The sequence below is a fragment of the Panthera uncia genome, chromosome D1 (assembly GCF_023721935.1).
Source record: "Panthera uncia isolate 11264 chromosome D1, Puncia_PCG_1.0, whole genome shotgun sequence".
Classification (NCBI taxonomy): Eukaryota; Metazoa; Chordata; class Mammalia; order Carnivora; family Felidae; genus Panthera; species Panthera uncia.
In genome coordinates, this window is record NC_064808.1 from 27,393,438 (window position 1) to 27,465,526 (window position 72,089).

At 43.2% G+C, this 72,089-nt stretch overlaps 1 long non-coding RNA gene across 2 annotated transcripts; it reads left to right on the forward strand.

Moving 5' to 3' along the window:
- Nucleotides 1-48,717: 48,717 nt before the first annotated feature.
- Nucleotides 48,718-56,561, forward strand: LOC125935028 (uncharacterized). Of its 2 annotated transcripts, none has more exons than XR_007461605.1 (4): nucleotides 48,718-48,951; nucleotides 50,033-50,168; nucleotides 52,413-52,506; nucleotides 55,996-56,561. It is a non-coding gene; the product is annotated as an uncharacterized LOC125935028 (long non-coding RNA). The 2 variants fall into 2 exon arrangements; XR_007461606.1 differs by lacking the exon at nucleotides 55,996-56,561 and adding an exon at nucleotides 53,202-53,705.
- Nucleotides 56,562-72,089: the final 15,528 nt, after the last annotated feature.

Below are 72,089 nucleotides of genomic sequence, written 5' to 3' on the forward strand. Positions count from 1 at the left end.
CTGGGCATGAAGCCTAACTTTTAAAAGATGTGTATAGGGGGTTGGTTAAGCATCCAACTCTTGGTTTCGGCTCAGGTCATGGTCTCGTGTTTGGTGGGTTCAAGCCCCACGTTGGGCTCTGTGCTGATGGTGGAGAGCATGCTTGGGATTCTCTCTCTCTCCCTCTCTCTCCCTCTCCCTCTCTCTCTCTCTCTGCCTCTCCTCCACTTGCTCTCTGTCTCTCTTGAATGAATAAATAAACTTAAAAATAAATTTTAAAAAAATGTGTATACACACACATACATATATATGAATATATATCAAGAATCTCACCATCTCTTGCGATCTCTACCACCACCATCTTGGTCCAAGCTTCCATTAACTTGCACTTGGATTATTCCAGCAGCTGCCAGTTTGGCCTTCCTTGTTTCATCTTGCCCAGTGGTCTCTTTACAATGTTATACAGAGAAAGCTTATAAAACACGTGATCTCATGCCATACTATGCCACTTTTCTGCTCAAAATCCTCCAATGGCTCCTCAGTTCTCCCCAGATAAAGCCTAGGAACCAAGGCATTGCATAGTCAGCAGCAAGGTACCTCTGACTCAGCCACCACTTTCCCACTCACAAACGTCCTCTGCTATCCCTTTCTATGTGATCACACTAAATATACTGTTCAGCAGTTTGCTTGAACTTAACACCATACCTTGACAACCTTTTCACATTGGCACCATTAACACCATCCTTTTTAACAGCCTTTATTAGCAAAGGAATATGTTTATGATATAGTACTTAAGGGACAGAAACCCTTAAGGAACTACAACCTTAAGTATGTGCAAAATTGAAAAAAATCTAGAAATAAAGATACCAAAATGTTAACAATGTTTGTGACCAATTGATAAATTTGCATTTTTCCATCTGCTTTTTACTGCTTTTCTTTCCTTTACAAATTCTCTACAAAATAATTACATAAACTCACAAAATGATTAAATACAAATGTGTATGTGGGGGGGGGGGAAGACTAGAAAATACCCATTGACAAGAAGATGGACAAATGCATTTTGATATATGCCCACAATGGAAACAACTCAGCAATAATGAGGAAGGACCTACTGATATACATGCCATGGATGTCTCTCAAAAACATCAGGTAATGAAAGAAGGGATACATGAAACAATTCCTCTTGGATGATTCAATTTATGTAACGTTCTAGAACAGGCCAAATTACTCTATAGCGACAAAAAGCAAATCAGGGGTCACCTGAGGCTGGGGTGTTAGGGTTGACTGCAAAAGGGCATTAGGGATTTGGGGAGGATAATGCTGATTTTCGTTATCTTGATTGTGATGCTTACATGGGTATATACACTTGTCAAAACTCACCAAACTGCACACTTAAATTGGAAGCATTCGTTGTACATAAATTTTATCTCAATAACTTGGTTTAAAAAGAAAGCAGCAAGCTAGAAAGGAGTGTACAAAAATGGCAATCTTTATTAGAATAGTGATGGAATATGGGGGTGTGTGCTCTATAATGTCATATGAAGGTATGAGAGTATACAGGAGAAAAAAAGTTTTTTCAAAGGTGAGTTGAGGAATTCTCCAGGAAAATAACTTGCTTTTAAAACTCAAGTTCCAGGGTGCCTGGGTGGCTCAGTCAGTTAAGCGGCCGACTCTTGGTACGGCTCAGGTCATGAGCTCAAGGTTTGTGGGTTGCAGCCCCACATTGGGCTCCACACTAACAGCGTGGTGCTTGGGATTCTGTCTCTCCCTCTCCCTCTCCCTCTCCCTCTCCCTCTCCCTCTCCCTCTCCCTCTGCCTCTCCCTCTCCCTCTCCCTCGGTCCCTCCTGGGCTAGTGCTTTCTCTCTCTCAAAATAAAAAAATATACTTAAAAAAAACCTCTCAAGTTCCTTGAAGAGCTGTTTTGTGAAAAGATCTCTCAGTGTTCCTTCCCTTTGGTGCAGGAGTGAAACAAACACAACCAAACTGCCCTGCAGAGTAAAGGATTTGGAGGAAGCAGGTGAAGAGCCCAGGAACAACAAAACAACAACGACAACAACAACAGCTTGGAAAGAAGTGCAAGGAGGAGGCAGAAAGACGGATTCTGCCAAGATGAGAAAGGGTAGGACCTGGAGGAGGAGAGAGCCTGGGAGACGTCCCTGGCATGGGCGCTGCTAAGAGACTGAAACAAAGGAATGTCTAGTGTTCAACTTTAAGGGGTTTGCCATTCGTGACTGCTGAATCACTCGTAAAACTTTCCCACACATAACTCCTTGCCGGGGTTATCAGAGGAAAGGATCGACCATCTCTCGTGTGGAATGCAGGGGTAAGGGAACAGGTGAAACATGCCAAGTGAGACGAGCAAGAATTTGGTGGAGGAATCAGAGCAAAGGCATCCAATAGAGATGTATCCATACACACACATCCCCAGACGTCAGAGGGAGGATGCCGGGTTTCCCCTTGCACCCAGGATGAGTATTCAAGTTATTTTCACTCAAGTACAACTTCTCATCCTCAGGTAGATTGGAGTCAAGGGGACAACCTGACGCCAAAGACTCCTTGATCTTTGTTCATTTAGTTAGATTAAGACTTAAATCCTTTTTTTGGAAACAGGGCTAAATGGGCTTCTTTTGAAGTTTTCAGAGTTTGTTAAGAATTAAAGTAATTCACATTGGAAAAAAAATCATTTGCAGCAGAGCTCCTCTTCGGGAGAGTTCCATATAGAGTCAGAAGGGATAAGCTGGTCTGCCCTTTGCAATAATAAGAACTAACCTTAGCTGAGTACTTACGATATGGCAGGTCCTGTTCTGAGTCTTTTGCAAGTATTACATCATTTCATTTTCACTAGAACCTCTATGAGGTAGATGCCATAATAATGGCATCACCCCTACTTTATAGATGAGAAGACTGAGGCACATGGAGGTTGAATCATTTGCTCAAAGTCACAGAATTAGTGTGTGTTGGAGTTGGGGTTTTATCCCCGAGTGTTGAAAAATCCCCTGCAGGTAGAGGGCAGTGTATGCTACTGGCATCCAGTGGGTAGATGCCACAAACACTGATAAACATTCTACTATGCACATGACATCCCCCACAACAGAGTTATCCAGACCCAAATGTCAACTGCTTGTAAACCCCACACTATGCCTCAGATCAGTTAAGAGGGGTGTGTGTGTGTGTGTGTGTGTGTGTGTGTGTGTTTCGATCCTCCCCCCTACAAGAGGCATGATGCACCAATACTGTTGGCTACTTCCTTAAAAGAAGGTGGGCCTGGTTAAGTGCAGAGGGTTTGTTTTACTGAGAGGGCTATGCAAATTAGGAGCCAGAGCTGAATTGTTTAGGACAATAGAGGAGCAAAGGAGCATTTTGTGCTAGAAGGGTGGCAGTGGAAAAAGGCCACAGGTGATGGTGAGAGAGAAGGCCACTGAGGAAGGACACATCCATGCAGTGGAGATTTGGGACCGTTTTGCTGTAAGGGGTGCATGTAAGCCTTGTCTTGCTGCTCTCCAGCAACACTTTATTAATCTGAATTGCTTGATAATGTTTTGCACAATGGATTTTCTTTGGAAGGAATGAAAAGAAATGCAGAGGTACATGCCCCTCACATACACATCACAGAGTATAACAGGCTGCTTGCTCGTGGGGGTCATGGAAGTTACACACCCCAGTCACTTCTATAGCATGCCTGAGAGGGTGACGACCACAGGTCATCCATATCCCTAGCACTATCTATACAATTCTGGACCAGCTCTTTCACTCTCACAGCTACTTCCTGATGACCCCAGATTTCTGTCTCCAGCCCAGACCTCGCTTCTGAGCTGCAGACCTTTTATCCAGCTTCTCCTGGATATCTCCACTGAGTTCTCAAAAATCAGCGTTTTCAAACCTCAACTCATGACTTATCCCTCTCTTCTTCCCCCTGATTCCCGCCTTCCTGGTTGTTGGAATTACCCTGCAATTGTTTTTGAGCCAACAACCATCAGATTCCCAACTCTGCCTCCCAACATCTTCCCCATCCAATCACCTAATCTCTCTCCAAAGTATCCCTTGACTGTGGCCCCCTTTCCCACCCACAAATCCCATAAATGCATGTCTGTTGTGATTAATATTCAACAGCAAAGTGGAGGGGCTGAAACACAGTTCCTCCAAATCAATATCTGGGGCTCTTTCTGCCTCCAGCTTTATAAATGACCCAGAAAAAAAAAGAACAAATGTAAATTCATGGTGAGTGCTGATGATACAGAATTATGTGGCAAGCTGGGGCGGAGGGCAAAGAGCAGGAAAGATTCATCATGACTTAGATCAGCTCAGCAATTGAGCTGACACATGGCCAATTAAGTGTGTTCATGGGAGGCACCAGAGAAGTCTGCAGTGAGGCCCACAGAAAGAAGGCAGGCATGGACACGCTGTTTCAGAACCAAATCTCATCGCCTCGCCTAGAGAGGGAACCTCAACTCCTGACACACGAAGGAACAGAGTTGAAGAGAGAAGCTTGGGCCCACCAGTCCCAGGCAGGGATGCCTCCCCCACCCCCACCCCTGCCCCCATCCTTTCTAATGTCGGTGCAAGTGTAAGTTTTCTTAAGGATTTTTTTCCCATTATTGGGCAAATGTGCCATTTGGATTGCAGATTTTATTGAGCTAGAAAGGTCCTCAGAGGTCACCGGTGCTGAGGTTCCCAACAGTGGATTATGAACCTCTGGGGAACCCTGGAGCCGTTGCAAGAGATGCTCAAACCCACATTTACATTATGCCTGACTGTGGGCTGAATCAACCAGTGAGGCTTAATCTTGGCACCATGGATCTATCTGTAGGCGTTCATGGTGGACTTGAGGCCTTTATGAACCTTCTGAAATTGACTGAAAATATTTTTATATGTATGTGCATTTGACAGTATTTCTAGGAAAAAGGACTGTTGCATTTTATTAACATCCTACTCAAGTAAACTTTCTACCCAAGTGAATACCATGTATAAATCTTTTAAAAATATATTAGATTTTGTTATTAATACACTACAAATTCATTTAAAGCATTGAGTTAAAAAAAAGAGCAGTTTTTTGTTATTGTGTATTTTTCTTAAAGAATTATTAGCACTATACATGATGATCATGAGAGTCCTTTTGTTATTTTTATAAAAAGAACTCCTCACAAAATGCATAACTGATAAAGGGCTTGAATTCATCATATATAAAGAGCTCTCTCACCTCAATAATGAGAAAGGATTCCATTTGCATAGCATTCTGGGAAAGCAAAGACTTTAAAAGACAGGAAGCAGGTCAGTGGATGCCAATTCAGGGTGGGGGCATGGGGAGGGATTCATTGCAAAAAGACATGAGCAAACTTTTTGGGGGGATGGAAATGTTCTGTATCTCATGTGGTAGCAGCTAAATGACTTTACACATTTGTCAAAACTTATCAAATTTGATACCTAGAGTGAATGTTCTTATGTAAATTAGGCGTTAATAAACTGGACTTAAAGAAAGTCCTTGTATTTGAAAACCTATCAATTTAGTCCGATCATTTTGTGTGTGAGGAGACTGAGATCCAGAGAGGTCAGTGATGTACCCGTTTTCCACACCATTTTCCACATCTATTCGATTTAGCAGGGCTCTCACTCAGTGTTCCCATCCCTGGATACAGAGCTGTAGGAGCAGGCCTGGCAGAGAGTCTTCCATAATTATTTCCATGACGTGCTGAGGATCCATGCATCACAAGCTGGCCCGGAGCCACTCCTCAGTCCCCAGAGGGTTGGGACCTCAGTTTTAACATCCCACCTCAGAGCTGTCTACAAAAGTCTACAAGACTCTGGGGGCAGTAACAGCCTCTTACAGAGTGTGACCCACAGGGAAAGGTAGCCCTTCAAGACTGACCACTTGGGAATGTTGACGTAAGACTTCTGACATTTGTGTATCAGGTAGGAGGGTGGTAGCCTTCACAGGACACCATGATACCTTGTAACAGACATCAGAAGCAGGTGCAGTGTCCCCAGATACCCTAAAGACCACTAACTAACTTATGTTGTACATATGTAGGACACCTTTCAGGCATTTTCAGGCATATTTGGTAGTGGGAGCTGGGGAGGCAGGTGGCATACAGAGGACTGAGGTCTTGCCTGAGCAGGCAGGGACAATTTGAACCATTGCTAGAAACATGACCCTGTCAATATCTTCAGAGACTGGGGAAACTGATTTCACACAAGCCACATTAGCTGGCCAGTGGTATACAAAGGGCTAGAATGTAGCTCTCATGGTTCCTTGTCTGAGCCCTCTAGTTGATTCAATTGCTGATGAAGTCCCTCACTCCACTTTCAAAAAGATGTGGGGTGCGAGGCGGAGTGGGACAGACCTTGAGACCCTATACAGAGACTAAGAGCCTATTTCTTTTTATTTGTAAAAAAAAATTTAATGGTTATTTATTTTTGAGACAGAGAGAGAGAGAGAGAGAGACAGTGTGTGAACTGGGGAGGGTCAGAGAGAGAGAGGGAGACACAGAATCCAAAACAGGCACCAGGCTCCAAGCTGTTAGCACAGAGCCCATCACGGGGCTTGAACTCATGAACTGCGAGATCATGACCTGAGCCAAAGTTGGATGGTTAACCAACTGAGCCACCCAGGCACCCTGAGCCTGTTTCTTTTTCAAAGTGAATAATCATCTAGTTGTTGAAGTTTTTTTAATTAAAGCTTTTTTAAAAGCTTCTTAACCTTTCCAAAATATCCCCACAATCCACCTGTTCCCAGAGTGAAGCCCCCAGGGGTTAGCTTAAGCTGTGTGTGGAGCAGCTGCAGACCCAGACATGACCAGGCACACTGCAGACCCAGAAGGGGCCCTCCTGGGGGCTACTTGTAGGAGCAACCAAGACATCTCATGGGAAAGACCTCATTCTGAGCTTTGGATGGGGAAATTTTGTCCTCCAGAGTTCCTCTAAGGGAAACCACAGAATTTATTAGAAGGAATGACTTGATGAGCCCTCTTGGGGTAGACGGTAAGACCCCGGGAGTATGTGTTGGCTGGATTCAAGACTTTAGGGATGGGGAAGCAGTGTGATAGAGGAGGGGAATTTGAATCCTCCAGAGGTCATTCCAAGAAGGGGGAGGTGAGGAGTAGAGGCAGGAGGAGGGAAGAGAGAATACAGTAAGGCTGTATGTTCCATGACCGTTTCCCCTGCTCCCGTGACCACTGTATTTGACGCAGGACTTCTCATCTCAATTGATGAACAGACTGAGGTTTAGGTCTGCACAGCAGTGGGAATGGGGAGGGCGGTGGGCTACACAGGCAGAGGAGAAACAGCACGTGTGCATTCAGGAGCTGGACCACTGAACAGAAGCTCTTGGAATTAGCAGACATTGTGCCAAGAACTTTAGACCCTCACAGGCTGTAGAGATGGCTGGGGTCCAATTCCTTTATCTCTGAGGATATCTGGGTTACATATGGAAAGAGAGAAGCAAGCTTGGCTGAGAACAATGGGGAAAGTGGTGCCACTCATGTTTCTATTTCCACCCACTCCCCGCACCCAGCCAGGAAAGAAGAAGCCCAATAGGACAATGATCCTGATGGAGGCTGTCAGCCACCCCTGGGAGGTCTTTGTCAATGTTGAGCTCTGGAGGAGGAGATGGTGGACGACACCTGACGGCATATGGGAGTAAGTGTAAGCAGCCCTCTGGACTCTGGGCTGGCTTGGAGGAGTTTGAGAGGGGCTAGAAGTCCTCTAATTTTGTAGGTGGAAGAGGAACAGAGAAATATTGTTTTGTTACTCTCGTTTTGTATGCCTGATTGAATACAACTAGGATGGGTCGCACCATTTTGAATGTATTGACACCTTGGCCATGGAGCAACCATCTGTTGGGAAAGTGTACACCCAGGCAAAGTGCTCTGGTGATTTAGATGAGTCAGTGAGTGGCTGACAATGACCAGAAGTCAGGAAATGGGGAGAAGAGACAACGTGTGACAGATTATGCTGGGTCAGCATTCAAACACCTGAGTGCATGTTCCTGTCCTATTGATGGGCAAATTGCTTATTGTCTGTGATACTCAAGTGACATCAGTAAAACAGTATAATATACCAATGGCACAGCAGCAGACCCCTTCTGCTGTGTGCAACCCCACAGCTTGTAACCTGCTGCCACAATCCTTAAGGGTGTTGGACTCTTTCTGCCTCTGGCTTTACAAACGATTCCCCCTAAAGAACAAATATAAATTCATGGTGAGTTTTGTGAGCCTCAATTTTATCATCTGTAAAATAGAATCAGTCACCCCTACCTCATACGCTTACTACTAGGTTATGAGATAATGGATGTAAATGTACTTCGCAAACTGTAAAGTGCTACCCGTGTGTAAATTAGCCCCATTAGGCTAAACCATATGAAATTACTGATATTCAATCAATTTAGAACTACAAAAATGGAAATTTCACCCGGTTCAACCTGACACTATCATTTTTTTGTTAATTATCAACATAAGGACAACAAATCATGTTTGTGAAGATTTCGGGAACAGGTAAGAGTCTGGAAATGAATTTGTATCAAACAGTGTATTGTCAAAAAGCCTTGCAACATGAGAGAGGTACCCCGGGGCAGATGTCATGGGCAGAGACAAGTCCTGCCTGTCAACCTCAGGGCAGAGACAAGTCCTCCTGAAGGTGTGCAGGCATTTGAGAGAGATAACTTTAACTTGGCCTCTCAGAGCTCTGCACCGGATTCTAATCCACAAAATGAATTTTGGTTTAGACTTTGCAAGTCTTACTGAGGACATGTGGCTCTTATCCAACTTTTATGGTTGACTTAAGGCATCAACCACAACAATAATATTAATGGCTGATTTTCCATGCGCATTCTGTAGGCACAATGTTAAGCTCTTAAATGAAAAATCTAGATGTTGGGGAGAAGACTCTACTGAGGTCTTAAGGCCAATGACACCTGTTCCAAACTGCCTCATATCAGAGAAGGAGTACGGCAAAATTGGAGATGGCTGGGTCCCATCCTCTGTAGCAAATTGATCCCAGTCATTTCCTTAACTTTTACAATAACACATCCCCACGGTTTATGTGACTAGACTGCATAACCCTATTTTAAGCATTACATTGGGATTTTACTGTATTTTTATTTCCATTTAATTATTTTTGTTTTTTGTTTTTCTTCTTACACAGAGGTCCCTTAGCTGCTAAGAGGAGTGGTAACCGACAAGGCAAGACTTGGACATTCCTGGTCCTCTGGTTCTAATCCCATCAGGTTTAAAAATGGACTTTTTTGTGCATGAAGGCCTCTGATCGCCTCTTTTGCAAGGGCTTAATTTAATGGGTGGTCTTGGTTCAGCCTAAGGTAATCAATAACCAGCCATACTTCTGCAGTATAAAAGGCTTGAAAAGAGTGGCATATTTGCAATTCATGATAATAGCATTTAATTTGAGGCCTAGGCATTTCATCTTGAAAACAAATGTTGCCGACACCAGAAGATACTGGTGGAAATTTGTACGATTTGAGAATGGCCATGTTGGGAATCTATTTTGCAAACTTTGCATCCTAAATCTCTTCCCTCATAACTGCCACCATTCTGATTTCTGGACCATTCCATTCTATAGGAATTAACTGACATCTGAAAGGTGACTCACATTTTAATGTTGGGTATTTTCAGAAACATTTGACAAGTAAGGGATAGTCCTAGAAACAAGTTCTTTCATTTTCATTGAAATAAATATTATCTCCACTATACAGAAAGGAAACTGAAGGTTCCAGGACATGTAAATTTCCTGAGGGCTTACAGGTCTACCACTTTCTAGACGTATGTCTGTTGAGTGTTTTTACCATCTTATCCTTAACGTCTAACGAAGAGGCAACACAAAGTAAACACTCAATATTTGCTGGATAAATTAATATAATCACTGAGAGGGCTGGCAGACTGGGAGGAAGAGAAAAATCCTGAGAGACCCCAGTCTAGCCTCTACTCTCCTCTGGAGAGTGAAACTTATTAATATCTAACTATCTGTCTCTGTTCAGGGACTGGCACCTTGAAGGGTAAGGGAAATGGGCGTTCTTTCTAGACCAGCAATGAAGCTTGGAGGTTAACCCTTTGCCCACAAATTCTTTCCTTGACAAAAAGGTATTTTTTGTCTTTTTCTCTTTTCCCTTCTATCTGTGGGGTTAGTCAGAAGGGGTCAGACGGTATTTCCATGAATCTCTAGTAATGGCCTTATTTGTCCCTGAACTCCTCCAGTGTTTATCTTCTGTGGCAGGGCAGTAATGAGGTAACATTTCCACTCAGAAAATTCCCCCTTGTGCCCTCGACAGCAGAAGGGCTCACTCCACTTCTTAGGAAAGTGGCCACCTGGGTGTCGACAATCTTCTGCTATTCACCAGTGAGCTTAGACATAATCTTTCATTACACAAACAAATAAAAACTTGTGTTATTTGCCCAGAAACATGCCAGTGCATGTGTTGCTTCCATGGTAGCCATGCTGCTGAGGACACTCAGTAACGTGACTCCCCCTACCCCGGGAGTCACGGCTCATTATACTGTCTCCAGGGACCTCTTACCCTGAGCAAAGCATAATGGAATGACAGCTCTATAGCCTCTTAGCATGAGGGAGATTCCATTTGATTCATAGTTTTCCTGGAGGGCTGAGGGGCCAAGAGGGCACAGGGTTAATTCACTTGCCCAGCTTAGGTTCAAATCCCTCTACACACAGAAATGGACTGGATGGGTGGCAGTCGATTTAGCATTTTAACAGACAGCTGCCTACCCCACCAAAGCCTCATGGCTTCACAGGGTGCATGTCTGGAGCTGAAGAGAGCAAGGCGGTACTGGAAGGTTAAAGCAATGGAAATACCCCATAGCTGAACTGTGCTCCTGGATTAATAGACTTTTGAAAAATCATTCTTTCAAGGAGCTCTTTGCTCCTGAAGAGAAAGGAAACATATCATTCCACAAAGCAAAGGAACTTCAGAAATCCAGCAACTCAATCGCATTGGAAGGCCCAGTCCATCCAAGTACAAACTGACCTGGCTCAAGACCCAGCTCTTTATGATACAAATTCTGTTATAGAATTAAAAGGGAGATGCCCTCTACTTCTCTGAACCTGGTTGTGTCGGGCTTTGAATACAGTTGAGGGGTGTGTGTGTGTGTGTGTGTGTGTAATGAAAAAGATTCTATACCAGAAAAAAATAATCAGGCCATGTGGGTATCACCATACTGAAGGCAGAGGAGCCTAGTGGTTACAAACTGAGTGTTAGAACCAGACTGCCTGGTGTAATTCCTGCCTCTGCCACTTACTGAGTGAATTTGAGCACATCTATAAGGATTTCTGTCCTTTGGGCCCCTCGGTTGTAGAAGAAAGGTTAATAGCCTTTCCTAATCAATGGGTTATTGTGAGGATTAAATTAGTTAATATGTGTAAAGTGTTTAGCATATGGCGGGCATGTAATGGGGACACAAAATGTTAGCTACTATTGATGGCAGTTTGGTACAATCATATGTGTGTATATGTATAAAGAAGACAGAAATTAGGAGAAAGTAAGGACCCATGTGTGCCTTGGGTTTACTTTCCTTCAGTCTCATTTCTTGACTCTTTTGGCCCCTTTTTGTTCCTGTCATCCTACCCCACCCCACTCCCCCACACACCTCCACCATTACCACCAACTGTATGTCAAGAACAAAATCTGCCTAGAAGAAAGCATATTTCTAACTGAATTTTTAAAAGATTTGGTGTTTGGTTTGGCTTAATTTTCCTCAGGAAGCTTTGAGCACTGTTCAAGATTGGTTCTGAGATTCCCATTTTTATATAGCTCAGAGCTCTAATGCAAACAGTCCTGGAATAAGTCATCCAGTGGATACAAGAAATAACTCAAGAATGATTTGAAAGCTCTTAAAGAATGATGAAAGTATTTCTTAGGCTCTGGAGAAGATCACATTTTGCTGTTCCCTCTGGAATTTCCAGTTGGCAGGAAGACTGCCCCACCCCTTCCCACCACCACCCCTTAATATCATGAATGGAAACCTAAAACAGAATCTTCTGCTGGAAAAGTCCTGAAAGATCTCATTCTTCCCATGTTTTCAGACCTGAATTATCTTAAACAAACAGGGAGTGGTCAGCCAATCATCTCTTTGTTTTATAGCAGGGAAAACTAGAGCTCAGAGAAGCTGGGGAACTTGTCTGAAGTCATTCAGTCCACTTAGGCAGGCCCAGGACCCCAGACTGAAATCCAGCCCTCTGCTTACACTCTGCAACTCTCGATCTCTGCTGACCACTTCACTGTAGACCAAGCTTCCTCCAGAGGGTCTTATCAAAACCAGTCCTCTGACTAGTTAGCACATTTACTCTCATTTTGTTCTGAAAGGAAAGACCATGGAGTTTCCACTCTCAGAGTCATCAGTGAGGTGTACTCACCCATTAGTCATGGTCATTGCTCTCCACAGGACACTTCAGTTCACCTGTGATGGATATTGCTCTAAAAGCACTATGGCTGGAAGGTATGGGAGTATGATACAAGACCCATGCTGTGTCCCAAGACTCAGAGATCCCAAGAATGCTGGGACCATGGAGGGAAGTGTAAACTCCCATGTAGGGCTGAACAAAGCCCAGGAAATCCTGAGACTGTACATGGGCAAGACCAAAAAGGATCCATAGCCTTTATGGACCCATTTTAGGATCCACTTTAAGAAGGATGGTGTGGTTGGGGCGCCTGGGTGGCTTAGTCGGTTGAGGGTCTGACTTCAGCTCAGGTCATGATCTCAGGGTCTGTGAGTTCGAGCCCCGCATTGGGCTCTATGCTGACAGCTTGCTCAGAGCCTGGAGCCTGCTTCCGATTCTGTGTCTCCCTCTCTCTCTGCCTCTCCCCCACTCATGCTCTGCCTCTCTCTCTCTCTCCCTCTTGTCAAAAATAAATAAACAGTAAAAAAAAAATTAAAAAAAAAAAGGATGGTGTGGCTTAGTGGAAGGGGAGAAGAAGTCCCAGCTCTGTCACCAGTTAACAATATAACCTGAGTTCCCCTCTCCATGTCTCTGAGTCTGAGTTTCCCCTCTGCAAAGTGAAAGACTGGATGACTTCTGAGTCCTCTTCCAGCTGTAAGGGGCTCCTTTATGAACCTAAAGGTATATTTCTGAATGACTAAGGACCTAGATCTTGACATCAGACTTGGGTTCAAATCCTACCGCCACCACTGTGTGGCCTAAACATCCATTTTTTTGCATCTATAATACAGATGATGTATTCATGTAACTTTGAAGTTATCATGGAGATTCAGTGGCATAATACCTGAACAGTATTCAGCATGGAGATTAATAAATGTCAGCAGCTGCTCCATTTACCAGCCCCTCCTTCATCATCCAGAACAAAGGCCTGAAGTCCAGTTAGATTACTCTTGTTGTAAGCTAAGTGTCCACAGCCTTCCTATAAATCTTGTAGGAGTGGCAAGAGAGTGATGTGATTTTGTCACCACTGGAAAAAAGCACCACACTCTACTTTTCATTCTAGGTTGGATTTGTTGAAGGTGGAAAAAGTTGGATAGCTCATTGATTCGCTTTGGTTTGAACCCCTTACTTCGTCCCTTGCTCAGTGAGTTCCAATTTAGATGGATCCTCTGGTTTGTGGACTTAGCCTGAAAATCCCAGAGTTCTGTCCAATTAATGCTGAATGGCATTTCCTTACAAGACTCCTGGTACCTGGAAATGTCATTAAAGAAGCACAGAGCTAGGTAAGGACCAGATAAAGAGAAGCATCTCCTTGCCTGTACATCAACACCATTCAACGCGTTGTTACAACAACGACGGAAGCTGTCTGATGATATCATCGGTGGCAACTGGTCAGTGAAAATGTTTTTTAATTGTGACTTGAATGTGTTTATCAACCTTGCTTTGTGACATCGAAAAGACAGCGACAGAAACACAGGGAGCCACAGTCCTCCGGGGAAAACATTAGTCATCTGTGAGTGCACAGGCCTTGGCAGATGGTCAGCTCTTTTCCTGAAGTCAGACTTCCCAAGCCACCGCACAGCGTCACCGCCAGAAACGAAGAGTGTTATCTTGACGTTAAACATCTTTATAATAAAATTACTAATTGGTGACTAATACCACAGGCTTTGAGCTGAAGAAACAAATCTCATAGAAGCTGTGAAGTGGCTGACTGCATATTCCATAATTAAAAACCACTCTGAAAAGTCCACCCGTCCCACACCATGGTCTTTTTAGATTCTCCAGGTGATCTTGAGAGAGCTGAATAGCCTGAAGAGCTATTTTTAAATATTCAGATACATCATAATATCACAGTAGTTGCATTCCTATTTTTTAACATCTTTAATTATACTATGTTGCATTACAGTTTCCAGGATCCCCGCACCCCCCTCATATTTGGCAACTCCACAGCATCTGTCAAAACAAATTAGCACTTTGGGTGGTAGAAATATATTTTTTATGAAAGCAGCGAATGTGTCAGTGTTGGACAGAAGCTTAAACCTGATTTATTGGTTTGTTTTCTTGGGTTTCAGACCCAACAGGCAGAAGCTTTTGAGAGAATTTTCCATTCGCATCACTGGTGCACTTGCAAAATACGTAAAATGCATTCAAATTCCACCAGAAAGAGCCACTAATTATGATATGTATTTGCATATGTTTAATCACATACATCTTATTTCATTTTGCTATTTCTGCAGGGCCCCTCGCTTCAGGGAGGGGGTCCTTGGTGCTGGTACTACGTGGGCTCAGCAAAGTTCTCTCTAGCGAGCATTCCACTGCCGCACTGTTAGTTTTTTGTGTTATCTTTTCCAATGAAATTTGAAATTTACAATTTTTAAATGATGTGTGTGAAATTATATGACTCTATTATGTCATAATATTATACATCCCAAAATATTGGTAAAGGGTTCTCCCCCTTCATCACCTCCCCCCCCAACTAGAGATCAGAGCATTACTGGGAAAATAATGATTAACCTTTAAAATCAGATTGGCATTTCTTTTTTCTCCAAATCTAGAATTAATACGCATTTTTTAATCATTAGTGTAATGTTCAGGATGATACTTTTGTTCTTTTGCCTGTTGAACTGTTACGGCTGCTAGTAACCCTTCAAATTGTTTGCTTCATTCAAGCATTCTTTCCTGAATAATTCATTAGGCATTATTATCCAAGCGTGGAACCCCTCATTTAGCACTGCTGATCTTTTCCTTATGTGTAGCTGACAGGCAATCAAAGTTTTTATCAGTGCAGAAAATTTGCAATTCAGAAATGTAGTTGCAGCAATTAGTAGCTATCAGGTAGCATTGGAAGGACAGCTTCATAAAAAGACAGAGTTGAATGAGCTCCACTGATGTTAGCACAAAAGTAATGGGTAAAACTAACCAGCTGTTTCTAAATTTACCAAATGGAACATTCCCTTCTTCTCAGAGTGGAGGCTTTAATTAACTTGGAGTTCTGTGTGGCTTCCCAGAGGGGGAAGGGAGTGGGTTAGGGTCCTTCCTTTACTTGGGGAAAGGGGAGCTCTCCGCCCACTGGGTACCAACGAGAGGGAGCTCTGAGCTTCCCTCTCCTACAGTCCTGGAGGCAAAGGGGACAAGTGAGTGGCACTTTGGCCAGAAAGATTCCAGAGGGGAAACGCCTGAGATGCCAGCTGAGCTCCCCCTTTCGGCATCTCAGATGGGATAGTTCTGGATGCTGCAATTTTGCCCTGCTCTTTAACTCCTGCCCTTCACCCATGTGCTGGCCCCAGGTCCCAAACTGACACTGAGGTAAAAGGGCTGGTCTGGGACTCAATCCTTCCTTTGCTGGCTGACATATTCATTCTTTTGTTCAGTCTTTCATTTCTTAGTTCATTTTGATCCATTCATTTGTGCATTCAATTGTTAGATCATTTATCCATCAACTTGTGCATTCTAACATTTATTGAAACCTCAGCGGAATGCAAACTTGAACCCACCCATGGGGCTCCCGGTTCTGTGTGCGGGACTCCTAGGACCCTAGCCCCAATCTGTCCATCAGAACCTGCTCTCGGGTCTGAGAAGCCCATTCATGCAAGGGGTCAAGTGCAACCCCTCTGGGAGAGGCATTTGCTTGGTAACACATTTGCAGCATCGGCCTGTGGGGGAGACTTTGCGGGGTCTCTGAAACCCCAGCCCGGGAGTAGCCTCTGCTCCATATCCACTTGAGGCTACTGCAGCCAGGAGCCCATCCCAGGAATGGTGGGGGATGCTGAGGAAGGAGCCGGGTCTTGTCTATTCTCTACCTACCAATCCAGGATGGCCAAGGTGCCAGCCGGGTACTCAGTGGCCACCCCAGAGCCAGTGATGGAGAACTCAGACTGTGGAATACAATCCACTGAGGGCCCTGATGGGATGACCAGACAGCCCGTGGCTGCCCAGACCCAGACCTCCATGTCTTGTCTCAACTTTGTTTCCAACTTTGGCTGTATTACAGAATAGAATAGCACAGTACTTCATAGCTCTGACTTTGGAGTTCAGCAGACCTGGCTTCACGTTCCATCTTTGCCACTTGTAAGCTGTTATGTGCCCCTTGAGCCTTAATTTTCTCATCTTGTAGAATGGAATATTGCTGCCTCCCTCATGGGCTCATTGTGAGAATTAAATGCAAGAAAGAGCGTAAAGTGCCTGGCATCGTTAAGTATGTGGTAGGTGTCCAGTCAAGATGTCGTTATTATCACTACGTTGTGACTTTTGAGGTGGTGAGAGCACAGATGTAAGCCAGAGAGTTGGGTTCTATGTCTTGTTTTCTCAGTAAACTTGGGCAAAGGACTTAACTTCCATGTCTCAGTTTCCTCTTCTGTAAAATGGGAATACTAGTAGCACTACCTCATAGAACTGTCCTAAAGATTAACTAGATTAATATGTATAAAAGTCTTAGAACAGAGCCTAGCACGATAAGTGCTACGTAAGTGTTCGTCACAGTGTTTTGTTTTGTTTTTTTTTTAATTTTTGTATCTTCAGGGGTCACAGTGCGTAGTTAGTATCAAGCTTTTAATAAATATTTGTTGAACAAATGAATGAAAGTCCCCAGGCATCATACTTTCCATCCCCGTCATTTGGTAGATAAAAACCATAAGGCCCAAAGTGACTTGAGTAAGGTTAGTGACAAGAGAATGACCAGATTCCAAATCTCTGGACTCCTAGGCCATTGCCCTCCCCACACTCACGTTGGAGAGTGTCTCATTCTTGACCTTGGATGACTTTGCCAAGAAAGCCTCCAGTCCCCTGTGCCCACCGCCCCTGCTCTGGCCAGAATCTGTCCTCTCTGTTTTTTTTTTTTTTTAATTTTTTTTTTTAACGTTTATTTATTTTTGAGACAGAGAGAGACAGAGCATGAGTGGGGGAGGGGCAGAGAGAGAGGGAGACACAGAATCGGAAGCAGGCTCCAGGCTCTGAGCCATCAGCCCAGAGCCGGACGTGGGGCTCGAACCTGCGGACTGCAAGATCGTGACCTGAGCTGAAGTCGGACACTTAACCGACTGAGCCACCCAGGCGCCCCTGTCCTCTCTGTTTTACAGGAAGCCAGGCTGTATGGAGGGACTGGGAGAACACTAAACCGGGTCTGGTTTCTGAACCTGCCTCCCAAGAACAAGACTGCAGGACAGATAAGCCTTGCTTTCCTTCTAGCACAGCACACAGTAAGCTCATGGGTCTGGCTTCCCTATAGTGTCCAGACAGATCTATTGTTGGGGATGAGCAGAAGGAGCTGTTCCAGAGGATGCCACAAGCCATGCCCAGACAGCCATGTGACCTTGACCACCTTGTATTGCCCGCATCTTACCCAAGACGATTTCAGTCTCATGAAAATAATGCTTCTGTATATTTCAATAGAGTTTTGCACTTTCACATGCGTTGCCATATTTTATTTCTCAACACAGACAAAGGAAGTTAGTCGTTCGAGGATGTACAATGAGCTGTCAAGAACCAATCTTGCAGCTCCAGATCTAGTGCACTTTCTAGCACACCCTACACCTCTTCCAAAGGGGATACGCCCTTTGAAATTTGGGGAACCAAGGCCAAGAAGTATTTTTTTTAATAAAGAGACTTCCAGAATGTCATGCCACCATTAGAATAGATCTGTATGTATTGCCATAGAGAGATGCCCATTGTTCAGTGAAAGAAGCAGGTTACAGAATATGTGTAATATAATTGCATTTAAAACAAATGTGTGTTCCAGGGCATCTGGGTGGCTCAGTCAGTTACGCATCCGACTCTTGATCTCAGCTCAGATCTTGATCTCAGGGTCGTGAGTTCAAGCCTCGAGTTGGGTCCCGTTCTGGGTGTGAAGCCTACTTAAAACACACACACACACACACACACACACACGCACACTAAAATTATGCGAAAACATACGTGTGTTTAAAGAGTCTAAGAGAATATTTAACAAATGACTAATGATGATTATTTCTGGGAAGATGAGATAGTGGGAAAAGTTTTGCTTTGACCTTGGTTCATACTTCTGTATTGCTTGCCTTTTTAAAATTTTTTTATTTTTTTGACAGGGAACATGAATTGCTTTATAATCAACAGAAATGATGAAGATGTATTTCTGGAGAGGATACTAGATGTCCACACCCTAACTGCCCAAGAAGGCCTGAAAAAATAAGGTTGCCTTTCGTAGTGGCTTGGTAAGCTTTGGTTGAGTTCTAGGGACATCAGGCGAAGGCTGGAGAGAAAGGAGAGGTACTAGAGATGGATGGGGGTGGGCAGGCTTCTTGCTTCAGGAGTAGATGTGAATGGGGAGGGGGCAGAGCTGGGCACCACACAGAGGAGCCCCTCCCTGACAGAGTGAGAAGTGCCCAGCGAATGCTCATGTCCACAGAAGGTCCCCAGGCCTGGCTTGGCACATCTTCTCTTCCAACTCCTCTCTGGGCAGAAAGAGGGAAGGGGCACGGCTGGCATTCAGGGAAGAGACGATGGAGACAGTCCAAGAACAGGAGTTAAGTGATGGGACGCAAGAAGTGCTGGAGCCTGGAGGTCTACGAGCAACCCTCCTGGAGGACAGTTTGGCACTTTTTCACTGTATGCAAATCCGTCATACCCCAGGTTGTGTGAACTATTTTTATCTCCAGCTTATGACAATGTATTAAAAAGAGAAAAAAAGGTTTATGGAAAGAAAAAAAAATCATAACCTTTGACCCAGCATTATGGTTTCTAACAGCTTGTCCTACATAAATACTCAGAAAAGTGTACAAACACGTGTACATTCCAGGATGTTGACTGAAACAGAATAACAGGTTACACACACATCACGTCTTACATGGTAGGAACTTTACATATATTGATTCATTTAATCCTTGCAATAATCCTAGGAAGTAGGCGCTATTATTATTATTCCCATTTTTGAGATGAGGAAACTGAGGCACAGAGAAGTTAAGTTACTTGTCCAACATCACAGAGCTATTAAGGGCTAGAGCTGGAGTTTGAGCCTAAGGAGCCAGGCTTCAGGGTCTGCACTCATGATCACAGTGCTGTACAGCCTCTCACTGATGGCACTTTTTTTAATTAAAAAAAAAAAAAGCTCTGGAAATCAACTAAGTGTCCACCAATAGTGAATTGTTTAAATTACAGTTCATTCATACAATGGAATATCATGTGACTATGAAAAAGGAATGCGGTCAATTTATAGGTGGTGACATGAAAAGAGTTCCAAGATACACAACTAAGTGAAATAAAGTATGCAGTGTATGTATATATAATCTTATTTGTCTAATAAACAAGATGACATGAATATATTTGCACAGAATTTTCTGGCTGTACCCAGAAAGAGGTGTGACTGCAGTTACCTGTGAGAAGTAGGAGGAAGGAAGAGGCAACTAGGGGAGTCTTATGCTTCAATGTTTGCCTTTCTGCACCATTTGAGTATTTTTACTCTGAAGAGATGTACTTTTGTGATAAAAATAAAATGAAGACCACTTCACACGCACAAGAATGGCTGCTATAACAAATAATAGCAAGTGTTGGAGAGGATATGGAGAAATTAGAACACTGGTGTGCTGATAGTGGGAATATAAAATGGTGCAGCCACCACTGAAAACAGCATGGCAGTTCCTCAAAAAATTAAAAATAGAATTACCAGATGATCTGGCAATTCCATATGTGCCCAAAAGAACTAAAAGCAAGATGTCAAAGAAATGCTTGTACGCCTACATTCATAGCAGCATCAGTCACATAATCAAAAGGTGGAAGCAATCCAAGCATCCATAGACAGATGAATGGATGCAATCAAGGTGATATATACACACAATGGAATATGATTTGATCTTAAAAAATGAGGGATTCTTTACACGTGCTTCAACACGGATGAACCTTGAGGACATTATCGAAGCAAAATAAGCCAGTCATAAAAAAGACAAATACGATATGATTCCACTTATATTCGGTACCCAGAGCAGTATAATTCAAAGCGTCCGACTCTTGGTTTAGGCTCAGGTTATATTCTCACAGTTTCTGGGTTGGAGCCCCATGTCAGGCTCCGTGCTGACGATGCAGAGCCTGCTTGAGATTCTTTCTCTCCTTCTCTCTCTCTGCCCCTCTCCCATTTGTACTTTCTTTCTCTCTTGAAATAAATAAATAAACTTAAAAAAAATAAGGATTTGTTTTTGTTTGGAAGAGAAACAAAACTGCTATTTCCTAAGTGCTTAATTGCATCCGCTGGGGCCCTCTCGCCTTCTCTCACCCACTCTTCAGAAAACACTACAGAAGGATTCAGAAACAGGGAGTCTGAGTTTCAGTTATAGAAGCAACCATTTCTCTTTGTAGAGCACTTTCTAGTTTATGGAACTTTCCTCATTTGCTGTCCTGTGAGGAGGGCAAGGTGGGCAAGGTGGGCTTTCTGTCCTTCCAGTTCTGTGGATGGGGAAACTGAGGAGAGACTTGTTCCATGTCCCATGTCTCTGGCTCTGAATTCACAAGGGCTGGCCTCCATAAACTGTGGGAAGCATAGACAACTGAGCAGGGAAGGACTGGAGGCCTTGAAGGGCGTGTGGCCCCAGACACTGCTGATGGAAGCAGGGCTCCTAGATGGCAGTAATCGTTCCAATCCCTTGAATGGCACAGACCAGAGAAACCCCCTCCTTCTCAAGAAATTCTTGGACCTTGGCTTACTGAGGTATCAGAGTTTAGGTTGATGGGGGGAGGGGAAGAGGGGAAAGTGGGTGATGGGCATCAAGGAGGGCACCTGTTGGGATGAGCACAGGGGGTCGTATGGAAACCAATTTGACAATAAATTATATTTAATTAAAAAAAACAAAGTTTATATTTGCCAAATAATGTTAGAAATGAAAAAAACCATTTTAATACCAAAAGAGTAGTCATTTAAATGGAATAAATTCAGTTTTCTTGAAAAGAATTACTGTATTTTCCTATCTTTTCACATTTCATGCAGCCTGGAGAAAAGAGTAGCATCTGCCAGCATTTGAGAACTTCTGATCAATGCTAGTTGTGACGTTATTCACAGTATTTATTATTATTTTTTTATTTTTATTTAAAAAAAATTTTTTTTAACGTTTATTTATTTTTGAGACAGAGAGAGACAGAGCATGAACGGGGGAGGGTCAGAGAGAGAGGGAGACACAGAATCTGAAACAGGCTCCAGGCTCTGAGCTGTCAGCACAGAGCCCGACGCGGGGCTTGAACTCACGGACCGCGAGATCGTGACCTGAGCCGAAGTCGGACGCTTAACCGACTGAGCCACCCAGGCGCCCCCACAGTATTTATTATTGATAAAGATTAGAGCAACAACAGGTGTGAATGAATGTTAAACAATTTTGAGCAGATTCAAGGTTATCACATGTGCTGGGCAAAATAATACCACCACCACCACCACCCCCCCCACCACCACCACCAAGATGTCCACCTTGGAATTCCCAGAACCTAGGAACATGTTCCATTCCATGCCAAGGGGGAACTAAGGTTGCAAATGGAATTAAGGTTGCTAATCACCTGATCTTAAAACAGAGAAGCTCCCCTGCAATATTGGAGTGAGTCCAGCATCTTAACAAGGAGTCTTAAACGAGGAAGAAGTAGGCAGAAGAGCTAGAATCCAAGAGATTGTATGGTGGGAAAGACTCAACCGACCGTTGTGGGCTTTGAGGATGGAAGGTGGCCAAGCCAAGGAACCGGGCAGCCTTTAAAAGACAGGGAATGTTTCTCCCATAGAGCATCTAGAAAGAACACGGACCTGCCAAGATCCTGTTTTTTATGCACTGACACCCATTTTGGACTTCGGCTCACGAGACCTGTAAGATAATAAATTTGTGTCGTTTTAAGCCACTTAGTCGGTGATAGTTTGTTACAGCAGCCATAGAAAATGAAAACAGATTTCATGCGGTCTGTGGAAAAGCGTGGCACCCACCTGCATTAGGGGACTTCTGATCCATATCTGTTACAAGTTTGTTCTCAATTTGTTACTCAGAATGGCTAAAACAATAGGTGTGAATGGGTTTTAAGCAATTTTGAGCCATTTCAAGGTTACCCCTATGAAAACGTTCTTTTTTTTTTTAACTGACCCAATAATCTTTATTTTGTTTATTAAGTTTTTTATTTTAATTCCATTATAGTTAAAATACAGTGTTATATTTGTTTCAGGTGTATGGTGATTCGACCTAGAGAGTAGAAATGTTACTTTCTTTTTTTTAATGTTTATTTATTTATTTTGAGAGAGACAGTGGGGGAGGGGCAGAGAGAGAGAGGGAGAGAGAGAATCCTAAGCAGGCTCCACACTGTCAGCAAAGAGCCCAGTGTGGGGTTCGATTCCATGAACCATGAGATCATGACCTGAGCCGAAACCAGGAGTCAGACACTCAATGGACTGAGCCACCCAGTCGCCCCGAAATGTTATTTTCTAAATTGCTTCCCTGAGTGGGAGGGAGAGAGGGTGGGGTTACAGTTAAGGCTGAAATCATGCATTAGTCACAGCCGCCTTGCTTTGCTTTTTAATTGAGTACTTACTTTGTGCTGAGCACTGTCCTCAGTGTTTTATGTACACAGTCACATTTACCCACCCACCCCTACAAAGCTTCAAGGTAAATATTATTAATATTGCTGGTTTGCAAACTCAGGAAGTTAAATCACTTGCTCGAGGTCATGCAGCTGGTGAGAGATGGAACCAGGCTCTGGACGTGTCATTTATGTGACACTGGTTGTACTCATGGCTGTGTGTCGGGCATCCTCATGCCATTGGTCAGGTGCGTTGTCATACCAGGAGAAGGTGGAGGACTTTGGGTAGCACTACTGTACTCACTGGGCCACCCTACCCTGCCAGTCTTCTCCCAATTTACAAATCCAAGATAAACATATTGATCATTTCAATGGAAAGACACTTCTCAATTTACCTGTTCCTCTGATACATTTTTCTTAAACTTTTGTTACATGGCTACTATTGATGGAGCGTCTACAATACACCAAGCACTAGCTGAAATAAAACATACCACTTTTTATCGTTCAGTCCTGACACCAGTATTACGAGTCTCTTCTACACACGAGGAAACTGAGGCACAGAGACGTGAAGTAATTAGTTCAAAGCCCAATAGCTAACAAATGGCAGAATATAGTCGGGGCTATCTATGACTCCGCAGCCAGATGTAGTCCCAAATTGTATATTTAATCCTCTAAATTTAAAACGTTGATGGTTCATGGTTTTCTGCAAAAATCCTCATGACTCGAGCTCAGATGCTTGGGCACCAGTTGGAAGATTTGGGATTTGCTCTCTTGGTCACCTGCTGTCCCCCACAAGCAGACTGCTTAACAGCCTGAGGTCGCCACTCTCTTCCCAGGCCCCTGGCGGCTATTATCTTGATGCTTCAGAGGTTTAAAACGAATCAGGGATTAGTTAACAAAACATTCTAAAGCAGGTGAGTCACGGCTAAGTCTTGCCCACAGGAGGAAGCCAAGTGCAAAGTCTAAGGAGATTCGAAGGCATTTCCCTGTCTCTTCTGCCTTCCTCAGCCTGAAAACTGGCTGCGTTCCCCAAATGCACGTGTAGTGGCAAAGTCACGGCTATTCCAACACACTAATGGAATGGATTCTGGGAACGATAAAGGCCAGAGGATGGAGGCACTAAGAGAAGCTTTTGTGTCTCCAAGACTCCGACGTCTTTGATGAGACAGATGTTTGAGCCGGGCCCTCCTTTAGAGGGAAAATTAAACCTCATTAAACAGCAGGACGACTTCCTCAGTGGCAATGGCCGGCCCACATGCTGGTCTTCCCTGGCAGCAGACGGGCTGGGAAAGAGGTGGTCTCCTGTCATCAAGCCCCGCGCCCCCCGGGGACTCCAGAGCTGGTGTCTGTGACACGTGGTCACCTTGGAGGCTTTGATTTATGGTTGACTTTCGGAAAGGCCAGCCTCTGACCTTGGCAGCCTGTCGCCTCGCCATCTTTTCTCTAGGTTAGGAGGACCTTCTGTCAGGATCAATGAGCGTCCCACTTCTGACCCCAAAATGGAGCTTCTGAGAGACACTTCTGGTTCAAACGAAGCAGGAAAGCTGAAAACAGAGGCTTTTCCTGATTCATCGGCATCCTAAGACTACTCTGCAAACATGGGGGGAAACCCAGGACTAAAATTCGCCCGTGAGTTGAACCTCAGTGCAGCATCTGAAGACAGCATCTCCCCCAAGCCCATCTGGCTTCTCTGGGTTTATTCTAAAGCATCAACTGCACAGCTGCCTGGCCAGGTTGCTTTACAAAACCAAAGACGTGGGAGTTCCCCAAGGATGACTTTCTCAAAATCTGCCAGGGAGTCTATACACAGAGTTTAGGGTGTGGGTTTGGGTGGGGCCAATTATTTCAATAAAATTACGGATTTAACCATCCTCCTTCTTGAACTGGAAACATCTACGTGGAATATATCCATGAACAAGAAGTTAGAAATGCGTCTAATGGGTGGGTATGAGAAGGAAGAGATATGTATGAACTTTGGTTAATTGAGTAATATCAGCTGATACATATTAAATGCTTATCATGGGACTGGAATGGTGCTAAGCATTTCACATGTATTGACTCTTCAATTCTTTCAAAGGAAACAGAGGTACAGAGAGGTTAACTAACTTGCCCAAGACTGCACAGCTATTCGGTGACAAAACTGAGGTTCGAACCCAGGCGGTCTGGCTCCAGAGTTCATATCCTGATCATATAGGATCTTGCCTTTAAAAACTGCCTAAGAGTAAGTGAGGGAGAGAGTTGCCCCTCATAAGACAAAATCCTACTCAGGGTTCAAATTGGCTGCATATATATACATGCCATATAAATACACACATACCTGTACATCATGAGCTGAGACTCATATAGCTCTGAAAAGCGCCCTGTTCCTATCTCCTGGGAACCGAGTGACAGGACTTACCTCCCCAACTTTTGGGCAGGCCCTGAAGCTGGGGAGATGTCGCCTCAGCCAGAGGCCTCAACCGGCCAGGCAGCTGCCGGGAGGTGGCGCTGTGTCACTTTCCTACTCCGGAGCTTTTGTTTCCTGCGGGCTGCAAGCTGGAGGTGGGGAGGCTGCTTTGAGCAGAGCCTGTCGCCAATTTCCCTGATTTGAATCTCACTCTCTTCTGTCACTTCCTTCAAATGAGCTTGGAGATGTTCGTCAGATGACAGTCTTGAAAACGAGCCAAAGCTGTTCTCTTAATCCCATCTCAGGTTGGATTTGAAAAGGGTGTTTCCAAAGGAGCAGATTTCATCTGTCAGAGTTACACTCAAACTGACCTCTTGGCACTGAAAAGGAGAGAGGAAAAACACCAACACTCAACCGCCTTGGAAGTAGCTTTGAGAGGGTTGTGAAGAAGGCCCTGGTGCCCGCTGGGCCATGGGCTCAGGCCCTGTTCACAAAGACGTACACAGACTGTCCGTCCGCATAGCAATCTCAGGTCTGGCTGAATGCACCCCAGGGAGTCACATCTCCCCAGGCCTCCGTGGATGCGCCTGACACTGGTCCAGGGTGGCCCATCTCCTGCCATTCTCTTTGCAGGGAGCTGAGTAGTAGAGAGCCCGGGGCCCTGCTGATGTGTGCAGATCAAATGAGCCACGCCTCAAAGCAACAATCACCCAGCATGGCGATGCTCAGGGCAGGGAGGGGCCCTCTACTAACTAGTTATTTATCTCCCTGTGTTCCGGATGAGGAAACTGAAGCCCAGAAAGAGGAAGTGAACCACAAACTTGAAACGTGGAAAACTGCAGCTAGTTCTCAGAATGCCCCAGCCAGCATGATCACCACTGCCTAAGATAGGGTGTTAATCCTGAGGCATAGTAGGGGGATTAGAATTTAGGACTCAGACCTGAGTTTGGATCCCAGCTCTTTGAGGTACTGTGAGGTACTATCTGTGCCACTAAACATTCCCGAGCCTCCGTTTGATTTGAAAAATGGGGGCAATAATAGCATCTACATCATGGGTTTGCAGTGAAGAGTAAATGAGATAACATACACATAGAAAGATATAGGTGTCTTCATTCCTTTTTTGTTTTTGTTTTTTTAATTTTTTAATGTTTTTTTATTTTTGAGAGAGAGAGAGAGACAGACAGACAAAGAGTGAGAGCAGGGGAGGGGCAGAGAGAGAGGGAGACACAGAATCTGAAGCAGGCTCCAGGCTCTGAGCTGTCAGCATAGAGCCCGATGCCAGGCTTGAACTAACTGTGAGATTGTGACCTGAGCCAAAGTCAGATGCTCAGCCGACTGAACCACCCAGGTGCCCCAAGTTTATTTATTTATTTATTTTGAAAGAAACAGAGAGAGAGCATGAGCAAGGGAGGGTCAGAGAGAGAGAGGGAGAGAGGGAGAATCCCAAGCAGGCTCTACCCAAAGTGCAGAGAGCCCCTTATGGGGCTCCAGCTCACAAAATTGTGAGATCATGACCTGAGCCAAAATCAAGAGTCGGACGCTTAACTGACTAAGCCACCCAGGCGCCCCTCCTTTTTTTTTTTTTTTTTTTTCAACCTCAACCAGAGAGGCTGGTTTTGGATTGAGTGAGCACACAGGTATCAAACTGTGTTCCATAGTCTGCCCTCAAACTGCAAAGTTACTTTAATCTTAATTTATTAAAAAAGACAATTGTCTTTTATGTCCTTGTAGATCTGGAAACCAAGCCAGCCTTAGGCATAAGCAGGTATCCACATAATATGATGGGACATCTAGGAAGCCTCTCTATTCCTAAATCTTTTTCTTATCTTTCTAAAACTCACCCTTTAGCAGCCACATGTCCTAAATCCTCTTAGCAAATGCTCTAATTTGGGTGCATATCCTTCTTTTGTGTAAAATCAAATACTCCTATGAGTGTGATGGTGACATCAGTCACTAACACATTAGTATGAATGTTTTCAATCAGATTGCCTTCTTGCTAATAGTATTAAGGAACTAGACATTTTTATGGGGATTGGGGAAAGGCTGGAAAATAAGGGGTGTAATTTTAGAGATGGCTCAAAAAGAAGCTTGAGCAGCAAAAGATAGCATGAGAACCATAGGGACGGAGAACAGCATGTGTAAGGGCCTGTGGAAATGCCCAGCACTTGGACCCAACTCTGAGACTTTCCTAAGAAGCCATGAATTTAAACTCATCTTGACTCAGGTAAGGCATGTTCCTGGTGGCTGATTTGGAAGGAGACTTTATGGAAGCCACAGTCTGTTACTCTCTGCCAGGCTGGAAAGATGAATAAGATCCTCAAGAAGATCTCAGGCTGGAGTAGAACATAAATCATATATACACATGAGTGGTACTCTTCACATGGAAACTTCTCCCCATAATCTGAGAGGCTCTATGTGACCTGGCCCCACCTGCTCCTCTGGCCTTACCTCACATCTTTCCACCTCTATGCTCCAGCTACACTGGCCTCTTCCTGCCCCCCCGGCCCCCCCTCCCCTGCCGCCCCCAGCCCCGAACATCTTTAGCTCACTCCCACTTTGGAACTTGGCAATGGCGGTTCTCTCTCCCAGGTACACTCTTCTCCCTGGGCTTCACAGGGTGGGTCCCTTCTCACCATTCAGTCTCACCTCAAAGCTCACCTTCTCACAGAAGCCTATCCTGACTCCCAAATCTAACCCCATTCTTCTCTATTGTACCACTTCTCATGAAATGTAAGCTCCATGAGAGCCAGCTACCTTCCAGCAAACTATTGTCTCTCCCACTTTGCTGCTTTTTCCCTTTGCCTAAAGTTTGCTCAAATTCCCAAGCTCTGGCTATAATTCAAGTGGAAAATATGTTGTTTCCCCTCACACCTGACATTCTTTCCAGCTGCCATTTCTTTTTCTTTCTTCTGTTTCCAGAATCCTTCCAACGGTCCCCTTCACTGGCGTCAACTCCTACCTCACTTCCCATTTTCACCTGAGCAGTCTACCATGGGGCTTCTGCCTTCACCCCTCAGCTGACAAGATTCGCACGAGCAGGGCTGTCCCCGAGAGCCACACAGGTGATGCACAATGGAATTCCAGGGTCACCATTCCCACAGACAAGGGTGTGAATGGCTCCCCCTAGAGGTGCTGCTTGCACTGCCCGCCTGGTTGCCTTGCTCAGAAGCCACCTTAATCACCAACCATTTCCTTCTCTGAGCCTTCCATTTCCTTGATCTCTTGGTAACACAACACTGCTGATTCTCTCCTCCCTGGCTTAATGAGGTGCTAGCTGCTCCCAGTTTCCTTCTTACTTCAAATCCTCCCTCCCGGCCTCCTTTTCTAATTTTTCTTGCTGTCCCTCTCACTGACTGTGAGCATTCTCTCAGCCTCTCTTTGTCTCTACATGGCCTCCCTCAGAGATCTCTGCTCCAACTCCCATGGCATCTGCTGTCATTCTACACAAATGACCTTCTCCATACCTCACAGTGCTGGCTGGACACCTCCATTTGACATTATGGCAACCCCAAAACCCAACTCTACCTAATGCCCAACCTTCCCAGGCTCTTGCACTACCTGGACCAGTATTGAGGCCATGCAGGAATGTACCAAGAAACATGGCGCTGCATGCGATCCTGGCATTCTTTACCTGACAGAATCCTTCACAGCACCTCCATAACTGGCCCCAGGCCCACTTCATGAATAAATAGTTCCTCACGCTGAAGAACAGACTGGTGAAAAGGTGAGGAAAAACACCCAGCTGAAACTGTCTCTGCTTGGAAAAAGACAGCCTGATTCCAGGGACTTCTCGGGTCACTGAGAGTATTTACCGAGGAGGGAATCTGTCCATACAAAGATTGGAAGGAGCCAGCTCTGACAGGTACAGAATAAAGATTTGGCAAGGGCAGTGAACATTTCAGAGAAGAATGGGGGGAAACCCTGACAGCAGCCTGACCCAGGAGTCAGAGCCTTCTATTTACACTTGACTTCCAGTGTGGGTGTATGATGAGAATCAGCACAAGAGAAACAAGGGAAAGGAAGGGGCAGTTGCCTTGCACTGGCACCCACCTGTCAAGCTGTGGAGAAATGATGCTGGAGCCTAGAGATGGATCTGGGCACTGCTGCTTCTACCCTGGTTGAGGGCTGTCCATGTCCAACAGACACATGTGAGCCTTAATCTGTAGATTGGTTGCATTGCATTGGAGTGGGTATGTTGTCCCCAGAGACAACTAGACGGTCTCAGCTGCCTTGGAAGGACTTCCTATTTTAGTGCCCTTCATGGAAGTCCAACCCAGAGTCTGCTGTGCCTTTTTTGCATTTACAGGTCTGCAGAGGAGTAACAGGAAGCCCTGGATGCATTTTGTTTTCTTTTGTGTTTGGGGACTTGTCTGGTTTTCATTTGACCCTCTCCAGAGCTGGCACAATTTTCCGGGAGAGTTGGCCTTTTATTTCAAAGCCCTGTTTAGACTCCAAAGATTCAAGTGTTGTTCTACAGGGGTAGTTCAGGAAATACCCTACTGCATGGGGACAAATGTCCAGCTCTGACAGAGCTGCACTTTCCACAATGGCTGAACAGAACTCCTCAAAAGTCAGCTTGAAACTGGGAATCCCCAGTGATGGGGAGGAAGATTTACTGGGGCGGAGGCATGCTCCATTCAAAGGACAGCCAAGTACTTACCACAGTGCTACTCAGGGCAAGGCCCATGGACATGATGAGTACAAAAACTGGGGGTACACACTGAGAGATTTTTACAACAATGGGATGTTACATGACCATGAACTCATCCAAGTTATATGGGGAATATGCATGAGCCATGAATTCATCCCATTGAACAGCGTTCATCTAGGTTTGGTGTTGGCAAAATTGGGGGGCAGTGGCAATAGGATTGTGTATTGGTTGGAAATTTAAAAATCTGATGCATCACCACAGACAGTTCAAGAAGCATTACTTTTACCTGTTAAATTCTCTGAGAAATACTTCCATACATAACATATCTACCTTTGCTCAATCCAATGTTTCTCAAATGTATTTAGCTATCAACTCCTTTTGGGGTGGGAAAGGGGACATTGCTAGTGTACCAAGGATCTGTTGTTCCTCAAAACACACTTTGAAGAAGACACTCTAGATGGTGAGGATGAGCAAGTAAATACTCCTTTGGTCCAGAATCTCCAAACATTTTCTAGCCACAGGTCCCATTTGGCTAGATGAGTCAGGGCCTCAAGTAACTACTCCATTTGGATTAACTGGAATAATTTAATGACTACTCCTGATCACTTGATATCTTGGAAGATCTTTCCTCCTGATCCCCCGGGGCCCAACTCCCACCCAGGGTGGGGCAGAAGGCACCACGAGCCCATTATCTCAAGTCTCCGGTTTTAATTAAATTACAAAATGGCACATCTGAGGTAGCAACAGCACAACAAGGCCAGGTAAGTTGGTCACCAAGGGAGAGGTATTAACTCCTTCATGCCACAAGGGGCCCATTTACTGCAACCTGGAGCTGGACCAGGGCACCTGGGATCCAAGTCAGGTAACTTCTAATTCTTGCCTCTCAGTCCCCTGTATGTTATAAACACCGACGTGCATATTATCATCTTAAGTTTTACTAGGGATGTTGACTACTTTGAGTGGCAACACGTACAGAAACTTTATTTTTCTTTCCTTGTAGTAAATAATATGCTGGTAAACGTTTTACAGCCAGCTCTCTGTTGAAGGTGAGAAAGCCCCTGTTTTATAGTGTTTGCCGATTTCTGTGGTGTAAATATTCCCATCATAGCCTAGTTCAAGCTGCCCTGTCTAGTTCAACCTCACTGACCACGGAGTTGGGAAGTAATACATGTAATCATCTCTCAGGAACCAGTGCCAGCCAAGGCAGCACAGGCAAAATGCTGCTGTAAAGTCTGACTCTTCATTATATTATAGCCTGATTTTTCCAAACCATAGAATGTCTGAGCAGGAAAACATCTAGATGACCTAATCTAGTCTAAATGTCTTCATTTGACAGATGAGGCAACGGGCCCAGAGAAGTGCAGTGACTTACCCAAGGAACTCAGTAGGTTAATGGCAGATGAGATTCATCCAGATCTTCTGGCTCTTTCATTCATACTATGCTTCTCTGTAAATATATGATCTTGTTTGATTCTCAAAATAGCCAAGCAAGAATTATTGTATCCATTTCAGAGAAGAGGAAACTGATGAAAGGGTAGTTTTCAGCCGAGTAGCGACATCCTCAGCAAAAATTTGCGAGTTCTCCTGAAGAAAGAAGAGGAGAAGGCATATTGAGAAATAATTAGCAGTCTCAGCCATCGTGTCTGAGGAGCTGGAGCTAGAGGAAGGAGTGAGAATGTGAAGGAAGAAAAAACAAAGATATGCAGTATAAAGTCAGCCAAGCAACCTGGGGGAAAGTCAAGCGTAAGGAGAAAAATTGCAATCAGCCTGTGTTCCCTTCAAAGCCAAATACCTGTAGCACTCTAAGGAGACTGCATAGTCTAGGAAGCTTCTGGTGATAACTGAAAAAAATTTATTTTGAATGGGATATTCAGAGGGTTTTCTTATGGCTATATGTAGGCCCATGCTTTCTGACATGTGACACCATCTTCCAGCTGTGTCACTCAGGACTGTAAACGATAGTGCCCCAGACAAAGGGCTCAGGGCTTTAATTTCAGTCTTGTGGACTAAGTTGAAATTTAATGTTTATGTTATTGCCCCCCTCTCTTCTGGGGAGCAGCATTTGGCTTTGCATTTTCTGCCCAACTTCACCCTAACCCCGGCTGCCTCTAGCCACCTTCGGAAAGGCCATTGCTTAGGCATTGGTAAAAGGCCCGGAGAAACAGAAACCAGAGTAAGAGGACACATGCATTTCTTGAGTCTCAGCAATGGTCTTCTTTGTTACCCAACTAAAGTGACTGCACCTCTTAAGGCAGCCAACTTCCTGCTTGAATAATGAGAATCTCTATACCTGCCTCCACCTAGGCTAACGCATAAGGACTCAGGTGAGAGTTTCCAGATGTTCTTCAATGGAAGGAAGAAAAAACAGGACTCAGCATCTCTGAGAGAGGTTTTTGGGGGGCTGATGCTGAACTGCTTAATCCTTTTAAATGCTTTGAGACTGAAGGCTCAAATTCTGGAAAACTTCTCCTTTTTCTGCTTTTGATTCTCTTGGGTTTTACCTATGGACCCAGAGCTCATGGGTCTGCTGCAAGGCAATCTGCAAGGCTGAGGTGGTCCCCAAAGAAAATAGAATCTGAATGTATGGAAAACTACGTGCGGCAGACCACAGGCCTTATGAGACCTCCTGCAGGTATTTGTGTCCGTATCTTCTCTCCCTTGCTCTGATCCTGGAGAGAACTGTGTCCGAATCATCTCTGCATTCCCTGGATCCCTTAGCACAGTGTCTGGCACATGGGAGGGGGCTGATACTTTGGGATAGATCAGTGGCCGCTTTAACTCTGCCCTGAGGTCTGATCTTACCTTTTAAGTTTCTTGACTATGTTGCCTCTGTGCCCCTGGAAAACAATGACAGTTAAGAAATCCACTCCCCTGCACCCCGCTTTTGTGTTCCAGTAAATGGCTCACTGCACGTGACTTAGGATTCACAGATGACCCCCTTGTTAACCTGCGACAAGGTCAGACTCCCACCCTTCACATCCATGCTTTGTCTCATACATGATTAGTTGAACTGTCCCCACTGACCAGTCTGGATAAAATGCCTGCCAACTTGACCTCACAAATTTAATCAGGCTTCTCTTCTTCCTCCAGGTCCCTGAACTTTGGCCCACACTCGAGAATTCGAACATGGAACAACTCTTCCCTAATTTAAGGATCTGCCAGAGAACTGGCTGACCTCAGGGAGAAACATTCCCTGAACAACTGTCCCATAACACAACCCTCTCACCCTATTCCCCTGCACTGTGTTCTTTCTGGCTTTATTTCTTCCTACAAAAGCAAATTCCTTTCTACCTGACTATGGGGACACTTATTAACCCCATGGTCAGAGCAACCTGTGTATGGCAGTAATCAGCCTCCCCTTATTGCAATAGTCTCTTCAGTTAATGTCTCTCCCTACCCGAGTCCAGATTTGTTTTCCTTTGACATCCTCATCACCCTCTGCTTCAGTGCCCTGGGCACTCTGATCTTGACCTTGGCCTTGCGGCTCTCTCCCCACTTTCAATCTCTGCCCCTCTCCACAACAGTGTTATTATTCAGGACTTGTCACTGCATATATTTTCTTCTCCACAATTTCAAAAGTCAGAATGCTTTCTGACAATGCTTAACAGAAGACTCAATTCAGAATAATTCATAATAATTGTTCAACAAACAATACCTTAAACAATAAAGTCATTTCATCATCACACCAAACAAGGAAGTCTGAGGTAAGTGACCCTAATCACTAATGATGTCACTAAGAACCCATGTTCCATCCATCTGCCCACTCAGGCATCCTTAGAACATACATATTTGGTTACTCATAACCACAAAAACAATCAAGATATCCCATCATCACATGACACTGTCCAAAGCATGAAGGAGCTGAAGGGAGACTTTTCCTTGATGGTCACTGTCTTTACCACGGAGGAAATCTTATTCACAAGCCCTTTGGGAGATCTCACCTTACATCTAATTAACCAGAGCAGCTCACATGGTCACTCCTAGATGCAAGAGAGGCTAGGAAGTGAGTTGTCGGAATTTTCTGCTCCGGCTATGGTTGATGGTGGCTCTGCCAGTTGGAGAAGCAGGGAAGGGAGGGATGACTGTTGGGTCTTCCCCCCTTATACAACCCTTAGCATTTGTTTTACATCTCCAAGGAATCAGCCATTCTGATAAATGTGTCTCTGGGTTGATGGGCTGGAAAGCTCTCTCTTCTTAGTCTGCTTGATAAAATGAAAGCTTTTCTGAGTGCCGTGTGTCCACATAACCATCTAATACTTCAGTAAAGATGGCTTTTTCAGGCTGCTAGAGTAGCCAGGTGGGACCTCAGAAACCTTTCAAATGAAAACCACCCAGGAGAGCTTATTCTCCAAACCTCCAGTTTCCCATCTGTAAAATGGGGTAATAATACCAATTACAAAGGGTTATTGAGACGTTTGAGGACATGGTGCTGTAAGGTGCTTATTGCAGGGCCAGGCACATGGTGAGCTAGTTTCTTTCCACATCCAAAGGGAAGGAGGCTGAGCCTTAGCCTCAGACAGGCTGTTCTGTCTCTAATTCAGAGCAGAGTAAGAGATCACAGGGAAAGCCTTTTGCGTCCCTACGCCTCCCTGGGGAGTCTCTTCTCTTCAGTTCAGTCCCACCAGAGTACATTAAGTGCCTGCTGTGTGCAAGGCTTTTTCCCCAGGGGACTAGAAGATGTCAGACACCATCTCTGCCAGGGCCGAACATGTAGCCTACCAGCAGGAGGACGAGGACGAGAGTTCGTGTAAGTATAAAGCAATGCAGACATTTGACACTCTGGAACTTGCCTCATTACCTCTGAAAGCTCCTTTGCATTGCAGGGAGTTAGCAGGATGTGGTTCTCATAAACCCCAAAGTGGTGATTTCCATATTCAGTAACTTTGATTTTTTTCCCCCACTACCATTTATGTTCTCTGTTTCAGGAAAGAAAGCCCTTTGGAAAATTCTAATGCATTCTCTTTCTCAGACATATGGCTGCTTTGAACAGCCCAGACTAATTGGAAATCTCTCCTAATATCATGCTGCACTTCCCAAAGCCATTTGAAAATTTGTGATCAATATTCAGATTGCCCCTGTGAGTCTAACCATTGGGGTCTTCATACTATTTAAAGTCCCAGCCTTGACTCTGAAAGCCCTGATGTTAAACTGTCAATCTGAAAGTTACCCTTGAAAGTCACAAAAAAGACAAAACTCTCAGACTGAGGAAAGGCCCCCTCTTTGCTTAAAAATTAATCTTCCATTATGCAAAATAAAACTGCCTCTACAGATATCACTAAGCTTGAGATCAAGGTACCTTCCTACCCACAAGATAAGTGTAAGGGTAAGAGTAAGAAGCCTCTGAAGATAATTGTACTGAGAGTTTCATTAGAGCACTGACCATGCAGGGAGGGATTTTATTTGATTCCTAGACTATCTCTCTGACCAAGCTGCCAAGACCTATCTGACGCAGGGCCTGGCTCATAGCAAGTGCTGAGTAATGAGCGAGTGAATGAATGAATGAATGAATGAAAAAATAAAATGTGTCAAAAATGGACACGAAAAAGGGTGATGTCATGATAAGATGTGATCTTGACAAATCTGGACAAGACAGGCCATGAAAGTTCCCAGTGGTCACAGACCACTGTGGTCACAGACCACCGAAGAGATGGTAACACAGACACCTGATCGTCAAGGTGTCCTAACACATTTTCCAGTTTCTGTAGTTGATGTTTTGATATCTTGGGGCTTTGAGGACCCTACAGGGGCTGTCCCTCCCAGGGTTAGACAATAAAGAAGACAGTAAAGAACTCACCTACAAGCACAATTTCATATGCAAACCAACCAGTGCAGAGCCCACATTGCCAACCACCTCCTTTCTTGGGCTCTCACACTTAGGGCCACCATTGCCCTGATCTAATCACCCCAGGCCCAGGTACCAGCCAATTAAGGACAGGTGTTCTATGCCTGGAGCCTTCCAAAATTATTCAAACTAGCCAATCTTAAACTTATATGCCCTGCTTTGCCTGTTCCTTCCTGTGGAAACCACAATAAAGGCTCTTGCCCACGTTTCCCCTCACTCCCTCTGCCCTCTTTGGTGCTTCCCCCTATGGTCCCCTGTAGTGTGGTATGATGTGCCCTCTCCTCTTGAGGTCTGTGAGTATAACAAACTATCTTTTCAATGGCAGTCATCTCCTGATCTGCCGGCCCCACCATATCTGAATAATAATAAAACCTACATTTTAAAACACAAACCATAGACTCAGTCCTATAGACAGAAATACCCCTACCATAAGAAAGGAAAGGATATCGATGTATTCATTTATTTATTCATTCACTCATTTATCCACAAACATTTGCTGACTACCCACTGTGAACCAAGCACCCTGCTAGACTCTTATCTTAGTTAGCTTGAGCTGCTATAACAAAACATCATGGATGGAGTTGTTTAAATAACAGACATTTATCTCTCACAGTTCTGGAAGCTGGGAAGTCCAAGAGTAAGAGGCCCGCAGATTTGGCTCCTTGGCGAGAGTTCGATTCCTAGCCCATGGACAGCATTGTGGGCTCACGTGGCCTTTCCTCAGTGTGTGCCCATGGATAGACAGAACTATTTCATCTATTCCTCTATAATGGCATCAATTCCATCACTGGGTGGGTGGGGGTGTGTGCATATGGTAAGAGGGAGAAAAAAGGTGCATTGGGCAGGTTGGAGTAGCATGGAGATAGAGAGAAACTGAGCAAAGGGACCATTCCTTCCCATTCATCTCCTTCCCTAGCTGTAGTAGAGTCAGAGATGGTGAGGTTTTCTTGCCTTTTCCTATGTGTCAGGAACTCCCTTTGCACCATGTCCTGATTTCCACTTGTGGCTGATGTTAGGTCTTATTATTCACATTCTCTAGGCTTGACTCCCAGTATATTCATAGGAGCTTACAGATTCTAGGAATCATTTTTTTTTTTTTACAACAAAGCTTGGCTTCGAAATTACGGCCTTGTTAGAGACTCAAAAATCTCATTTCGAAAGTCAAAACTGGAAACGGACTCTTCGTTTTGCAATCTTCTCAAACAAGGTCAATTATCTTCAAGGCTAATAGACACCCCTGGTATAATAGGGGAATGTCACAAGCACAAGAAATATATAAGAGAAAATCTTATTATATTTTTTAAACATATTATCCCTTAAGAGAATGAAAAAACAAATCACAGACTGGGAGAAGATAATTGGAAAACACATATCTGATAAAGAGACTTCAATCCAAGAGAAACAAAGAATGCTTAATACTCAACAAGAAGGAAATGGTCAAGAGACCTAAACAAATACCTCACCAAAGAAGATATACAGGTGGCAAGTCGACATATGAAGACATTCTGAACATCATATGTCGTCATGGAATTTCAGATTAAACCAACAGTGACAGGAGTTGACCAAGATGGTAGAGATACCACAAAACACTTATCAGAAAGGTTAAAAAGAAACAAACAAAACCTGACAATACCAAATATGGTCCAAATATGGACCAGGATGTGGAGCACAAGAACTCTCACTCGTTGCTTGTGGAACCCAAACAAAAATGGCACAAAGTGTTAGAGCCACTTTGAATGATAGTTTGGCAGCTTCTTACAAAGCTACAGCTAAACATAGCCTTACCACGTGATCCAACAATTGTCTCCTAGGTATTTACCCAACTAAGTTGAAAACATACATACACAAAAAATCCTGCATACAAGTGTTTCCAGTAATTTTACCCATAATTGCCAAAAACCTTGAAGCAACCAAGATGCCCTTCTATAGGTGAATAGATAGACAAATTGTGGTACAGTCATACAATGAAATATTATTTAGCAGTAGAAAGAAGTGAACTATTAAGCTACAAAAAGACACAGAGGAACCTTAACTGCATTTTGCTAAGTGAAAAAATCCAATTTGAGGGGTGCCAGTAAGTTAAACGCTTGACTCGATTTCTGCTCAGGTTGTGATCTTGCAGTTCGTGAGATCGAGCCCCACGCTGGGCTCTGCACTGACAGCACAGAGCCTGCCTGAGATTCTCTCTCTCCCTCTCTCTCTGCCCCTCCCCTGCTCATGTTCTCTCTCTCTCAGAATAAATAAATAGAATCTTTTTTAAAAGCCAATTTGTAAAGCTACATACTATATAATTCTAACTGTATGACATTCTGAGAAGAGCAAAATTATGGGGACAATTAAATGATCAGTGGTTTCCAGGGACTCAGAGAGAGGCAGGGATGTCTAGGTGGAACACAGGGAATTTTTCAGGTTGTGAAACTCTTCTGTATGATACTGAAATTGTGGCTACATGACATTGTGCGTTTGTCAAAACCCATACAACTATACGACACAACAGTGGGCTTTAGTTAATAATGAAGTTTCAATATTGGTTCATCAGTTACAACAAATTTACCACACTAAGCAAGATGTTAGTAACAGAGAAAATTATGAGGGGGTGGGGAAAGAGGGGTACATGGAAACTCTCTGTGCTGTCTACTCAGTTTTCTGTAAACCTAAACCTCTCTAAAAATAGTCTATTAATTATAATATGTATATAATACTCTATTTCTATCAGTAAGACAGTTTAGATACCAGTGGAGATAAAATATTGCTACAATTTTTTTGCAGCTTCTCCCCTCAAAAAGTAGAGTCTATTTCCTTACCCTTTGAACCTAGGCTGGCCTTGTGACTTGCTTTGTCCAATAGACCATGGTAGGAATAATGCTGTGAGTTCTAGCCATCATGCACAGAAGTCCTGGTGACCCTGTGAAACACGCCATGAGTAGAGAGAGGTCCTTAAGCAAGAGTTAGCAAACTATAGCCCATAGACCAAATCCAGCTCTTCATATGTATTTGTAAATAAAGTTTTATTGGAACACAGACCTGCCTATTTATTTATGTACGTTCTATGGCTAAGTTGTGTGTGCATGTGTGTGTATGTGTGTGTGTGTGTGAAAATGGCAGAGTTGAGAAGTGACAGTAAGTTAGAAGTTAGACATTTTTTTTTAGAAGAAAACAAAAAGGTGACTATAATAATCTTATTTGTTTATGTATTTAAAAATTACATTTCTAAGATAACTCATATATCTAAGAAGATACTTGGGACACCTGGGTGGCTCAGTTGGTTAAGTGGCCGACTCTTGATTTCAGCTCAGGTCATGGGTCTTGAGTTCAAGCCCCACATCAGGCTTTGCCTCCTGGGCATGGAGCCTGCTTTGGATCCTCTGTCTCCCTCTTTCTGTCCCTACACTGCTCACACTTTTTCTCCCTTTCCCTCTCTCTCTCTGTCAAAAATAAGTAAATATCAAAAAAATTTTTAAGAAACAATAATTAGCTCTACAAAGTAATTAAGATATGGGATACCTGGGTGGCTCAGTCAGGTAAGCATCCAACTCTTGATTTCAGCTCAGGTCATGATCTCATGGTTCACTAGATCGAGCCCTGTGTTGGGCTCTGCCCTGACAGCATGGACCCTGCTTGAGATTCTCTCTCTCTCTCTCTCTCTCTCTCTCTGCTCTCCCTCACTCTCAAAATAAATAAAGAAAACTTTAAAAAAAGAAAATCGGAGCACCTGGGTGGCTCAGTCAGTTGAGCATCTGACTTTGGCTCAGGTCATGATCTTGGGGTTGACGAGTTTGAGCCCCACATCAGGCTCTGTGCTGACAGCTCAGAGCCTGGAGCCTGCTTTGGATTCTATGTCTCCCTCTCTCTCTCTGCCCCTCCCCCACTCATGCTCTGTCTCCTTCTGTCTCAAAAACAAATATAAACATTAAAAAATCTTTTAATGAAAAAAGAATTAAGATGTAACATAGTAAAAATATGTATAAAAACTTGGATTCGACTAAAGTTGTACTTATAGGGAAATTTATGGCTATACAATGCTTACATTAGATAAAAAGAACATTCCAAAATGAAGAAACCACAAATCAAAATTCAGCAGTTAGAAAAATAAACCAAAGAAAATAGAAGATATAAAACAATAAAGATAAAGCCACAAATTAACATGTAAAACAAACATAGGTGTAGAGAATCATCAAAGCAAAAGTTGTGGTTTTGGAAAAAAAAAAGAATAATATAGACAAATCTCTAGCAAGATTAATGAGAGAAAACCCAAATAAGCAATATTAGCAATACAAGTGGGATGGAGCCGTATATCTTACAGAAACCAAGCAAAAATAAGATGTGAACAACTTGTATTAGTTCGCTATTGCCACCATAACAAATTTCTGCAGATGTGGCTTAAGCAACACAAATATATGATCTTACAGCTCTGAAGGTCCGAAGTCTGACAAAGGTCTCACTGGGCTCACATCAAGGTATCCATAGGAGTGCATTCCTTTCTGAAAGGTCTAGGGGAGGACCTATTTCCTTGCTCACTGAAGTTTCTGGCCGTCAGGTCAGCCGAGGGCTGTATCCTACTTCTAGAGGCCACCCACATTCCTTGGCTCCTGACCTCCCTCCCCCATCTTCAAAGCAAGCAATTGTGGGTCAGGTCCTTCTCCTATCACAGCTCTCTGACTTTCATCATTGTGTCTCTCTCTAACCAAAGCTGGGAATGATTCTCTGCTTTCAAGGGTCCGTGTAATTTGACTGGGTTCACCTGGATACCCAAGATCATTTTCTCATCTCAAGGTCCCTACACTTAATCACACCTGCTAAGACCCTTTTGCCAAGTAAGGTAACATCTTCCTTCAAAGGTTCCAGGGATTGGGACATGGATATGTCTGAAGGGTCATTATTCTGCCCACCGTAGAATTCTAATTTAATAAATTTTGAAAATTAGATGAAATGGGCAAATCTTCAGAGAAATATTACTTATTAAAACTGACTCAAAAAGCAATGAAAAGAAGAAGAGTCTTGTAACTGTTCTTTTAAATTTAATAAGTGGTTTAAAATAGCCTCACAAAGGAATTATTGCAGATGGTGTTATAGGTTAGCACTACTGAAATTTTCAGGAATAATAGGAATTCTAATCTTATATAAATACTCCAGGGGATAGGAAACAAAGAAGCACTCCTGAAAGAATTTTATAGGGCTAGTCTAAGTATGGTACTTTAAAATCATGTCACAAATGCTTTGTCACTTCTCCCATCAAAAGATGAAGTCTCTCCCTGAGTCTGCTTTGGCTTCCTTACCAGACAGGATGTGGCAAAAGTGGGGCCATATGACTTCCAAGGGTAGGCTCGAAAAAGCAATGCAGCTTGGACCAGTTTCTCTTGGGACACTTGCTCTGGAAGCCTCTGGTAGAAGTTCAACTGCCTGAAAGCTGCCACGCTGGATGACCACAAGGAGAGATCACAAGGAGATAGAAAAGCATTCAATAAAAATTAGTATCTATTCAGGATTTTTTAAAGTTTATTTATTTATTTTGAGAGAGAGAGAGAGCATGAGAGGGGGAGGGGGGCAGAGGGGAAGGGAGAGAGAGAATCCCAAGCATATTCCACTCAGCACAGAGCCCAACGCTGGCCTCAACTCCACCACCGTGAGATTACAACCTGATCCAATATCAAGAGTTGGACGCTCACATGAGCACCCAGACACCCCCATTCAGGACTTTTTTTAACAAAATCTTCTCAAATAAGGAATGAAAAGAAATTTCCATGACCTGATAATAGACATTATCAAAAAGTGAAAAGAAGGAAGAGAGAGAGAGAGGAAGGAAGGGAGGAAGACTACCACAAGTATCATTCATAATGATGAAATGCTGAAAATATTCCCTTTAAGATGAAGACCAAGACAAGAATGGCCATTATCAACATACCTATTCAACGAGGGACTAAAGGCATCACCAGTGAAACACAGCATGATAAAGACTAGAAACAAAGCAAAACTGTCCTTAATTGCAGATAATTTCATTATTTACCTAAAAAGCGTATCAGTCTATAGAAATTTTAGAGTTTGAGGGACGCCTGGGTGGCTCAGTCAGTTAAGCGTCGACTTCAACTCAGGTCATGATGTCGCGATCCATGAGTTCAAGCCCTGCATCTGGCTCTGTGCTGACAACTCAGAGCCTGGAGCCTGCTTTGGATTCTGTGTCTCCCTCTCTCTGTGTCCCTCCCCTGCTTTCTCTCTCTCTCTCTCTCTCTCTCTCCCTCCCTCCCTCCCTCAAAAATAAATAAGCATTGAAAAATTTTACAAAAATTTTAGAGTTTGAGACTTTAGCAAGGCTTCTAGATGCAAACACCATAGTAAAAAAGACAATTGCACTTCTGAACACCAACAATAAGTTGGAATACATAATTTTTAAAGATGCTATTTACAATATAGGGGGAAAAATAGAAGATAGATAAAATGATCACGAAATGTGGTAAACTATTAACATTTGGATCTGTGGGAAAATCTTTATATTAATTTTGTAGCCTTTCTCTAAGTTTGAAAATATTTTACAATAAAAAGTTTTAAAATAAAAACTTGTGGCCATCAAGGAAAAAAATTCCCTCTAGAGAATGAAGAGAAAGCTTTAATCTGAAAATATATTTACAACACATATAACTAACAAACAATTAGTATCCAAAAAATATAAAGCACTCCTACAAATTAATATGGAAAAGAAAACTCAAAAGAAAAATAGGCCAAAAGGTTTAACACACATTTCATAGAAAAGGAAGTCCATGTTGCACTATATGGTAACTAATTTGGATGTAAATTTTAAAAAATAAAAAATAAAATTAAAAAAAAAAAGTACAAAAGGCCCATAAACATATGAAAAGATGCCTAAACTTAGTAATCAGTAAATGCAAATTAACATCATAACAAAATACTATTTTAGACTCATGAGAATGGCAAAAATTTACAAATTGTTCAGTATCAAGATGGAGAGGTTGGAGAACAATGGAAACTCTCATCCACGGATTCTGGGAATGAAAATTGGTACAGTCTCTTTGGTAAACAGTCTCTTTGGCTTTATCAAGCTGAACACATGCATATAGTGGAAGCTTGCAATTCCACTGGAGGTATTTGCCCCAGAAAAGCTCTTACACATGTGCACCCACAGATATACACAACAATGTTCATAATGTTAGTAAAGCACTGTTAGTAAAGCCAGAAACAATCCAAATTCCCATCAGCAATAGAATGGATAAATAAATTGTGACATATTCATACATTGGAAAGCGTGTAGCAGTAAAATTGAATAAACCACAGTTACATGAATCAATTTGGATGAATCACTAAAACATAATGTTGAAGTATTAGATCACGGGAGAATATATAATGCATCATTCTGTTAAAAAAAAAAACAACAGGCAAAACTAAATAATATATACATATATAGATGACAAAGGAAAAGGAACAAGAGACCAGACCTCAAACAAAATGGTAACAACATGAAGCTTGATGATAACTATAAGAGGGTTTGCTTTATCATTGCTCTTTAAACAACATATACATAATGCACATATTTATGTGTGATATGTTTCCCAATAAAAAAGTCTACAAGGGCCACTTGGGTGACTCAGTCGGTTAGGTCTGTGACTCTTGATTTTGGCTCAAGTCACGATCCCACGGTTTGTGAGTTCGAGTCCGCGTCGGGCTCTGTGTTGACAGTGCAGAGCCTGCTTGGGATTCTTTCTCTCTCTTTCAATAGAAATAATAAATTTTAAGATATCTACAAGCACATGTATACCTCTGACACCCCTAGCCTTGGGAGTTTACCTCATTTCTACCTGCGGCACAGGGTCAGTGGGCTCCTGTTACAGTAGCAGCCTCGCATTTCCTTCCCACATGCCTCCCAACAAACCTTTTTTCACTGTTCCAGGCTGTGGAATAGACAGCCGTACCCACTTCAAGGATGGTTAATGAACATTCAATGAAGTAACTGACATCTAAAATAGCTAACACAGAGTGGGCTTTCAGTGTACCTTTTTAAAAAGTGGCAACTCTCATAGGGTCACTAGAAACTTCTTTAAAAAGTTTTTTTAACTGAGGTATAATTGGCACATAACACTGTATTAGTTTCAGTGTACAATGTAATGATACAATCTGTCTAGTGTGAAATGACCACCACAGTCTACTTAATATCTATCACCACATACGGTTATAATTTTTTTTCTTATGATGAGAATGTGTAAGGTCTACTCTCTTAGCAACTTTAGAATATAAAAACAGTATCATTCCCTATTGTTACCATGCTGTACATTACATCTGCAGAACTGATCTGTCTTAAACTGGAGGCTTGTACATTCTAGTAACCTGGAGTCACTAGGAACTTTTAAATACACTTTCAACAGGCCTTTTTCTGATTCTGTTGGTACCAACTGGCTGGCAGCTGTCCCAGAGAGCCCTTGTTGCTCATGGTATTTTTGTTTGGGGTTTAATAGTTCTTGTTTGTGGTGCCACGGCCCCTGCCAGGTCCTACATCTTCCACTACCCAGGCTCGCCAGGATTTCTCTTTATTAGCATCACGGCAGCTCTACGGAAATAGCCCCAACCTATTATTTAGTCTTGTTTTTAAAAATACACACTGGGTCCCTGGAATTGTCTCTCATTAGCAAGAAATAACAGCAATGGTCCTCCGCCCTTAACCTCCAAGGGGCACTGTTCCTTTTCAATACAATTTTTTTAAAATTCGTGATACACTTGGGGGCGCCTTGGGGGCTCAGTGGGTTAAGCATCCGACTTCAGCTCAGGTCAGGATCTCACGGTCCTTGAGTTCGAGCCCCGCGTCGGGCTCTGTGCTGACAGCTCAGAGCCTGGAGCCTGTTTCGGATTCTATGTCTCCGTCTCTCTCTGCCCCTCCCCCATTCATGCTCTGTCCCTCTCTGTCTCAAAAATAAATGTTAAAATAAAATAAATAAAATAAAATAATAAAATTCGTGATACCCTTGGAAATGGAATAAATAGAGCCTAGCTGAAGCCAGAGGCTCCCTAGACAGGGAAGGTTCTTGGTTGCATCTGACCAGAACACTGGCTTCAGGTCATGATGAGAAGTCAGTAAGTCTTTTTATCTGTCTGACTCTCCAATTAGACCACATGAGCTCCTCAAGACCAGGAGTATATCTTATTCATTTCTGCATTTCCTCATGCAGGCTTGGTATGCAACAGGTGTTCCATAAATGTTTTCTGAACTAAAATAAATTGCCTGAGAAAAATGCTTGATGGCCAGTGTCTACAGCCATTGGAAGGGCCAGCTAGCTTTTTATATCATTCTTCACATGGTATCTGGCACCGTGAACTAATAATTTTCATGGATTGATTAACTCATTAATTTTTTAATTAAATACTTGATTTGGGGGCTGGGAACTGAAGACTACTTGTAAACAGAAATTGTTGGCTGAAACATGGTAGTAAATGGGCTTCCCTAGACTGTGAGTGGAACAGAGTGAGTGTCCTAGAGCTGATGGCCAGAACAAGGAGTGTCTCTACCTGACTTTGTTTTTTCTGTCTTTGATGGAAATGGCCTTCCAGCAGCCAGTGAGGGGCCTTGCTGGCACTTATAAATCATTCCTCTATTCCAAGAGCAGCCCCTGCTCATGGATCTCACCCTGTCCCGGTATCAGGAACCCCTTATGAGCCCAGTGCCTGGGGGCTTTTTAAGGGGGCTATCCTTGTTAAGTCTGAATCAATGGGGAGCTCTCTCGATTTTCTACTCAGACTGAAAACCAGAGAGTTAGGTGGAATATGCTGATTGACTTAAGTCAGTCGGATGCACACCCGAAGCTGAAGTGATGTCAGCTTCCTCTTGCATGGGAGAGACAGGCTTCCAAATAAAAATTAGAGCACTGTTACCAAGCAGAAGGGCTGTTGAGCAGCCCCAAAAAGCCAATGCCCACCACCACAGCCAGGTGTGTGTCTGAAGACAAATGATCTGGCATGGAGAGATTTGGAGTCATGGTTCTGAATGGTAACTCGTCAGAGAAGGAGTATGGCCCGTGGAGCCATCTGAAGCCCAAGGCACCCATGAAACAGCCACTTGACGTTGAACCAATCACTTATTCTCTTCAGTCTGCCATTTTCTCCTCTGTAAGAGAAGGGGGCTGGGCTAAGTGATTGCAAATTCTCTTCAAGTCCTAACATTCTACAGGTCTCTTATTTCTCATTCCTGCCTGTCACCTGAGCAGGTATAAGAGAGAATAATTACTAGTTGTGGGATTACCCTGGCAGTGGTTCTTTTGAACAACAAATATGAGCTTGTTTCTTGTCACTTGTCAGAGCACCGCTTAATTGGGGTCAAATTATCTGAGGTTCTTTTTGTCAGATTTCTAGCGGTAGTGATATTATTAAGCATTGTTTGAAAATTTGGGAATTTCAAGTGTCTAGCTAAACTTTTCTCAAAACCAAGAAATGTGACTAGTTCAAATGTGACACATTGGCAAAATGTCATATGTAGGCAGAGACATGAATAAATGGAATGAATTAACTGGACTTATTCCAGAACAGAAACTGTGTTTTACTCAGTTTTATGTTTCTAGTGTCTGCTCGAGTGGTTGCCATATAATATAATGAGACACTCCATTTCATCATCAGATATTTAATGAGCACCTACTATGTGCCAGGCACCTTGCAAGGTCCTGGAGATACAGTTATGATGAGATGATGTCCTGGCACTCAAAGAGCTCCTGCTCAAGTAGGAGAGACAGACAGTAAACAGATTAACATGATAGGCAGCTGCTATGAGAGGAAAAAGAACAGAGATGACAGCATACCTATCCCAGACTTAGGGAGTCGGGGAAACCTTTGTGGAGGTGGCAACCAAGCAGCCCTCTAAAGCTTCAACAGAAGTTGCCCAAGCAAGAAGCTCAAAGTACTGGAACTCTCTGGTGGAAGTGTAGCATGCACGAGGAGGGATGAAAGAAAGAGAGAAGCAGAATCCAGTCCATAAAGGGCCTTGATGTCTTACTAAAGAATTGCCTTAAGGGCACTATGCAACCAGCTGTAGGTTTTAAGCAGAAAGTAAATACATGTGCATTGATTAATAAATCCTGGTGCAATTTCTTGCATGGAAATTTCCTCATCTAAAAATCCAGGGGTTGGATTAGATGACTGCCAGGATCTCTTCCAGTTGTGACATTCTGTGAATCTTAAAGTTTCTATTCTGATTTGGGTCAAAGTTTCCTGATATTTGCCTCCTCTCACTAGCAGTAGATGTTGCTTTGGGCAGAATAATGGAATCAACTGTGCACATGGCCTCTCTCTGTCTCTCTCTCTCGCTCGCTCACTCTCCCTCTTACCCTCTCTCTCCCTCCCTTCCTCCCTCCACTAGACGGATGAGCGAGTTCCATTACAGAGGATGAGAGCTTCCTTGTGACCAGCCTCGCACCAATCCATCCATCAGCCGATTAACAGTGGCTGAAAGCCACTTATCAGGAAGGCTCCTGCCCTTATCACTGTCACCGTCTGCAAATAAACATCGACTTTATGCTGAGTTTCCATATTTAACCACATTTAAGTAACTGCTGATACTTTCATTACATGACATTTGCACTTCAGAATTTAAAATTAGACACGTGCACGCAGCTCTTCCATGAAATAGGAAAGACCGGGTTGTTTGGGGCCCCTCCTGCCATTTGCGTTCAAAGAAAAGGGGCTTCAAAGTGAATTCTGCAGAACACAAGAATCTTTTGTACTCTAAAAACAGTATGGACAAGAAAGAGATCAGGACGATGTAGTTTTATTTTTATTTCAAAAGATTGGTGCCTCGTGTAAAAGCTGTAACACATCAATAATGGATGAGATGCATAAATGATACATCAAAGTCAGAAAACACAGTCCTCTGAGGAGCAGAAAAATCTTCCTTTTTGAGCTGGATTTCACGATATAAAAGCTTAATGCCACACACAAATTCATTACCTGATGATGAAAAAGAATGTTGACCCAGACTAAGCATGAATTAACAAACACAGATCAAGGGCTTAATGGTGTGGGTGCAAATTCTGGGCCTGTAGGTTTAAAAAAATAATTTGGGATAAAATTTATCCCTTTGAAAAGAAAATACTTCAGTAAGACTTTTTTTTTGGTTAAAACATAAGGTGTTGATGCTCATATTATAACATGTCCTTTTGAATCCACAATTTTGCTTATATTCCTATTTTTGTTCTCGTTGTCTTGAAAGGGTTTTACCTCCAATCCCTTAGCATCGCATCTGGAACATAGTAGGTGCTCAATAAATGTGATTTGCACGAATGAAAGAATACATAACAGTTGCTCAATGTTTTGAATGCTAACTATGTGCCAAGCAATGAGCTCAATAATCTCCATGCATTGTCTCATTTAATCAGCACAAATAACCTTGATCTGGCTGTTATTAATATTATCATTTAGCAAATAAGGAAACTGAGTTCCAGAGAGGTTAAATAACTTGGCTGTGGGTACATGACTAGTAATACTGGTAAGTGGTGAATCTAGATCAGACTCGGGTTCTGTTTGAGCCCAGAGCTTATATGCTTAGCCACAACAGGATAATGAATTAATAAGTGACTATTTTGACCTAGTGAATGAAATGAGAGGAAATTATTACTGGATTTAAGGGATCAAAGTCATTAAAAACAAAATGCACTAATAGATCTTTCAAGAACTTACTATCATATAAAAAACAGAGAGTTCGGCAACTGTATGCTCCTGCAAGAGTCATTTGTTTGACATCAGATGTGTGCTACATGAAGTGGTAATCTACACGGTCCAATAATATGGTGGCCATCAGCCACATGTGGCTATCTCAACTTCGTTAAAATTAAGTTAAATTAAAAATTCACTTTCTCACTAGCACTGGCCACATTTCAAGTGCTCAAAATCCTCTGTGGCTACTGTGTTGGACAGTGAAGACATGGAATGTTTTCATCATCACGGAAAGTTCTGTTGGACAGTGCTGGACGAAGTTGCCTGGACACAGATATAAATAGCACACAGAACTTGTTCTTTAGGAGCTCCTGTTCTACTGAGGGAGAAGGACATGTAAATTAATAGCTATCATCCCGTAGAATAATGTGGGCAGACAGAAGAGGTTCTGAACTCAATGGTGGGAGATGAAAAGGATACAGGATGGGGAAAGCAGAAACAGGACAGCTTCACACAGTAATCGCAAACTGCTCTGAATCTTGAAGGAAGAGTAAAAAATTAGCCAGCAGGTAAAGATGGGACCTCCAGTAAGAAAGAAGGAATTCCAGACAGAGGGAACCAAAAACCTAAAGGCTCAAAGTCAAGAGGGAGCAGGGAATGGCAGGAGAAGGGCAGGAGAGAAGAGGAGGGAGGGCTCAGGGAGGGAGGAGGAGGAGGGAGGAAGAGAGTAGGAGGAGGAAGGGAGGAGGGAGGGGGGAGAGAGAGGCAGAGAGGGAGAGGGAGAGAGACAGGGAGGGAAGGAAAGGGAGGCAGGGAGGGAGGGAGAGAAGACACAGAGAGAAGAGAGAAGTATTAGCATCAGATACCTCTCTGAATGTATTACAGGTCACTGAAGTTTAACCTGAGCTCTCTGTCTTAAACCCCTGATCGGCATTCTCAAAAGGGATGTTTATTATTATTTCTTGCAAATGAAGCTGGAATAAGTGACAATTAGATGTCAGCCACAGCCCTCCTTCAGGTTTTTGACACAACTGCTGCCTTCCCAGCATTCACATATTCCCCCAAATGTCTCCCTACATACATAAAGACTCCCCTATCTCCAGCCACTGTGTGTTATGTCTTTCCATTTTGTCTCCTTCAGAGCACATTTCACTATCTGAACTTATATGATCAATGCGCTCGTTTGCTTACTAATTTATTGTGAGTAATAAATAATAATTCTACACTAGAATTTAAGCTCCTTGTCAGCAGGAACCTTCCTGTTTATTCAGGGCTCTATCCCCATCACGAGAGTGTACCTGGTACGTTATAAGCCTCACTAAATAGATATGTCAGCCAAGCAGTAACGGTAGAAGTGGCAGGTCACATTCGATGAGACCTCATTCCACAGCAGGCAGTAGGCTGGGTTCTCTAAATGCAGTATCTCAGGCGTTTCTCACACACAATTCGGAGACAGGTCTCTTTGAAACCCCATGTTACAGTTGAGAACACTGAGATCAGAGATAAGAAACTCACCCCAGCTCACGCAGCTGGTCAGTGCGGAACTGAGAAAAGAACACAAGCCTCGGAGAGGTTATTACCTCAGCTTCTAACCGGCTCAGAGTGTGGCCTCCTCTTTACCTTTCCTGACGCTGCCTCTCAAATTACAAGATCAGCCGGATGAAGGCGGGAAGAGGAAGCCACTTGGCCGGGGTCATGGAGGAGGTGTGACAGTGAAGGGTCTTCTGCTTCCACATCCACAAGGCTTTGTCTTCTTTGCTTTGCTGACTCTTCCTCAAATTTAGAGGTATTGCGTCTTGATTTGTTGACCTCAGTATCTTTGTTTGGCTCAAGAATGCTCTCAGAACAGTGCCTGGTACACGGCTCAATCAATGTTTGCTGAATGAATGAGCACACATTCACTAATTTCAATACCTCTGTTGGTCACAGAGTCTGGGGATATAATGCTCTAGGGAGACGTTTCTGACTAAAATTTGTTGGCACATTCAAGTAAAATTACAAATGACTATTATTCAAGTAACAGCACAAATAACTACTCTCTATTTTTCCATATGTGAATGGATAACAGCAAAGATCCCAGAGCAGGAAATTAGGTTATGCAAATACCTTCAAGGGCCAAATTGAAAGTCACTCTTCATTTGAGGGGATTTATTAGCAATTCTTACCTTTTTCTTTCACATGCCCTATTTTACATTTCTGCTGCATTTAAGTTGAATGCTCGCTCCATCTAGACAATCTCCAGTACAAACAAAACAGCCAAATTAAGGCTAGTGAAGAAGCAGTGTTGTTTTTTTTTTTTATAGTAAGCTTAAGTGCCTGAGCAAATTATAGCCCAGCCAGCCAGAGCAGCAATGAGCCATTCCAATTGTAAATAAACATATACGTGGCCTATGGACAGCCAGCGTGCATCAGAGACATCTCAGGCAATTCATTTGAACATTCAAAAGGTTAAACCAGAAGGCAAGATTGGATGGGAATCATTGTGTCCCCAGCACCTAGGACATTGGCAGCTAAATAAATGCTGAAATGATACATGGTACGTGCTAAAATAAATATTTGCCAAATGAATAGGGAAGAAATGAGTTTGGTTTCCTAGAGATAGCTTCCATGGTGGTCTGTTTACCTGATGATAATGATCATGTGATTCCTGTAGAGGGTCACGAGGGCTCAGCTCCTATCTTTAGCAAGGCCATAATACCTTGTTTGAGGTTCTTATTCTAGAGGAAGCGTTCTAGGGAGCACCCTGAAAGAGGACTGCTTTTTAATGGACACTTGCTATTCTTGCGTTGGCTGGCACTCATCCCCCGTCTTCAAATAACACCCTCCTCATTCTCTCTGGGAGGGCTATGTCTCTCCCACTCTCAGTCAGTGTTGGTTTAGGTAAGTCCTTGTCCAGCTGCAGGGAAAAGCCTGTAAGCCAGACTGGGCTAAGGAGAGTGTAATAACCCCCAGGCCACAGTCACATGAGTCATTTTAAGCCAATCAGAGCCAAGAAGTCTCCATTCTGGAATTTTGCTGAGACTACCGGGAAAGAGGTAAGCTTTTTCCACTAGAGCTGCTAGGAAGATAGAGTGAAGATGGAGCTTCTAGAATAATCTTATGAGCAAACGAGGAGACCTTGCCTAAGAATTAGTCCAGTAGAGAATAAAACAAAGCCAAAGGTTAGGGAGACAAAAATCAAGGTCCTGGATCCAACCATGCCTGAATGCATCTTGCCTCTAGAGTTTTAATTAATGAGCCAGAAAATGGTCTTTTTTGTTGAAGCATGTTTGATTTAGGGTCCTGATATTATTTACAGATATCACTCTTTTGAAGAGCAATAATATTTCATACACTACCTCAAGTGCTTAATGTTGAAAAATTAACATCTAGCAAGCCTCAATCTTATAGTGCCTTGGTTGGTATATGAATACACAAAAAAGAAAGCCTTAGAAATATGGAATAACCATTCAGCCACCCTCTTCCCCAGCAAAATAATTTCCACTTTGCATTATGGATTAAGAGCTATAAAACGTCTATCCCTTCTGACCCAGTAATTTTAATGCTGGGACTCTGATTTAAGGAAATAATCCTAAGTAATAAAAAAGTTTTATACTCATAGATATTTATCATGATATTATTTATAATTACAGACAATCAAAAACAACTTAAGTACCCAATATATAGAAAAGGTCAGATAAGTTTTACCACAAAATATTATATAGTTATTAAAATTACATTTATTAAGAGCTTTCAATAATGTGTTTACAGCATAATGTTAATAGGAAAAAATCCTGTGTATTGTACAAACACACTGTGTTAAAAAAAAAAAAAAGATCCACAAGTAGAAAAAAAAAATGGAAAAAAGTATCTCCAAATGCTAAAACTGGTAATCTTTAAGTGGTGGGACTATGGATAATTTTCTTCTCTTATTTGTACTTATTCTTTCTACTTATTTGTAAATAAGAATCTTAATTTTTCCTTAATTAACAGATATTATTTTATAGAGGAAAACATGATATTAAACTTTGAAAATAACTCTCTCCACTAGCTCCCCAATGGAAGTCAGCCAGCCTTGACTTGGATATGTCAAACCCATCTACTTTGGACCATGAAAACTAGTGAATTCACGCAAAAGATCAGAGGTACAGCAACAAGCCCCTCATGTAATTGAACTCTGGGCATGTATCAGTCACCCATTCTATGAGCTCAAAATGAGAATGCACTAAAAGTTCTTACCACTGATCTACTTACATCTCTACAGGGGCTTAGTACCAAAAGCTATAGTTGGGACTATCATTACATCATTAACCTTATTAGTGAGAAAAGTTCAAGGCAAAACCTTAGCTGCACATTCCTCAGAATGATGCTTTTCAGGTACTTCTGGTCTCTGGGGGCACAAATGGAGGTCTTCTAGAGCAGAATATTGAGATTCCAATCCCCAGAGATCTCTTCTTGAATAAGCCAGTAGACTAGGCACTGAAAGGACCCAAGTTTGAACTTGTGCTTGTCCAATAATAAAACCTCAGAAAGGTAAACTGATCAGGCCAGAAGAAGAAGCTAGGAGACACACTGATGAAATCAGTGGGCATGGCTATGTCTGTTATTAATTGATCTGAGCACAAAAGATGGCTCTGGAACCATGAACCTCATTCAGGGCCTTGGGCAAACATAGCTCTCCCTCCATATACCAAGCTTCCTGTCACTCTGTGCCCAGTGGAAAGCCATTTCAGCTGCCATTTTGTCTCTTGATCAATGACCATAACGCATATTCTGGGCCCCATTCCCAGGATAATGTACTGAGTAGGTACAAATATGATAATTTTTATAAAACCACCAGGACGGCACCTGCAAACAGAAGAAAAAAAAAAAAAAGGAAATGAATATACATCGCGAAGAACACGTACCAGGGAGAATTTGCTTCCTCACATACCTGGGACAAATGGAGAGCAGCACATTCTCCACAGAACTGTGAACTCAGTAGGGTTTATTTCTTGGTCTCCCCTCTTCCACCAAAAGCTGATATTCAGAATGACTGTGACATCAGTTACATTAACCTTAGAGATAAGTAAACCACTTGGTTTTATCTGTATATTTAGTGTTTGTGTCTGTAGCAGCCAAAGGCCACTGATTACAGAATAGAAAAATAATTAAGCCCTTCCCATGAAGCAGCCTATGTGAAGAACCTTACACATATCTAATCCTCATAAAAATCCTATGAAATAAGTATTATTAACCTCTGCATGTACCTCCCCTCCCTTCCATTTTACAGATGAAGAAATCAAGAGAGTTCAAACAAACCTCCTGAGGTCACACAGTTAGTAACAATTAAAACAATTAAAACTAGGGGCAATCTGATTCCAAAGCCTGTGCCCTACTTTGTTCTCTAGAGATGTGGTCTGAGCATACATACCCTGTTTTTCTATGCTTTAGAAATACAGTTCACAATGAACTCATAAGTCTTTCTATGATGTATATGCATATCAAATGGTCACATTGCACACTTTCAATATATACAATTAGACTTGTCAATTACTAATCAATAAAGTTTTTTTTTTTTAAGTGAAAAAACCAGAGCACAAGTTCAAAGGAAAACACAACCCAAATAGCATCCTCTGGCCCACCCAACATTTAAAATTTCTGTTTGCCGTGTAATTTCTCAATCAACAGTGAAAAGCATCAGACCCTGGCAAAGCACTGACTCCAGCTGCCAAATAGGAGGAATGTTTGGGTACAGGATGGTTTCTGACTGAACCTGAACCTCACTCCACAGAGAGCCACTTGGGTCTCCTTCACAGGGTCCTGGGGGAGGGACCAGAGGACGTGCTGTGTGGGCCACAGCAAAGGGACCCACAGTGGCACAGCAGCGCCGGGTGAGGAATGGTCCACCCCACCCCTGGCATTAGCACCTCCTGTCTTCCAAGAGCCCCCTCACAGACTCCAGTGGCAACTTCTACCGAAGCACCAGCTCATCTCTTCCTGGTCTCTGAGGTGCCACCAGGAAACCAGGGAGTCAGGGAAAAGAGGAGAACACGCCATACAAACTTCCCATCCACCCTGTGCCTCTGCCTTGAATGGGAGCAGAGGACTCAGGCCTTCTGACTGGCTCCTCTGGCATCATTTTTAGTACCTGTGTTCCTTTCAATGGGAGGAAGAGAGTAGGGAGCTAGGATCCCAGTTGAGAGAGTGAGCCTCCTGTGTAAAAGTCACTGTTCACTCTTTCCAGAGTCCTCTTCCTTCCCTGGGACCCTGCCATGTTTGTGGGGACACTGTGGGTAACAGGGGAGGGTGGAAGGGAGGTCACAGGCCATTCCTCCAAAATGCTCCGAAGCTACATGTGGCAAAAGATGGGTAGAATTCCGGTATGCAAGAAAGCAAAGAAATGCTTCTGCGGCACTGAGCAACCTCCCCCAGCAAAGCTTCTCAGGAAGGGTAATAATGTAAACATTCAGCCATTAGAGGAAAAACCTCACCCTTCATGCCACCCTCCCCACCATTAACGACATTGGCAGCCCTATTAAAATACAAGTCTGATTTGTGTTTAATGATCTTGAAAGGAAAGTAATTGCTTGGGTATTACCATTCAAATGTTCCTAGAAGCACAGATAATATTTACAATCGGATTGTCCTTTCTCAGGGAGGGTGGGCAGGCAGGCAGGGCTCCCTAGGCCATTTGAAGCTGAGGCTGAGAAATGATCTCAACAATCAGCTTAAGGGTCTTGGAGCTCAGAGTATATTTTTCTCTTCCTTCTTTTCACTGTCAAGAGGCTCCTGGGTAATAACCCTACCCCTTTTCTTCTAGGAAGGGAGTCAGTCATTGAGGAATTTGAGAAGGGTACACTATATCATTCTCGGGGAGTGAAACCTAATCAAAAAGCAAAGATAAAAGAGAGATCAAATGAAGTAATAGCCCAAACAGATGGATTTAAATTCAAGCCAAATTGTGTAGCTATGTCAATGTTCCTAGAGCATCAGTTTATAGATTTATGAAGGCACCCAATGTTACTGTTCCAAGAAATACACAGCTGAATGCATGGAGGCCAGGCTATAGCACACAGTATTAACCACCCAAACTAGGGGGTGACACAGTTCCCGGTTCAAATCCCAGCTCAGCCACCTAATAGCTTTATGACCTTGGGAGAAAGTAATTTTACTTCTCTGAGCTTCAGTGCCCTCATTCAAAAAATAGAAATGATAACGGGACCCACCACTTAGGGTAATCATAGGAATCCAGAGAGGTTCTAGAAGCAAAGGACTTTGTACTGCAACTGGCAAAGTGTAGGTACTCAATCAATGTCTTTGGTTGTTGTTGTTGTTGTTAAGATTTTATTTTTATGTAATCTCTATACCCAATGTGAGGCTCAAACTCACAACCTTGAGATCAAGAGTCACATGTTCCACTCACTGGGCCAGCCAGGTGCCCCTTCCTTGGTGATTAGTAATATTAAAAAGGTGAACGAGGTTCTAACTGTCTTCAGTACCTGGCCTCCCATCACTACTATACTATTCTGGCACTTGTGTATTTTGCATGCTCAGCATCAGTAGCATCTTGCTCTCGTGTCTGCACACTCAGTTCTTGGTGCTTCCGCATCCAAGAGGTTGTAGAAACCACAGCAATTCTGCTCATTTTACAGGTTAAGAACCTGCTGAAAGCTTTGCCAAGGTGATGACCTCTCAGGCAAACCTCAGAATGGATTTGGTTTGGTCAGATTCAGCCTTCCCTCTCCCAGGCCATGTAATCTTCATCATATACCTGCATTTTATGGACAAGTCTGGCCTGTGTACCTTCCCTTTGAACTAAAAATCTGGACTGGAGGCCACAGACAGTGAACCACCAGTGAGAACAGAAAAATCTGGAAGAATCTGGAAGGGTCTTGAATCTGAAAGACAAAGAAATATGGTAAAGGTAAATTATTTCATTCGACTCCCAGATCATGGGGTGCTGGCTCCCAGCAAGGGGCTGAAAAATGGCGGGTAGCATCATTGTCAACATTATGACATGCACCATCTATAATCTGTGTGTACTTTCTCCAATTCTCTTTCCTCTCCTTCCCTATGTCACTTTGTTACCTCACAGAATGGGGTTAATGCTTTGCTAGGTAGGGGAAGGACTCACTCTTTATCAAATGCCTCCCTCTCTCACCAAACTTTATTAAAAAATGAAGACCTCTGCATATCTTTATTCCCAAATTTAAAACTACAATCTGTGGGTCTTAGTAGTTTCACATAATACCTAGAATTTTTCTTTTATTCCTAACCCTACAGACTTAGCATACATATAAAACATAGAATTTTATTGCTAAAGGAGAACTTTGGAATCATTAAGCCCCATCTGGTCATTTTACAAATAAGGAATCAGGCCCAGAAAGGTTAAGTGACTTGCCCAAGATACACAGCTGCTATAAGTTGGGCCAGAATTTCTGACTAAGGTCTTGGCTTTTCAATTAATACTAGATAAAGAGATAATTGAGAGGTTATATTTGTTGGGGATTTGACCTAGCATATGTGTGTGTGCATGTGTTTGCATGTGTGTATGCGTGCGTATGCGTGTGTGTGTGTGTGTGTTTATGTGTAGCAGGTAACAGCCAGCTCTTGGGGGGGGGGGGGGGGTTGGTAAGGTGGGGGTGGGAATACTGGGAATTAATGTTAAATGGCAGCATCCATAAGCATTCCTGCAACCCCACAGGACTTTCTCTGCCATTTATGCCCCATTTTGCTAACTAAGTTTCTTTAACATTGCTTCTCAAAGAGTGGTCACTAATCTGAGTACTTGTTACAGATGTGAGCTTTTAGACCCTACAGGGGACTTAGTGCCTCAAAATCTCTGGAGGTGGCCCAGGAATCTCAGTTGTATCAAGAATTCCCCATGATTCTTTGTGTGCTCAAATATGAGCAGCACTGAGTTAAGAGCCATCCCAGGGTTATACTAAGTCCTGTAAGCACAGGGATTATAAGCATGGGCTTAGGCCAGACAGACCTGGGGTCAAATTCTTTTCCTGAGCTCCAGCACTGTTCCCTCTTTTCATATTTCCACCTGTCTCCCTCCCTCATCTCCTTCAGGTACTTGCTTGGATGCCCCCTCTGCGGTGAAGCCACCTGACCACTCTATATGAACCAATAACTTACCCCCACCCTTACAGTCCAGATTCTGCTTTCCCTATTTAGTTTTCTCCATAGCACTCATCACCTGATATGCTATATATATGTATTATTTATATGTTATTGTTTGTTTCTCCACTCTCTGCTTCAATGTATGCTTCACTAGGGCAGGCATTTTTGTCTGTTTTGTTCACTGCTATCATCTCAGCTCCTAGGTGAGTGCCTGGCACATAGTAGGCACTTACTAAGTATTTGTTGTGTGAGTGAATGAGTGAGTCATTTAGTAGCTGTACGACTTTGAGAGAGTTACTTAATTTCTCTAAGCCTCAGTTTCCTCATCTGGAAAATGGGTATAACAGTCACCTCACAGGGTTATTGAAAGGAATAAACAAGATCATATATATAAAACGCTTAGGACAGTGCCTGGCACACAGCTAATCATCCATGCTAACTAGGCGAAAACTTTGATAAAGTGATAGAAACGTCTCTGGGTCTTATTTCATTCTCATGCCATTCCACTCTCTCTTACTCCATTCCACTTTCATGAGTCTTATTCCATCTCTGATGTTCAGGCAACGGGCAGGTAGTTCTTCAGTGCTCATTTGTTGGTAATATTTTTTAAGCCAAATGCCTAATGATTCAATTTTAGGGTCACAAAAGAGATGTGAATGTCAGAAGGCTTATATCAAAATGCCATTGTATATTTCAATTATCACAAGACTGGGCCAAAATTAGAAGGAGATGTTCTATAATGTATTTATGAAACTGGGGAGAAATACTGGTTTACATAAAACTGCCATGAACCCTTGTCCTCAGGAAATGAGGACTCTGTACACCCTGACTTTTTATCATTCTTCATAACTATGGCTACTCAAGGGGTCCATTCAGAGAGAATGAGGTAAACACGTTCCACATTAGGGCCCAAGTTTGGGGCCATGGAGATTCGACCTCTTTGACACACCTCCCATTCAGGGATGAGATCTATTCCCAGTCTCTTAAAACTAGGCAGGCCTAGACCTGCTTCAACAATAGAGCATGGCTAAAGAGACGTTATGTGACTTCTAAAGCCAGGTCAAAAAGACCATGTGACTCTGCTTGGCTTGATGTAAGAAGTTTGAGTGGAGAGGCCATGTGGAGGCTCTGGTCCTTGGTTCCAGTGGAGCCCAGCCTTGAAGCCATCCTTGCCAAGGTGCTGATGGGTAGGGGAAGCCTCCAAATGTCACTTGAGAGCAGCCTGTCCACCAACTGAATACCACCAAGTGGCGGCTGCTCGTGACATGCAGGACAGATGAATCACCCAGCCAAGCCCTGCCTGTATTCTGGTCCACAAAACTGAGAGATATGATAAAATGGTTTCAAGCTCTCTCTCACCCCTACACTTGCAGGGCTCATGAATTCAAGTGCTCTGACAGTTAAGAAGAAAATTAAAAAAATTTTTTTTTTAACATTTATTTTTGAGAGACTGAGCGTGAGCGGGGAAGGGGCAGAGAGAGAGGGAAATCCAAAGCAAGCTCCAGGTTCTGAGCTGTCAGCACAGAGCCCTGTGTGGGGCTCGAACTTACAAACCATGAGATCCTGACCTGAGCTGAAGTCAGATGCTCAACCAACTGAGCCACCCAGGTGCCCCAGGAGAAAAATTTTAAGAAGAATCTCAAAATCAGTCAACAACAACAAGAAGAGGATGAATGACTGGAATACAGCATATAGAAACTTGAGTTCAGGGCCTTGGCTGAGTGCCTTTTCCTCTCTGCATCTCAACCTCCATCACAAAGTGACAGGTTGGTCTTTGATCCTTAAGTGATCTCTTTAGCCATCCTGAATTTTCAAAGGTCATAAAGGACATATGAGAAGGCAACATGCTCATTTGCCAGATCGCAGCTCCACAGGGGCTGGTGTACATTTGTCTCTTTCAAAGCTATGTACCCAACACCTTAGAAAGTACTACTAAAAAATAACAGTGATAGGCAACCATTACTGAGCTTTGTGCTGGAAACCGTACAATATGCTAGATGCGCATTCTCTTATTTCATTCCCATAGCAACCATATGAAGTAGATACTAGTATTACCCCCATTCTACAGACAATGAGACTGAGGCTTAGAAGTTTATGTAAGAGGCCAGACAGTACAGAGATAGTAAGCAGTGCAGCTGGAATTGGAAGGGAGTTTCTGAACAGAAAGCCCCAGCTCTTAATCACAATTATTTGTGGAAGGAATGGCAAGGAAGAAGGCGCTGTATCTTCTCCCGGCCTGTAACTGTTTTCTCTGGTTACAAGGGTGGCTCAGAGACCACAAAAGATATTAGATCTAAGGCCTTGCTTTATATCCTGAGCTGCCAGTCTCCTGAGATTCAGCTCTACCTCTCTCATTGACCACAATCCCAGGCCTCGGGTGACTTCCTCCTTGACACCTCTAGCCCTATTACAAGTACTTAGTTCTCACCTAACCCCCCACATAGAGGATGGGCTGGCTGCATGGGGTTCCTGCCAAGGCAGCAGGAGGTTCAGGGAAGCCCCAGGGTTTACGTCAAGGGAGCCATCATTTGAAATGGTGTCTGGGAAAGGCCTGAAGGGAAGACTGCTATTCAAAGTCTGTTATTAACAGAAATATCTGGGTTGTGTCTGCAGAAAGAATTTTTCAGGGCTGGTGAATGGGAGCTGGTGTAGAGTAGAACAAGGCATTGTGGCCTGGAAGCCGGGAGGCAAACTGCCCAGGTAGACCTGAGCAAGCAGCTTCACTCCCTGGGTTCTGAGATCTCTAAGGCCTCTCCTTTCTCTGAGATGTTCCATCTTGGCCCCTGATGCAAAATATCCCCATGACAGCAGAGGCTCAATTGGTGGCACAAAAAACATACCAAAAGACTCTGGGCCTTTGACCTGAACTTTCAAACAATTCAGTGAACAGCCAGGATCTGTTCCTAAATGTCATTCCTAAACCCTTTTCTCTGAAAGTAACAGGACATTTCCTTCCCCCTGTTGACCACAGAGGGCTCTCTGTGGAGAGAAGATGGGACTTTGGGGTTTGGTAAGAAATCACATATGGATGCCCATAGCCTGAGAAATTATAAAATGCTTTCTCGCTCCCACCCCGTTTGCATGTGCTTCTTCCTTTGTCTCTAGGTCCTTACAGGAACATATTGTTACCGCCAAATAAGTAAACCCATTCAAATGGGAATGTTACTAACTTGTTTAAAATCATGTCCATGTTGCTCTTAAATAACACCAGCAAAGATGCAGGAATGCCACACCAGCCAAAACCATCACCCCCAAACCTGGCAGCCAGTCCACCTCCTTTCTTTTGCAATCCATCCACATTTGAATGAGGATGGTCCTTGAACCATTGTCTTTCTAAAACAATGGCCTTATGGCCAGGAAGGCCTGTTTCAAACTCACTTTTCTGTGTTTCCTTGTCTGGTTGAGTAGGTGTTTCTGTTCCCGAAAGTCAACTTTGTGTTGTGGGGATGCCCAGTGCATACTCTTCCCTACTAGGAGTTTCAATCATTTCCTCTACAGCCCAGCCCTGGGTCTCTGAGTCTTTTTGGCTTATTTCCTTCTCTTAACTGAGCAAGGACCCAGTGTAGGAAGTGAGAACTTCAACTCCCTAACAACCTCTGAAAAAGTTGTGGCAAAAGCAACCTATTTGATGATCCACCAGGTAAGATTTGAAAGTATTTCATTGGTACATTCGGTTCTGGTGGTTGAGGACTGCTGTGTTCATGAATTTCACTTCTATGACAGTTTGTATTACTGCTCCCAAGTGTTTGCTACATTTCCATGTGAGAAGATTGTACTTTCAGCCCAGTCAACATCAGGCATGGCTATGTGATTTGATTTGGTCAATAAGTAGTCAAGTGGCAATGACAGAAGTTGTAAGAGCCATTGTGTAGTTCTGTTACTGTCATTTCTCTACCAGGAGAGCTATGTAACCCATACAGCAGCTGCTTATTCAGCCTGGATCCCTAAGTGAAGACACATGGAGAAGAACTGTAGGTCACCCACTGCTGTGACCAAGGAACAGACCTTTTAGTCATGAGCCACTGAGATGTCAGGTGTGTTTGTCACTGCAGCAAAACCTAAGAAAAGTGAAAGCACCATCTTAAAGGGTGACAACAGTGCCATCCTGGAAGGCCTGAAACAAGGCAATGGACTCTGCATTCTCCTTAAGTGAAACACCTTCTCTTCCTGTACTGTTCGTAGAGCTGGTTGCCATAAAGACCCTCAACAAATGGTACATAATTGTGAACACACGTGTGCCTCTTTAGATCTCACCAAGGCCTTCGTATTTGCTCAAGATCTCATTTGACCCCAACAACAACCTGGTAAGATGTGATAGACAGGTATTTCTATTCCTGTTTATAGACAAGAGAAGAATCAAATGACTAAGGTACTTTGGCAAGGTGATGTGGCTCTTCAATAGGAAAACCAAAACCAGTGCCCTTGTACCTTCTAGACCATTTCTACTCTACTAAGCTGCCCAATGCTGACACTATAGGAGGGGTCACTTGAGATTGTCTAGGGCCTTGCATGTTCAAGTGCCTTGAGAAGCCACAGGAAACATCCATCCCCACATCCAAAAGGTTAAGAGAAAACCTTGGGTGACTGGATGTTCTCATTCCATTCACCCAACTGCACTCTGAACACAACATGCAATATAAACATGTATTCATTTTAAGCTGAACTTCAGGGAAAAGCAATGACATTTTGAGACATTTCATCTGCAAAATCAGTTGTCAGGACCTTGTCAGATATTTGCTTAGAACAAATAAAAGCTGGGGCCCTGGGTGGCTCAGTCAGTTAAGCATCAGATTCTTGATTTCAGTCCAGGTCGTGATCTTACCGTTCGTGAGATTGAGTCCTACATTGGGCTCTGTGCTGATGTCTCAGAGCCTGCTTGGGATTCTCTCTCTCTGTCCTTCCCTTGCTTGCATTCTAAATAAATAAATAAACAAACTTAAAAATTTTTTTAAAAAGAACAAAAAAAAGCTATGATACATTCTGTAAAATTTAAAACACACATAAAATAAGATTTATGACATGATGTTTTGATCAAACTTTTGACTAATCAGACCTTGAACTAGTGCAACCAAAGCCCTAGATGGCTCTTCAGAGGATGCAAGTTATCACCTAAAAATATAAATGAGCCATGGTTAGTGACCAAACAGAAAATTGTAACACATATTACTATAAGTAATACATTATATTCATATAATGATTATGTTTGTACTAACATAGTTACTGTGAAATAATTATTACTAAGCTGTTAAATCTTACTCTTTTTTTTTTTTAACGTTTATTTAGTTTTGAGACAGAGAGAGACAGAGCATGAACAGGGGAGGAGCAGAGAGCGAGGGAGACACAGAATCTGAAACAGGCTCCAGGCTCTGAGCTGTCAGCACAGAGCCCGACGCGGGGCTCGAACTCACGGACCATGAGATCATGACCTGAGCCAAAGTTGGACGCTTAACCAACCAAGCCACCCAGGCGCCCCTGTTAAATCCTACTCTTGAAAAAAGGCAGAAATTTTGAATTGGAGTATGTAAAAAGGCCAGAGCAGGCCACTCAAGAAAATGCACTTTGCTTTGTGGTGACTTGAGCTTCCCAAGGACCTCACCAAGTCCTCAGTACTGGGCTCTACAGCCCTCGAGAAAAGATGAACCCACCTGAAAATTGAAAGCAGCTAGGATCTAGAGGAACTCCTGTTCCAGCATTTTCTCTGCTTGTTTAAATGTCTAGGCTACAGCCATTTCTGAGCTAGTTTAATTGCATTACATATTTCTCAAATGGCTATTATGGACCCAGTGGTGAGCTAGACATTTGGAGATTTATAAATGAGAAGTAGAGGGGTAATTTTGCCCTCAGCTTTCATCACTTAGAATTCAGGCACTGACTCCATACCTTTGTGCCCTTACCTCAGTATTCACCTGTAGCTCAGCACTCAAGATTCCTTTATGTATCTGGCTCAAAATTTGTTCAATTTTGATGGTATAGGGTGGGAACAAGAGAAAGAAACCAACAACTGCAACAACAACAAAAATTGTTAAGACACAGAACTTTTGACTTGTGCCATTGTTCAATAAATTAATCAAGTAAGTCTTGGGAAGGAGGCCATTTCTCTCTTACTACTGACATGGGTAATATTAGCAATAGCGTCTGCTGGTGGTCTATACCGGGGTCTTTCTTCAGAGCAACTTTGACACATACACATGGAAATACATATCTCCATCTTAATTAACACACCTTAAGGAAACCATAGGCTCACACCTGTCAGAATGGATAAAATTAACAACTCAGGAAACAACAGATGTTGGCAAGGATGCAGAGGAAGAGGAATCCTCTTGCACTGCTGGTGGGAATGCAAACTGGTTCAGCCATTCTGGAAAACAGTATGAAGTTCCTCAAAAAATTAAAAATAGAACTACCCTACGATCCAGCAATTGGACTACTAGGTATTTATCCAAAGGATACAGGTGTGCTGTTTCGAAGGGGCACATGCACCCAATGTTTATAGCACTATGGACAATAGCTAAACTATGGAAAGAGCCCAAGTGTCCATCGACAGATGAATGGATAAAGAAGATGTATACAGTTACAGAGAGGGAAGGAGGCAAACCATAAGAGACTCTTAAATACTGAGAACAGACTGAGGGTTGATGGGGGGTGGGGGAGAAGGGAAAGTGGGTGATGGGCATTGAGGAGGGCACCTGTTGGGATGAGCACTGGGTGTTGTATGGAAATCAATTTGACAATAAATTATATTTAATAAAAAATAAAATAAAATTAAATTAAATTAAATTAAATTAAAAAAATACACACACACAATGGAATATTACTTGGTGATCAAAAAGAATGAAATCTTACCATTTACAACAACATGGATAGAACTATCATGCTAAGCAAAATAAGTCAGTCAGAGAAAGACAAATAGTCACTCACATGTGGAATTTAAGAAACAAAACAGATGAATATAGGGGAAGGGAAGCAAAAATAAGGTAAAAACAGAGAAAGAGACAAACGATAAAAGACTCTCAAATATAGAGAACAAACTGAGGGTTGCTGGTGGGGTGCTGGTGAGGGGATGGGCTAAATGGGAGATGGGCATTCAGGAGGGCACTTGTTGGGATGAGCTCTGGATGTCATATATCAGTAAGGAATCACTAAATTCTATTCCTGAAATAATTATTAGACTATATGTTAACTAACTTGGATTTAAAAAACAAAAACCAGAACACAAACCTCCTCCAAGTAAGCAGCCAGATCATAGGGCATCCATTTCCTCAAGGTAGGATTGTGCATGACAGAAGAACAAGAGTAATTCTTGGCTTTGGTGTTTCAAAAGCCAAGGCTTTTAATTTGCAAAAGTCTGACTTGGTGTCTTAAAACACAATAAGAATTTGACTACATATCCTTGTGGGATATAACCCAAAGGCAAAAAAAAAAAAAAAACCCAAAAAACAAAAAACAAAAACCAAACAAACAAAAAACACTGAAGAGGAAGAAAACACTTTAAGCTGTTTTCTGTAATTACATTGTTGGTGGTAGAGTTGGTATTCTAACACCATTGTATATGTGTTGTGGATTAAAACAAACGAATAATTATGTTGGGATTCTTAGGAATCAGAATTTGGGTCACAAAGAAGAAATAAATGTAAGAGAGGTGCAGTCAAGTAAAAACCCTTATTATTCTGCACCCAATTCCAACCTGTGGGGTATTTTTCCACACACCAATAAGCATTTCATAGACACCCTACAGCTGGGTGTCTACCATTCAACTCAACACTGACACTATCTACCTGGAGACAGCATCAGATTCCAGAGGCTAAGGGCTCAGTCCCACCAGAATGCCCTCCATTTCTGATGCTCAGTTGCAAGTTCAGGCTGTCACCTGTGCTTCTGAGTGACCAGCTTTAAATCACAAGTTCCTTGGCTCCCTCCTTGGGTTTCATTAATTTGCTAGAGTGGCTTACTGAATTCAGGAAACTAGCTCATTCACCAGATTACTGGTTTATTATAAAAGGATATAACTCAGGAACAGCCAATGATAGAGATGCTTGCATAGGGCAAGGTATGTGGGAAAGAGTGCTGAGCTTCCTGGTCTCTGACCACATGACTTTCCTGGCATCTCCATGTGTTCACCAACCCAGGTGCTCTCCAAACCCTCCTCTTTTGGCTTTTTATGGAGGCTTCATTACAGAAGCACAATTGATTGAATCATTGACCATCGGTGATTGAACTCAATCTCCAGCCCCCTCCTCTTTCAGTAGGTCAGGGGGTAAGGCTGATTGGGTCACATGATTGGGTCCCTTAGCAACCAGCTCCCATTCTTAGGTGTCAGCTAAAAGTCACCTCATTAACATAACAAAAGACACATTTACTGCTCTCATCACTTAGGAAATACCAAGGGTTTTAGAAGCTCTGTGCCAGAAATGAGGATGAAGATCAAATAGATATTTCTTATTATGAATCACAAAATCACAATCATGTATAGTCTTGAGTTTGAAATGACATACCAACATGAACTCATTACAATGTATTTTATCTTTATCAGTGGACAAAGGCCCACTGAAAAAAAACTGGAGACAATATCAAACCCATGGAATGTATACCAACAAGACTGAACCTTAATGTAAACTATGGACTTTGGTTGATAATGATGTGTCAGTGTAGGTTCATTGACTGAAACAAATGTACCACTGTCGTGCGGGGTTGATAAGTGAGGGAGGCAGTGTCTGCATGGGGGCAGTGGGTATATGGGAATTCTCTGTACTTTCTGCTTAATTTTGCTGTGAATCTAAAACTGCTTTAAAAACAAGTCTATTTTAAAGGTGGGGGAGGGACATGATCAGTTTTCTTATTCCTAGGTGTAAGATGCCATGAGCTAGAGAAGAGAGTAAGAGAAGGAATAGTGAGTGTAGGTGTCGACAGGTCCCTGAGGAAGTGCCCTATGGCTAGAGTTAATGCCAAGACAAGTAAGTCAGGGAGGGGCTGTGCTCTGTTCAAGAGTAGAGCCCAGGAAAATGCCAGGCTTCAGCATTTCCTCTGCCAAACCATGCGCAGATGTGGTGGTGGGCTTCCCGTCGTAGCTACAGGTTGTGTGTAGACAAGCAAGAGTCCACGAATGCCCCCTTGCAGAGTTCCTGGAGGTCACAGGATGCCACAGGGGGGTAGCAAGGTGATTTCCTGAGAGCCCAGGTGTGGCATGAACATATACAGGATCCCAAATACCTCCCCAAGTCCCCCACAACCCCAGTGTGTCACAAACGCGGCCGACAAACAGTCAAACTAGGAGAACCCTTGAAATCAAATGAGAAGTCTGCAGAAGTAACCCCCAAGAACTAACCTTCCAAACCCAGAGGAAACAAAAGCATCACAACAGATGCCAGAGGGACTGTATGAGGATGACTGAGGCCCAGGGGTGCCCATTTCGCTACCCCAATCCACCCCCCAGCATAAAAACCCAATTCCTGGGGCGCCTGGGTGGCTCAGTCGGTTAAGCGGCCAACTTCACCTCAGGTCATGATCTCACGCTCCATGAGTTCGAGCCCCGCGTCGGGCTCTGTGCTGACAGCTCAGAGCCTGGAGCCTGTTTCGGATTCTATGTCTCCCTCTCTCTGACCCTCCCCCGTTCATGCTCTGTCTCTCTCTGTCTCAAAAATAAATAAATGTTGGGGCGCCTGGGTGGCTCAGTCGGTTAAGCAGCCGACTTCGGCTCAGGTCATGATCTCGCGGTCCGTGAGTTCGAGCCCCGCGTCGGGCTCTGTGCTGACAGCTCAGAGCCCGGAGCCTGTTTCAGATTCTGTGTCTCCCTCTCTGACCCTCCCCCATTCATGCTCTGTCTCTCTCTGTCTCAAAAATAAATAAACGTTAAAAAAAAAAAAATTAAAAAAAAATAAATAAATGTTAAAAAAAAAATTTAAAAAAACACCCCAATTCCTATTTGAAAGAAAAGGAGCTGAATTGCCTAAGATTATAGAGTGAGAGCTTAAAGTACAGAAAAAAATTTTTTAGGTTCATTTACAGAGAAATCAAGTTCTATTATCCATACATCTAAGTTTATGCTTAATGCAGTTTCATTAAGCATCTTTTTTAAGTCAACATCCCTGACCCACCCTGGCATTCTGTGCCATATGCCTTCGGTGACAAATTACAATGGAAAGCATTCTCCAAAGGTTCCAAGGGAAGGAGACTCCGGGAAGGATGAGGAGCAGGGAGAGGACCACTTCAAGGTCACCATTTATTTGTTCAGCTATGAGAAGTGGTAGCAGATGTTTAACTTTTCAAAACACAAGCTGGAAAATAAGATACAACAAAGATCGTACATGATATGATTTGTTTCCGGGTCAAAATAATACTGACGGGCAGTTAACCTGAGTGACTTATATGTACCAAGTGCTGTATGTGAATATCTCACGTCAACAAACTGTTACCATAGCTCCTCCACCGATAGCGACCCTGACTCAGGCACCAAAGTAGCTTGTCTGGGAGCCACACACCTGGCATTTAATGGAAATTGGCAGGAACCCAAGCCCTGTGGCTTTAGGACCCAGGTTCTTAGCCATCCTGCTCCAGAGTCTCCATTGCCTCAACACAGCAGACGTGTCTAGTCAGTGGCCCACCTCTTATAAGCTCACTCCAGGCCTCCATTCTGGAAGGGCAGATCAGTGGAGACTTGCCCCCATTCAGCGACTTTAGGAAGGAGGAACCCGCCTCCAGAAAACTGATGTGGACAAGCTCCATATGAGGCCTCAGTGTGCTTTACCAAAAAAAATGTTTGTTTTGTGAAGACAAGTGTTCCATGTCTGTCACAGAAAGCAGAAGGAGGCTAACTAAACTACAAGAGGCCAGTCAGGGTCACTCCTGACCTGGAGGCTCTGCTTAAGAGTCAGGAGGGGAAAAGCAAACTACACTTGGTTATCAATGGACTATTTCAATCCTTCTCTAAATAAGCCACGCGTGCAAAAGCAGGTCAAAGTTCATTTGCTTTAGATCAAGTATGAGAAGGAAGTATACAATGCACCTCACTGGGGTTGGGGGTGTTTCTTTGCTCTATAATTTGACATTCAGAATTGGTATGAATAACATGAGTAAAGTCAGTTAATGGCCTCAATTTTCACTGCTAATAAATGAACATTATATACGTAAAGCCTGATGGTGGATCTAACCTTAGGGGTGTCCAAGTTACTCAGCCTGAGGCCCAAGCATCAATTTGGTTGTTTGTCCTGCTGCTGCGAAGCAGAACATTCTCCCTCAGCTGCCGTGGGACACAGAGGAAGGGACCTGACGAGCTTCTGGGTTATTGTTGGACATAAAGTGACCTGGCTCTGGGTCAAAACAAATTTGGCCCTTTAAAGTCTCTGAGGGTTGGGACAAGTCCTGAAAAACAGTGACAGGACCATAATAGGTCCTTTATGAGCAGTTCTGTTCTAAAACGACATTGAGTCTGGTGTTCACAGGCGCTGACCTCAGAAGTGCCATCTCAGGAGCAGCCTGAGGCTGCAGAGAGGCTGTGCTATAAATGGATGCTGAGCAGCTGTGAGGGGAGCTATTTTGGGATCCCAGGGGGTCTCATTTGTACTTCAGGTTAGGAAGCTTCCAAGTGAAGAAAGAGCCTTCAGACCAGGCATAGCCGTCCTCCCTGCCACGCTCTGTTGCTAGGCCTCTCAGGTCCCATCCCCTCTCTTCTTTAAAGATTTCACTAGCACAGGGCCCTGGGTCTTTGTGAAGGAGAAACACAAAGGGAGAAGAGGGAGCAAATCATCTCCCTGCCCGGAGTGTTTGGGGAAATTGCTTCCTCAGTTGTGTTCTAGATAAGATTGCCTGACCTTTGCAGATCTGGTGGAGGTGCCAAGGCCTTAGGCTCTCAACGCCTTTTGCATCCACATCAGTGGCTGTCAAACAGGAAGTAACCTGGGAGCAGAGGTGAGAAAACAGGGTGTTAGACTCCTCTTCACGGCTCAGCTCTGGCCCAATCTGCGGGGCAAAGAGACTGGTTCCTTCTCTCTCATGGCCCAAGTGCCATGGTTTAAGTTGGTGTGGCCTCAGGGCCCTCTGAACACTATAGCTTCTTTCTGTCCCCTTCTACCTGGCTTGAAATCCCTTCACTGGTCATGTGAAGTTAGAAGAAATGGCAGATTAATGGTCTCCTCTCAGGTTAACCCATGCTCACATGAATGGGGGCCATCTTGAAGGCAGACCCAGCGTCTAATGGAGCAGCTCTCATTGCTTAAGCATGAGCACTTTAGAGCACAAAGACCTGGGTTGGAATGCCGCATTGCTACATCTTACTTAGGTGGCCTTTGGCAGGTCTTTTCATTGCCCTGGGACTCAAGCCTCACTTACAAAATGGGATCCATTATCCTATCTGCCTCATGAGGTTGTTGTGAGAATTAATTGGTGCAAAATACTTGGTAAGTGCCATGTAATGTATTACATTTTTGTAATGGATATGTTATGTCCCCTCTTACTAACAGCTGGGGAGAGAGATTTGTCAATGAGAGCTCTTGAGGTTTGGAGCTGAATGAGGACCCTAGTTCTGACTTACCTTGTCACTGTTCAAGGACCCTCCTAATCCAAGAAAAAAGAGAGTGACAAGGGGGAAGAAGGGAGGAAGGAGGTAGGCAAACTTCTTCTGCTTTGCAGCTCGGGCTCAGGCTGGCCCTGACTGGTTGAGCTATGAGGAGCTCCCAGTGCTGACAGCCCAGAGTGCCAGGCATTTAGGAAAGATGGATACCTGTGCCTGTGCTCTGAACAAACATCTCAGGTCTACAGGAGAATTATAACATTGAAGCTGCGAGGACTATACAAATAGAGTCCATATCCTCTCCTAACATATGAGGAAATGTAGGTTTGGAAAAGTAAAAGGACTTACCCAGGTCGCACTGCTGAAAACAGCAGATAGCTTGTAAATATAGCACACAGTGGTTGAATTTTATTGTTCCTGTAAAAGAAATTTTGTTGGTGGAAGGGAGGGGACACACACTCAGCCCTGTTAAAGGGACCCACACACTTATTTAGGAAGCAACAGGCACAAGAGCTTCCCCAGCACCCTAAACAGATCCAGTGAAAACTCTCCAACTGACCTCACCAGCTGCTTGCAAAAGCCAAGATGAGCAAATGAGACAAGAAGGGGTTCATTGCTATTGTAGCTTTTGGTAAACAAGGACCTTAACATCATGCAAGTATGATGAGCCAGATGGCTGAAGGAATTTCTTGACAGTAAGAGCTTCCCCAAATTCTAGTTGCTTCTGAGCAAGTCTGGAACTATGTGCTGCTCAAAGAGTGCCTCGATTCTCAAAGGAACCCAATGCATCCCCAAGGCCTTGGTCTTTCCAAAGGAATTTTAAGGGGTGCCTGGGTGGCTCAGTTCGTTGAGTATTGACTCTTGATTTCAGCTCAGGTCATGATCCCAGGGTTGCAGGATCAAGCTCTGCAGTGAACATGGAGTCTGCTTGAGATTCTCTCTCTCCCTCTGCCCCTCACCTGCTTGCATGTGTGCACTGTCTCTCTCTTTCTAAAATAAAAACAAAAACAAAAAACAAAGGATCTTTGAGATACCTGTCCGATCCCCTCTGTAAAGGTAGGCATTGAAGCCATTTTCTGTGCTGTTATTCGATGTCCTTTACAAAGAGTGGGACCTTATTTCATCGAAACCAAGACACTTTGAAGCATGAAAGAGGACACTATTAAGTTCCCTGGGACAACATGTGTAAACTATGAATGTCCTGGGCGCTTTGGGATGTGTAGTTACCCCACCTATAAAAATCAATATGATAATTTCCTCTTACAATGTAAAACCTAGAAGTATATGTCTTCCCAGAATTGATGCCTCTCTTTTTTTTTTATCAGACAATGAGGGAGGGAGCAGAAGGTATGTAATCTGTCCGTTCCTTTTTGCCTGGGTTGCTAGGAAGTTCAGAGTTAAGTTTTATATCAATTCTAACAATCACCACTTCACCCCCTCCCAACTCTCAATACAATTGTCTTCTCATCCCTTTCCCCAACCCCATTCTCTACATGCTCCTTGATCATGCTTCTCACACCACATCTAGATAGGAATTTAATCTTTTTTTTTTTAATTAATTACCTCAAAATCCTTTGTAAGCAGGTCAGTATGACTAGCACACATCCTGAATTTTCTGAGACAGTTTGCTATCATGTATTCAGCCTATTTTCCTCATAAACTATCCAAAGTTCTAAGGAATTCCCTGTTTTGCCTTCTAAAATGTACTATTTCTTTAAGTAAGCACTTTTTGAATTCCTACCATGACCTGGAATGGAGACAGGAATATTATCAGTCAACAAAATAGGCACAAATTCCTCCACTTGTGTAGTGGACATTCTAGTCAAAGAGATGGGCAACAAATGATAAATTCAACCAATAAGCAAATTATATAATAGGTTAGAGGGGCAATAAGAACAATGGAAAAAAAGAGAACAGGTTCATGGAGTGGGGAATATCAACTGTTAGGCAGTACAATTTAAATGGAGTGATCAGGATGGGCTTCATTGAGAAGGCGATATTTGAGTAGAGTCAACACTTAATTTATCGTCTAAACTGGGAAACTTTTTTATTTGAGTATGGTTTACACACCATGTTACATTAATTTCAGGTGTACAACCTAGTGATTCAACAAGT